We start from the raw sequence: 66,355 nt of genomic DNA, 5'->3' as shown, positions 1-66,355 counted from the left end.
AATTCCCCACTGAATTGGCTGGGCGTACCCATGAGTGTGGATGACTTTGATGCGAATTTCTAGCTTCTTTTGTGTTGCCGTGCAACATGACATATGCTCAACAATTCGGGCTGCGAAATTCTAAACGATAATGCAAACGTTTTGTTAGTAGTCTATAGCCGCCAACTTCTGTCTTACCTTTGCAAATGCTTTTTACTCAATGTTACATGTTGGTTCCTACATTTTCTTTATCCAACTTTAAAACAAGCGGCAAGTGTGAACGTTCACACCTGCCCCGTGCACTCTTGCCCTGCTTCAGGTATCTTCCAATAATTGCCTACCACCTCCCGCCAGAGCACTTTTTTCTTTTGCTTACTACTGATAAGAAATACGAACTTATACAGCTTTTCCAGGAAATATTTCCAATCCTGCACCTTCAGCTGAAACTATATTATAAACTGTGACACTTGCCTACGAGTCTTTTACTTCTTTCCTTTTGCAACAAACTTTCTACTCTTCTGCTCTTCACACTGCACGCACATGGTTCTCCTTTTCCGTTCTGACATGTGGCATGCCAAATTAATTTTCAACATTCACTTGTTTACCGACGTTGCCACTTCTTCGCCAATAGCATTTTCACTCTTGCCCCAACGTTCACTCTTGTCCTGGTTACCCATATATTCCTGTAGGTGCATGTACCTACTATTTCACCAATAGTATAATGAGTATCTGAACTCAGCACTAGTCGAGAGACAAAACACTTGGAATCTCTAGGCCATGACATTACAACTTCGTATTTGGAATAAACACACCGTATCCAACCGGGACTAAGCTAAACATTAAAGTTGTACCGGTACTTTATCAATATTGAAGTGTGCCATCAACAGAGCTCGTACTATAAGACGATCTGTAATTCTACATCAAATAAAGTATGTACTTACATAATATTTCTCAATGTTTAGTCGTGGTATGGTATTTGGAATATTTTTCACAGACACAAATAGATATTAATTACATGCATTAAACTAATTCTCCGAAACTCAACTCGTTTTCATTTCAATGTAAACAGAATGTTTGTGAAATATTGGTGTAAGAATTATCGATGTTTAGATTTCTAAGAAATACGTGGTTATTATTATGACTGAGATACCTCTCGCGTAGTCCTTAAAAACAATGTTATTCATAGATAAATTCATAGCACAACCGCAATATGTACAACGTAAACAGGTATACATTTACAAGCAGCTGGTAAACTGAATAATTCTCAGAAAACAAATTTAGAATAGAATTGACTAGTCTGGTGTTTGATAATTGGTGAAATGTGTCACTAACCCCTATCATATATATATATACCGTCTAATAATAAATCTATCTGGATGCTGTTCATTCCAGCTTTGGAAATTCTTTGCCTTAATTAGGAATAAAATTTCACCAAAGTAAATCATTTCTAATAAATAATATTGTTACAGTTTCGACAATGTATCATTGCCTTCATCAGACATATTATGACATAATATCTAAATACTGCAGTTTATATATATCAGAAGATGAGGGGTCAATTTTAAGAAACAACGAGATCATTTGTTTCATTTTTAACAACTTTTAATTAATACAAATCTCAACAGGAGTAATTTACATGAAGAGACAAAAAGGAATTTTATTAGAAATATGAAAAAAAGGATAGAGATGATAGACAGTGAAGATGAGAAGAGAGAGGAAGACATAGCGAAGTTCTGTAGTATTTTAAGTGCAGAATGGATACAGTAAACCAAAATTGAAGAAGGAGAGCAAAGAAGAAGAAAGAAGGAAAGGAAAGAGAGTGAAAGAAGTAAAAGAAGAAAAGAAACGATGCGTTGGAATAGTAAGTATAGGAGAGAAACAAAAGTCTTGAAGAAGCTATTGAAGAAATGAAGAGTAAGAACATACAGAAAGTGGAGTAGGAGAGTATTAAATTTATTGAAAAGGAAAAGATGAGAAATGGCTTCAAGAATAGGTGCAAAGAATGTGAAATGTGTTACATACCAGGTAGAAGAGGAAAGAGGTTAGAAGAAAGGGCTAGACAACAAAAGAACGACGATAGATTAAAGAGGGATAATAATGCAATATATAAGCATGTAAGAGAAACAGGAGACAAAATAGGTTGGGAAGGTGTGGAAGGACTGGAAAGGGAAAGAAGAAACATTATAAGAAAATGGAAAGAGGCGGAATGAGTACAAACAGAAAAGAGAGAATTAGAATAGTTGATGGAGTATCCATCAATTGTGGAGAAAGATTATGGATAGAGAAGAAACCAAAGAAAAGATAAGACAAGTGTGTTGAGGTTTCTATAGTGTAATACAGAAGTGTCAATTAAAAGCTTATTTAAAAAAGTGAAGTTTGGATCATCAAAAGTTAAGATCTGTATGTAATTCAAAGTTGTTAAAAGTGAAAGGAAGAATCTTATTGGTTCTTAAAAATGATCTCCCCTCATTTTCTGAGACGTATAAGCTGTAGTATTTAAATGTTATTTCATAATATATCTGATGAAGGCAATAATGAATTGTCGAAACTGTAATACAATTTTTATTTTATTACAAATGGTTTGCTTTGGTGTAAACTAAATCTGTGTATGATGGTGTGAAGAATTTATCACCACGAGAAGGACTCGTTTGTTCGAAGAACATACTGAGAAAGAATATAGTAGTTACCTGCACTTGTGACTGTGAAAAGGATGGATTTGAAACACATGCTACAAAAGAGTATTCCCAGCCAGAGGGTAGAAGGACTTTAAAATTATTAAAATAATTCATAACTTCAAGTATTTGCAGAAATATGCACTAAGTATAAAATACTATACAAATACCCTTAAAATATGTATTAATAATTTTTAATAATCTTTTTAAAACCCGGGCCTTAGTCGTCTCTTACCGAGCGATGGCGTTGCTTAAATTCAAATTCCGTAGGAACGAGATATTGGGAAAATTTGGTATCTGAGGGAAATGTTTACGTGTGTGTTTGTTTGACTTCATGAAGACCCTTTCTTTATTTAATGAAGTTTGATAATATAGGGTTAACCAGAAAAAACATCAGTACTTTTAATTGACTTAAAATGCAATTTACTGGTAATATTTGTGTGTGTGTCTGAAAAACAAATAATGGTATACCGAGTAAGTTTTTCTTGGGTGGGCTCATGACTTTTTGAGGAAGGCCTGAGTTTTACGGACTAAAAGCGAACCGAAGGTCTTGTTTCAGAATGTGAGAGAACAAATTACTAGCCATGCACAGGCTGCTATTTCCAGATGAAATATGCGTATTTGACACTGTATAAAATTAGAATCGCGGATTGTAGGAAATATGCCAATAAACTATTCATAAGAAAACATTGTTTTTGTTAAGTTCATTTGTTTGACTTCGGCTTTATATAATAGAATAAATGGCAAAAAGGGGGAAATATTATTAGTCTCGGATACTGTTATGCAGTAGTTTAGTAATAAAATCGCAATTGTGTGCATCCAATTAGGTAAGTGAGAGTACCATGATTAATCAAGCAGTACCGTGGGCAAGAGACTGTCTCCGCCCAAACCGTCATCGCTTTAGTACAGTGACACCGAAATGGATTCTGCTTTCATATAGTATGTTCCATTTGCGATTCTCTATTTACAACTGACACACACACACACACACACACATACATATATATATATATATATATATATATATATATATATATATATATATATATATATATATATATAGTGTGTGTGTGTGTGTGTTTCAAAACAGCACTGACAACGTTTGGGAGGTGATTTCTGACACCAAGATAAAACAAAAAGTATAGACCAACCTGAGTGCACAAATGTTTCCTTTCGGGGTTATAAGCTGCCGAAAACATAAAATAAAAAACTTAAAAGGTCCTTAGCTCCAAAACTATCGGACCTACCGGAGTCGGGTCAAGACTTCACTTAGGAACTAGCACGTGCCCTATCCAAATATCTGAATTTCAGAATCCTGTGGTACTTCCACAACATTTTTTTTAGAGGTAGTTGTTGAGTACTTCAAATGATATGCCTGTAGCCAAACTCTATCTACACAAATTGTTGCGTGAGTACCTTAGGATTCTGAAACATGTATTTATGGATAGCGCACGTGTTAGTTCCTAAGTGAAGTTTTGACCCGCCTACGATAGTCTCATAGTTTTGGAGCTATGGATCGTTCAAGTTAATTTTTTCATGTTTTCGGTAGCCTATAACTCCAAACTAATGCCACATCCAGCATATAGTCCTAACCTTGGCCCTTTGAGATCCATGGCGCACTTCCTAATATTAGGGAGCTTTACCAACCAGCAGAAGGTAGAAACAGCAGTAACTGAATTCTATGCCTTTAATGACAAGACGTAGAATGGATGAACTTGTAGGAAGGTGGCTGCGAACAATCCAACACGAGAGGCTATACTTTGGATGTTGACTTGTTTTCATTGTAACCTAATAAATACATGTATACCGTGTACCAGAATATTACAGGACCTACAATCTACCCTACATTATTATTATTTAGCTGTTATTTAACTGCATGGTTGACATGAGCGATCTCAGTGTGCATAATCCCTGGTTCTATTCTCAGTATAAACACTAATTTCTGATATTGACCCAATATCGTGAGGCGATTTGGGAGCTGCCAATGCGCTAGCCAAGCATCACCTAGTTGAACGTGAGCCATGTGAATGGTCATAGCATTTCGTGTGCTCTTGCGCCAGGAAATTGAATTTAGCACTACTTAGTGAAAGTCAACAGTATTTCACTATTGTGTAACTAAAGAAAACAACGTATTTTTTCTCTCTCTCCTGCAATTCGCCTCACCCCTGTGTATGGAAAAGAAAAATCTAAATTTCGTGTCGCAAGAACACATGAAGTACTCTGGGTTACCATATGGCCCATATTTCAGTCGGTGACGTCACATAATGCTTGATATATGTGTGCGCGCAACCGCGCTTCTTCGTAATGGCAATTATTAATGCCCTCCATAATGTATTTCCGGCCATATCACTTATTATTGCACGAATTAACTGAATTTGGAAAGTTCCTAGATCATTGTAATCTGTTGAAGTGATTTTGATTTTTTTCTTTCGTGCCTACACTACTATATAAAAGTAATTCACTCGACAATATCAAGGCCATACTACTATGTTCAGTAAACTCAAGCTGATATAGATGGCGCCACGGTAGCTCAGTGATAGAGCGCTCTCCTCTGGTGCGTGGATTCCCTGGTTCGATCCCAGCTCGTTCCAAGTGAGGCCCGTGTTCGTGGGTTTTCTCGAGGTCCTGTCATTTCCTCCCACTTTATTCATTCCACCATTCCATTTATTTCTCATCATGACAGTCGCCTTTTAGCTTAGCCGGCATAACCGTAGGGAGTAAAACTGAAAGATTTTCCAAACTGACAAATCTATTCTTATTATAATATATTTTTTTTTAATAATGATATTTATGGATTAATAAATGTAGTAGATAATTCACATCTTGATGAAATGTGTTTATTAAAATAGTTTTCATTGTTCTAATTCGGCAACCTAAATTTTACTGAATAGAAATCCTATAATAAGAATATGGGAAGATTAATTTTGGTCTGATCGGAGGGCAGATTCAAGGGTGCCACTTGAAGAGGAGACATTTGCCTTCCACCTCCAGTTTAAGAAACAAATGCTTTTCTATAAATTGTATACTAATATACTAATAGAAAAAGTGAAACTTTTATGTTGGTGAACAACCTTATCTCTGTAGTGTGTGAGGTTCTTGGTTGAACTTCGTATCAAATGTTCTTTTGGTGGAGAACATAGTATCCCTGACTTTTCTCCAATATCCTCATGATGTAGATTCTTTCATATTCATTCACTTCCACCTTCTTGAGCCCACAGGGAAAAACAATGAGACGAAACTACTTCAAATGGGACCCAAATAATAACTTGGATTTTTATGCAAGGCTAACACCCACGTCAAAGACTGAAAGCGGGCCACACACACACAAACAGCACTTGATCACGAAGGGACATATCTATTTGGAATTGAGGACCATTTTAACAAAACTCAACAGACGTCCTTTTTTTTAATGCGTTTTTAACGCATTCTCCTACTTTAATATGAGCCTCCCAGAGCGGCTAACAGAAAATGTGACAAAACTGAATATTTGCCGTTGTAAAAGGCGACTGAATATAGCAAATTTTCACAAAACTCGACATCTCCATTTTTCAAGATTCTACAAAACTCAACTAATTCATCTTTCATGTAGTATGGTTGAAACTAAGAACATAATTTTCAAAAGTGAAATTTAATAGTACTGCATTATGTAGGAAGACCTGAGACCACGGCACAATGTCTTTTTCGAAATAATTACTTTGCTTCACAGATATACACCCTCCATTCCGAAAGAAACCGAACTTTTGAAAACAAATAGTACCACTAGTGCCATCTGTTGTAATATTTTACCGGTAGATGGCGTAGTCCCTCATTGACAACTGGTATAAATGTCATGACATTTGGATGCACGGCAACAAAGTTATTGCGTTTCAACTGTCAGTGTGTTGTGTACATCGGTCGGAAAATGAGTTTCAAACAACGAGCTGCAATTGAGTTTTGTGTTAAACTGGGTAAAACTTTTAGTGAAACGCACCAAATGCTACAAAATGCATATGGTGATGAGTGTCTATCCCGTACGCAAGTTTACGAGTGGTTCAGGGGATTCAAATCGGGTAGAGAGACGCTGGATGATGACGAAAGATCAGGCCGTCCCAGAACCGGATTATCGGAAGAAAACATCGAAAAAGTGCGTGAATTCATCAAACATAACAAAAAATCGTCGGTGAAAGTTATTGAAATGGAATTAGGCATTCCTCAAACAACCGCATACCGCATTTTGACCGAAGTTTTGGGCCTTAAGAAGGTTAATTCGCTGTTTGTACCACACAAACTCACCGAAGATCAAAACGTTGATCGAATTGCGCATTGCAAAGACATCGTTAAAAGTGCTCGGCAGGATCGAAACTTCTTGAAATCGATTGTAACTGGTGACGAGACGTGGTGTTTTGAATATGAGCCCGAAACAAAGCGGCAAAGTGCTGAATGGAGAGCGCCGGATGAAGGAACACCCAAAAAAAAGTCGCTTGGTGAAGTCAAAAGTTAAGGTGATGCTGATTTGTTTTTACGATTCAAAAGGAATTATCCACAAAGAATTTGTTCAGCCCGGCCAGACAGTCACTGGAGAGTTTTACTTGGGCGTCATGAAGCGTTTGCTGGCAAGAATTCGTCGTATTCGGCCCGAATATCGCGAAATCGGCAGTTGGACTCTTTTGGACGATAATGCACCATCACATCGTTCGCGACTTGTAACTGAATTTTTGGTCAAAAATCACATTATTCGGTTGCATCATCCGCCCTATTCGCCAGATCTCGCTCCGTGCGATTTCTATCTGTTCCCGAAACTGCATTTGGCGATGAAAGGAAAGTGGCACGCATTGATGCCATTGAGAAGGCGACGACCGCCGTTCTAAAGACCATTCCAATAAAGGACATGGAGAAGTCGTTTGACAACTTGTTGGAGCGTGCAAATATGTGTATCGATGCAGAAGGGGAATACATTGATTAATAAAAATGATTTGTTCCAAAATGTACATTGCTTTTTTGTTTTTTTAAAAAACGTTCGGTTTCTTTTGGAATGGAGGGTGTACATTGAGGTGCTTAAACCTGAAAAAAAAAACGCGCTTCAATAAATGTTTGAAAAATTTAACTTCCATCAGTGAATCATGTAAACAAAAGTAAAGGTAATGACGTGAAGAAGTTGTCTTATTTTGGCAATGATTCAGAGGAAAGTAAATAATTTTATTCAAAAGTTGTATGAGGGAATGCTAATGATACTGCAGCCAAAATTCTGTAGAACCTTTACATTAAAGAGGACTGTGTTCCTGTATTGTTTTCACACATCATTAAAAATTCTAACAATGTATTATGTACTATTGCTTTAGTTGTCATTTCAATGTGTGACTGGTGTGAGAAACAGATTTTGTTATTGTGACTGGTGTGAGAAACAGATTTTGTTATTGTGGAAACTTCTGTTCATGAGTTAACTTATAAGAAAAATATAAATTTACTAATGCATTGTTAATTTCTTATTCTGATATTAAGTACAAAATGTAATGTACTTAAGAGCCCATTGAATTTAAATGCCTAGAATGTATATTTATAACACCTAGCTTAATAAAATAAAAAAGAAACATGCATGAAAAAGTGAATGTGTTGAGTTTTGTAAAAAAAAAATATTTCTAACTTTTTCCCTCAATGTAGTGTTCACAAATTTCTCAGGTTAATTTTTGCTTTTTTTGTTATTGCAACTGAATTAATATTTCATTTACTTCTTAAATACAAATTCATGTTGAGTATTTTTGTTCTCTGTTAACAGAACGAAAGATTTCTTGTCTTCTCGGTTCTAGCTGTTTATCTCCCCTCGCTGACCTCGAGTTCAAGCTCTGGTAGATAACAACAACCTTCAGTTAACAAGAAACTGTCTATGTTTCACAACTCTATGTATACTACATGTGTAATCTTAGTATTAGTTATATTATTATTATTATTGCTGTTAAAAGACAAATAGAAGTCCATATAATCTGTATGTTTAAAATCTTTTAGTTTTTGCTTTTAAAAGCCATATAAAGAAGTATATTTTCTGTTCTCAAACTGCAGATGTTAAATATATCTTAAAAGTGTGTTTGAAAGTAAATTTTACGAAGAACATCCTTGGTGCAAACACATATAAAATCATCCATGTTTAATATTTTTAAAAAACACTATGTTTAATTATTGTATATCAGTAGGGTGGGGACACTTGAGCGTGGTCTTTTTCCTACTGCGCATGCGCAAACCCGCGACGCTGATTGGCCGGCGCAGGTCACGTGACCCCGCCCCCTTGGCCACGCCCCTTGACGCTGATTGGCTGGCCACGTCCCCGGCCACGCCCCTCACGCTGATTGGTCGGTGCAGGCCACGCCCCCGGCCACGCCTCTTGACGCTGATTGGCGGGCGTCGGCCACTCCCCTTGACGCCGATTGGTCACGCTCTTTTACGACCTCCATTTTAGGAGTATCTACTGCGCTGACTGGCTGGCAGCGGACCCCCGCTCCGTTCAGGCCGATTGGCTGGCATCGGACCTCGCCTCCTTGACGCTGACTGGCTGGCACCGGACCCCGCCCACTGGACTCACGTACCGCGCACATGCCACATTGCAGTGGAGAATACGAACACATAGCAGATCGATAACACATTCTCCATCCACCTATTTAACATAGCACATATTACACAGAGACTCGTACCCTTTTATGAGCACTTTACGAACACATAGCAGAGCCGATAACACACTCTCCATCCACCTATTTAACATAGCACATATTACACAGAGACTCGTTCCCTTTTATGAGCACTCTTTTAAACATAGCAAAGAATAAAGGGGTGTACTCACCATCCACCTATTTAACATAGCATATAGCAGAGCATGGCTTATTTTCTTTTACGGGGATAGCAACCCCCAACCCTCCTCCTTTCTCATCCAGGGCTTGGGACCGGCAATGGCGGAGTTTAAAAAAATAATACCATCATACTCTCATAAATGAATAAAGCATAATATCATTAGCATCAATAGTGGTGAGTGAGAATTTGTTTAAGAAATCGTGCAGTGAATAACCAGATGCACGACATGCTAGATATAGAAAACAGTAATGTCCACAAAATTGAGATAAATCACCTTGAATACGTCTATTATTCCATGTATAATACAAACAGTTTCGTTTTAAAAACCTTATATGATATTGTATATAGGGAGGTATACCATAGCTATCGAAATACTCTCCCACACACATATTAGATATATAAACAGCAACCCAATGTTCACCAGGCTTATCACTAGAATCAGTGTTTATAATTATGGCGGCTGGAAATGTATGAATAAACAGAGGTAACTCATCAGCAGCATACACACCAATAAAATGATCTTTAGGCAAATTTTGTTGTAGTGCCTCATAAAGTTCAATTGTATTTAACATTTTTTTCTTTAATTAATATATATTTTCCTCTGGAAATCAATTTCTAATTCTGAAGAGAATTCACCATAAATAATTGTTGTTACAGGAGATGGCAGTGCTTCTTTAAAATGAACTTCTAGGCGTACACTTCCTTGCCGTTGTGGACTAGTATGAAATCCAGCACTAGCACTAGAATCGGGAGTTAAATCAAACACCAGTAGAGTATAACCATTAGGATATTCGGCTAGTGAAATATTATTACCTTGATTAGAATAATAAATACCTGAACCTGTAAATAACGTGGAATATGCTTGTATATATAGCTTATTATCAAAATCAGGTTGTAGTGGTTTGGATGGCACAGGCGTTCCATCGACATACAGTGTAAAAAATGACATATTAAAATGCTGAAAATTGAACGGATTTGTCTGATAAGTACCATTAAAAGCAGTATTACTAACAAAACCAATAATAATACGTTTAGGCACTAGGCCTGAAAATAGATCTGGAAGTGTACTATCCATAATTCCTTGTGGCAGCGTTTCAGTCTTCACCTGCACTTTTGTTATAGGATATTTTACTCTAAATTTAGGATTTTGTAATACTTTATTTTGTGCAATTTTAACGGCCGGTGACACATCAACCTTTTTCACAAGGAATGTTGCATCTGTAATTACAACTTTTCCATCAGCATCTGCGTCACCCATTAGACAAAATGTAGGTTTAGCTGGAATTAGTTTAATGCGCAATTGTACACCATTCAGTAAAAATTTCTCCTGATTAAATATATCAGCATGAATATAACCCAATAGTTCAAATGACTGACTTAAAGTAGTGAGAAGAAAACGTTGTTTAAATCCTACATTACTATCGGCCACACTGTCCATATGCCCTGCAGTATCTTTAAACCACATTGATGTTTGAAGATGTGTTGATTTAGCTTCAGCATTATAATTTAGTAGTTTTTCAATATACGATCGATATGGATATGTATGTGAATAGTAGGAAATAAGTTGATTATTTAAATATAATTGCAATTCACTGAACATTGCGTTGAGAAAATCATTTACAGGGCCGATTTTCTTATCAGCAGAAGTTAAATTAGAACCATCTGATTTAGTAATTTTACCTTTAATATAAAACATTGTGTGCGGTAAGTCAATATAGTCATCCCCATGACCGGGGACAACAAATTCTATTGGTGCATTATCAGCTATCGAAGCCACAGGCTTATATGGAACTATTTTATTACCTATAATACTGGTTTGAGTGGGTAAACCAGCAAATAAATCTAATTCTGATTTCATACACACACTGCATTTTTCTTACTATTAATATTCACACATGGTAAAATTTATAATACCGTATTACGTTTGCGAAAATGTAATTTTACACATACACTGCCATGTTGGAAAGGAAGTGGATTACCTGTACTATCTCTTAAATCAATAATAATTTGATCAAATTGTTTACGTAGCACGGGGACATAGTGAGGATTGTCAAAAATATGTACATTATTAATACCATACTCTGTAATATTTGTATTTATAATACGTAACAACGGAGCTACGGTGTCACCCACCATTTGTGGTTCTACAATATCACTGTAAATACACATAAGTGTAGGTAGCGATTTTTGTAAATCAGGTGGATAACGAGCATGATGCACAACTGCAATATCTTCTTGTTGTATGTGATCAAACCCTAGTATTCTGGCTAGTTCAGGAGATAGACGTACTTCTATACGCCTCTCTTGATCTTTTATTACTCTACTGACTTCAATTCGTTTTACTGATGCTTTAACTTTTAATTGTAAATTTAATATATCACTTTTATGATTAATTTGAGATAGAATATCATCAACATTATAATAGTGTCCTGGTAATATTTTAGTTATGTTCCAGCTTTTGTATTCATGAGACGGTAATAAATATTATTAGTATATTTGGAAACATTCTGAAATGAATTTGTATAATGTACTTCAACAACTGCCGTCTCCCACTCACCTTTCTCTAGCACCAATGGATGATATAATTTGGTAGTATAACATGACAAAGTATTTTGTGGAAAATACTCCATAGAACTGTTACTCGGTAGTGTAAGATAAAAGCTAGTAGTACTTTGTTCCATATTAATCAAAAATATCACTCTTCCTTTTCTTTTTACCACCAGTCTTTGCAAAATGAACTTTTCTCCGTTTTCTTCTTCTTCCAGATCCTTCCAACACTTGATTTATTTTATTTTGAGCTTTAGTTTTTAAATTATTTTTAGCTTCTTGCCAACGTGATGTTAAAGCTTCGTCAATAGGTCTATTATCACCTAATACATCTCCAGCTACATTAATTCCTGTACGTAACAATTCTTTACCAACAGTTTTTGCTCCTTGTTTAATTAACGGAAATACACTTCGAAATAAACCACCTAAAAAACTTCCAATACCATAACCTTCTTGATATGGTGCACCTCTATACACATTATAACCACCTCCTGCTTGGTGCGTATAGTATTTAAAGTATGGATCATTCATTATTATTATTTTTTCCTATATACACAAATATAACAGGTGTTTATAATATTGTATTGTGGCTAAATGTTTTTTAAATGTGACACAGGAATCCATGAATTAAAGGAAGGGGGATATCCCCGCCAACGAACAAGTACACGTTTACCTTTAACTTCTAAAATTTCATCTATTTCATAAACTTTAGGCAGAGGCACTCCTTGTAATTCCTCCTCGTAAAATGTACCATCAATTACTTCACCATTTAAGTCCTCCAACACATAAACCACTTTCTTTTCCTTATGTATCACCTGTTTTATTTTAAATATTTCTACAGTCCACTTTTCCTTGTACCCTTTTTCAAAATGCCGTTTTGCTTTAGTAATGCGCACAGTATCACCTTTTTTTATATTTTGCAATGTTAGTATGTGGCATTGGTTTTATTAATTTATTCCAAACTTGTTGAAAAGTGTCCTGGTTCACACTGGCGGGTGGTAATTGATGAGCTCTATGTGGTCTAGAATTATATGCCTGAACAAGTTTCGATAGCACATCTATGTATCGGTAAGTCTTCTTGGTTGTAAAATATTTCCACATTCGTTCTTTAAGAGTTCGATTAAAACGTTCCACCACACTTGCCTTAATATCGGAGTTTTGTGTTGTGAAGAATTTAATATTTTGCTTTTTTAAGTATAACTGAAATGGTCTATTAACAAACTCTGTACCTTTATCTGTTTGTAGACGTAAGGGTCTACGAGGTGTAGATGCAAATATTTGCTTAAATGCTTTTATAATGTTTTCACCAGTTTTTGTACGTACAGGCACAGCCCATGCATAACGACTAAACAAATCAATCACTGTTAAAATATACCTATTGCCATCATTATACTTCTGCAGACTGTGCATATCGTTTAAATCGGCTTGCCACTGATCGTCAATATTGAACACTAAATAGGGATTACGTGGAAACTTTTTACGTACTGGCTTATGCAGAGTATAAGTCGACTGTTCTTTTAACCACTGTTGCACTTTGTGTAAAGGAATAGATTTCTTCACAGCTCTCCATAATGACGTAGCAGTTGAAAACGAAGCAGGGTGTGAAGGGTTATAATAAATATCGGCCAGCTTCTTCATATTTTATAATCACACCATCTGTTGACAACTTTACGTTTACGTGGCGGCTCCTCCTCCTCTTCTTCTTCCTGTTTTGGGTCAGCAGCAGCGGCAGATGATGATGATGATGTCAACTTACGAATATATTCTATACGCTGTGGGTTGCCTATATACTCTAAAGGTATATTGGATTTTGCTAACAGTACAGCAAAGGGTTCCCAACCTGTAGGGGGAATATTTTTCTTGCGATACCTGACAAAATCTGCTATTAGATCTACTATATTAGCTCCAGGAATTAATTTATTATAAATATTAACATTACCATTGTCATCCCAATGAATGTTGGAATTTTGTTTTAATCTACGTAATAAAGGTCTTGCTTTACGCAGACAATTTTCGGGAAGAGTAGATAGTATTTCATCCTCATCCTCCTCCTCCTCATCCTCCTCCTTCTTAGTACCAACACTAGTTGATATTGTTGCAGTAGGTTTTTGCACAATGTGTAAATATTTTTGTAACACCTCTTTATAGCGTATCCATTTTTCTTCAACACTCATATTTTTAATATTTAAAATATTTTTCATCTCATCATCTAAATTAGATATAGTTTGATATTGGTGCAATTTTTCTGGTGCAATTAAAACAAGCTTTTGTGCATGCTGCATAATTATTTAATTAAACTAGATAGTACACCTCCAATAATAGGTGCAAGCAGAGCGGTAAGAAACCCACCTTTTTGTACAATTATTCGTTTTTTCTTTTGTTTTAATGATGGACCTTTTTTCGCTAAATACCTCAATTCCTTTCTATATCTTTTTAATCTATTTTTCTCTTTTTTATTTAACGGAACATTTCCTTGTAATACGTTATAGGAACATTCACAAATAGAGCGAATTAATTCGGGATCAGCATTTTGTAAAATAGCTTGGCGTACTTTGGGTTTTGCCTTTGCTAAAAGTTTTAGTAAATGTGCACTCTCTTTGCTAATCATTTTTTGTAGCTATTATATTAAAATTGAGTATTAAAATATATCAGTTATTGAGATTATTTTTTACTGGTACATAAACATAATTGTAAGAATCTGAGGGGAAAATTTTTGTTCGAACACGATGTTCGTCGGGAGTGCCCTGTTTTAAATCAAAAACCAAATAACTATGAGGATCTCGTGTTGCGTCCTGATAGGCCTCTTGTACAAATTTTGTTACCAGGATATAATTGGCGTGCTAGATAATTAATTTGAGCCTGGTCTCTGGGGTTTTTAAAACATATTATATAATGGCAATTTAATGATATGTCTCGCATACCTTTAGCTTGATGAAACATATTTTGTGTTATAAAAATAACACTTAAATCTCGGTGGTGGCTACCTTTAGTAAAAAAGTCAACAATTCGTGTATCACATTCTCGCATTAAATCGTCAATAATTACAAGATGTGGGCCAGCTTGTGCTGGAAAATCATCTATTTTGGGGAGCCCTTCTTTAAATGTACAACCTGAGGATAGAGTTTCATACAGAGGTTGCCACTCACCATAACACCATACTATATTTTTCCATTTTTCGGCATAATGTTTTAAAAACTCTTTTACAAAATATGATTTACCACACCCAGTGGGGCCAGCTATAATACAAGTAAATGGATGTTGAAACTCCATATTCTAATACACCACAAATAATTATGAATATAATAGCATATTACGATTCAAAATGTGAATACTTTTAGACGGCAAATGAAGCTGGAGTTTTCACCATGTACAGACACAGAAATTTACCTGACCATTACTATCGTCATCTGACAATAATATTTTATAATTTGTAACAGCATTAAAGTATACCTCCCTCATCATCTTATGCTAGACCAACACATCGATTTATAATTTGATTATCCATTTTTTTGCTCTCTCTCTCACTCAATTAACCTATTCGTTTTTTTTATACCCGTAGGGAAGTGTATCAAAATTTTCTATTCGTTTCCTTTTACTAGCAGTAACCTGATAGATTTTATGCGCCTCCGGCTTAGTAATCAATTTATAATCTTTAGTACGTACAATTTGTCGACCGAGAGGAACGCTAATAGAAGGTGAATTATTTAAAATCATATCTTTCATTTGTTCAAAGTTAACATATTTTAATGTTTTATTATTCAGTGTGATTCCCTTGATTTTACATATTGTCTTTGTTTTACCATTAAGAGTGTTAACAACAGAATAGCCGTAACATTTGGGACCACCAGCACAAAATTCTTCGATATATGCATCCGGACCATATTCTGCCAACTCGTTCTTCCATTCCCCTAAATGCACTCCTATTTTTAACTGTGGCTCACCAGGCGATTGAGTGTAAATAATACTATCGGTATCATAATATAACACACGCTCGCCAAGTAAATCCAAATAACGAAATAACTCGAGGCGAGCGTGTGTCGTGGTGTATGCTGCGATTATCACGTTAATGTTTTAGCAGGAGCAATAACGCTCTCATTAACACTCTAGTTGAGCACAGGGAATTTGTCGCCGATTGGAATACACGAATTAACCTCAATATTCGGATTTGTTAATTTATCGAAATACTCCTAGGGAGTTTTAATGATAGCGATTTGCTCCATGTTTTCTCTTTGTGCGAACTTACCCCACAGGTTGTATACTCCTAGCTTTGAAATTCGTTTCTTAGGTTTGTTGCGCATAATCTTTTCCCGGTCTAATCGGATACCCTCTTTCTCATAATACTCCTGTATGAACTGGTCTTTTTGTTGTTCGGTGACGCATCCTGCAGGCCAACCGTTACACTCAGTCTTGATCTTCATAAACAGGTTAATGTATTCCGTGAAAAGACCGCCCTCTTTCTTTTCAGCGACATACATTACAACCTCATAGCTCCATACCTCGTGTTTTTCTAGCACTCTATATCCTTTCTCGACAGCTACCCGCACCTCGTCTACAACCCACACTCCAGTCAAAGCTCTTTCCCTCTCCGAATGGGTGCATTCTTCTTCTTCATTCAGAGTGTCCGCGCACGTTCGGCATAAGGGGAATAATAATTTTCCACCACTCCGATAGGGCAGCACCGGGTGGTAGAGATCGGCCGGTGGTAAAACCGAACACTTTATTATTCCCTCAAACGCTGAAATATCGGGACACTCGTCATCACCCACATAAACTTTCGGATGACCCACAGGATATTTTTTCACCTTACAACAGTAAGGATAGAGGGAGATTATATCGGTATACATGATACGTTCTCCCTCTTTCGCCTTTCTGTAGAGTTTCACGTTGTCGACTCTACCACCATACAGGGCATCCCGCGGGTGAATTGGGGCTTTTTTAGCCATGATGTGGTTTTTTACAAATATACTCACCGGCGGGTGTTCTTTTAAAAACTCGCGCCACCGGCATTCCCACATTTCATGAACTATATACCCCAGCTCTTTTAAACGATTAATTTTGTTTACACTACTTTCATAACGCATATTAAAAGTAGTGTACGCGTCATTATATATGGGGTTGTCACGGCCTGTGGGGTAACACTCCCGGCACCCGTGGAATAGACACCCTTGGTACTCCCAAACGTGTTCTGCACCTTTATAGTGCGCATATCCATCCACTTTATACCCTCCTCTCACCACAACCTCTCGTCCGTTACCAAAATGCTGGATTCGTGTTTCCAAACTGTCGGCCTCGTACACGAGCCACTGAACGGCGCCGACAGATTGATTATCACGCCACCTGTACCCACTATGTGGAATAATACCAATGGTGTCTGCTCGCAGGAACTTTTTTCGATACATTAAGTTGCACGCGCTGGCAATGCTTATACTCTCGAGGAACGGGTTGACGCCGGATATAGTCTCAAACTCGTTCAGAAATTTTACGCAAGCATTGCGCAGCACGTTTACATCGTTCACACAGTATTTTATAAGCTGTTCTTTTAAAATGAAACCCGTCTCTCCAAGTGTTTCCTTTTCCTCATTATACCAACGCAAAAACTTCTCTTTCTGTTTCTTTTTCAAACCCCCCACATCGTAATACTCGATACCCGGTAAAGCACCCCTATACTCCTGATTTGCTTTTGCGTTGAATAAATGAGGGAAATGACCCTTCGAGACGGGCAAATCGAACGCGTCGCCTAATTTGGCCAAAGGCATCGGTAAGAAATTTAGACTATCAATAAATTTTACATATAAATATTCCATCGATAAAATTTTGCACCCCCGCATAATTATTCGCGGTGTCCACTCTTTATGAAGCATCATTGCACGTAAAATAAAATGGGCGTCGTAGCCCTTTGCGTTATGAGCTACAACGACTATTTTATTTACTTCAGAACGCCTTTGTGCTAAATAGTCTAAAAATTCGCCAATGCATTTGTCCCCGTAAAATACATGTGTTCTATCGCCGCATACACCACACCGTTCACTCTCACTGTTTTTACAGCAGTAGCACACCTGTTGGCTAACTAACAGGTTGGGCTCATGCTCAAAAATACCACCGGCTACTTCTTTATCTTGGCGGCACTCAATGTCGTAAAACACTAATAGCCATTTCTGTGGGGTACGCGTTCGGCATGGTTGTATATAACATAAATGCCCTGACGGCATCATATTATTACACCCTGTGCAGAATACCTCCCCACAGACATGTGGATTCCCCCCTTTTTTCACCACGTAGGCTTTACGACATTGAGGACACACTTTCAGAATATCGCACAATGAAGCCTTATGGTTTTTGAGGCACTGAGCCCCATAAAAGCATCTATTGCATTCCCGGCAGTATATTACACTTTTCGTAATTGTGCATGGTGGTCTGTTCCGGCATTTATTGCATAAAGCTTTACACTTCCCCACGTGCCTGCCTTTAGTCTGAAATTTTTTGTGGCATTCTTCGCAGAAGTAACCGCATGAAAAGGCTGCTGTCAGACTAGTGATCACGTTATAATGGTTGTTAATATATAACAAGTTAATCTGTTTGCCATGACCGTGACCCTCAAAAAATATTTTTCCCCCGATAACCCATCATACACGGTGATTTTATAGTCCACTAAATATGCCTGAAATTTTTTAAATTCCGGTATCCCCCCGCCATTCTCTAGGCTAACACCAGCCTTTTCACTTAACTCGGATACCTTTTGAAACATGTTTTGCGTATTGATCGCGATATCTATGTCTTTCTTTTGTATCATTTTTATGTTCAATAAGCCCTATAGCTACCACCAGAGCTTGACCCAAACAATAGTATTCAGGGTTTTTAATGACTATTATACCTCTGTTATGTTTTATGTACTCGTTTATGTCAGAAAAATTCTGTTTCACCCGTCCCATACCAATAGGTAATTCGACGTGGTGAAAATAGAGAATAAAGCGATCTTGATATAAGAATGAAGTATTGGATTGAATTACTTTTTCTAACGCACCCCACACATTTTCAGCAGTCATATTATTAGCAGTTCGAAACGACACATAGAATGGTTTATCTGGGTGATTTTGGTTTATAAAAGTCAACCCTACACGATGATGAGGGAGCACACCTCTCATTACATACCGTACCAAATCATTAATTCCGTTTTCTACCCATTCAAGGGGGTTTTCTCCCTCTGGGGGAGGAGTTAATTCAATTGTCAGTAAATTCCCGTTATCTTTAAACTGTCTATAATATTGCTGAGATTCGGATATTATATTAAATCGCTCCATTTTTTGCTGTTTATCTAACTTTTAGAATATTGTAAGATCTTAATTGCTGTCTTCCAACTATAGAACACCAATTAGTGTTTTTTCTAATAGCCTATTATTCTTAACGTTCAACAATTATTCACTGTAACGCTATATTGAAAGCAATGCTTATATATATATTTTTTGCAAAATTCTTCTCGGAAAAATCAGGTGTTGGCAAGAAAAAAGTAATTGGGGCTGTTCCAACTATAGAACACCAATTAGTGTTTTTTCTAATAGCCTATTATTCTTAATGCTCAACAATTATTCACTGTAACGCTATATTGAAAGCAATGCTTATATATATTTTTTTGCAAAATTCTTCTCGGAAAAATCAGGTGTTTGCAAGAAAAAAGTAATTGGGACTGTTCCAACTATAGAACACCAATTAGTGTTTTTCCCAATAACGTATTCTTTCTAAACCTGTAAATAGAAAAAAACGGAATTTTACTTTGCAAAACCACCACCGAAAATTTTGACAAAGTTAAAAAATGCTTATTTTTAAAAAATCCATATTCGGCTTATTTTTGGCCGCTGTGACACCGGGTTTTCACGATCGTATTCAACACAACGTATATTTCAAAAAAATAATCGGTCCTGGGTGAGGTTATGAGGAACACTTAAAATCTGCACCGAAAATTTTGACAAAGTTCAAAAAATGCTTATTTTTAAAAAATCCATATTCGGCTTATTTTTGGCTGCTGTGACACCGGGTTTTCACGATCGTATTCAACACAACGTATATTTCAAAAAATAATTGGTCCTGTGTGAGGTTATGAGGAACACTTAAAATCCGCACCGAAAATTTTGAGTTCAAAAAATGCTTATTTTTAAAAAAATCCATATTCGGATTATTTTTGGCCGCTGTGACACCGGGTTTTCACGATCGTATTCAACACAACGTATTCTTCAAAAAATAATCGGTCCTGGGTGAGGTTATGAGGAACACTTAAAAATCCGCATCGAAAATTTTGACAAAGTTCAAAAAATACTTACCATTAATTCACACAAAATTCACTTCACTGTTCTCACACACTGCACACGATGTTATCTTTTTGCAATCCGACGAATAACTGACTGAGAACTGCTTCGAACCTCACCCCTTATATAGTGTTCTGCTTTCCTCTGATTGGCTAAAATAAAACTTTTTTTCATTGGAGCAAAATCTACAAGTCAAGTATCTCATTGGCTAAAATAAAACTATTTACTATTGGCTCCAAACAAAAACGACTAAGATATGTGCTAATATTTTCTAAGTTCATTTTGGGTATCCAAAATTCGTAAAATAACCCATATCTCGAAAACGGTCCAAAATATCAAAAAAATAATCGAAAAAATCCCCCCGTACCTCACCTCTTGCCGTTTTTAGACATGAAGAACCCATGGAACCATGTTTCAATCTTGTACGACAAGGGTGGGGGGCCACGGTGGCCCCAAAAAAAACTTCTCTTGAAAACATAACACATTGAAGCACTGTTTCTCGTCTTTCATGGCGCCATTGCTAGAAATACTCCAGACAAATCGTCTAACGAGGGACCCTATCCAAGTGCGACTCTGACTTCGAGTCGAGACTATGGTCGTTGGATACCTTGTCCCAAAAGAACATAACACGAAAAGTGATACATCCTCGATCGCAACCGTTGCAGAGATATAAGCGTGAAAAGTTCGAAATTGAGCTCCATACTATACATTACAAAGTCAGCTTCCGGGTCAGATTTGGCGGAAACGGTCAGGTAAGGAAACTCAGCGAATACATATCAAAGTAGTGTTGGGAGCCCACCACCTTTTGAATGAAAAAAATGTTGCCCCCGGGGCACTCGCAGGGTCCCAAGCGGGTCCAACTCAAAATTGGCAAATGGAACCGGGGGTCAAGTAGCATATTGTATGAAAGCTAGTGTTAAATAAAAGAAGATAGAACAAATCTCAACTCTCTATGATGACCCTGTGCAAACGGGCAACTGGTCAAAATGTCAATACAACCTACATCAGAAAATATATGGCCACTGTGAGAGACTCTGCAACAATTTGTTTAACTTCAATACCTTGCACTTTTAAACGTGTTTTTCTGTCTTGTTATTGTCACAACTTAACGGATTTAGAAGAGTGGCCATATATTTTCTGATGTAGGTTGTATTGACATTTTGACCAGTTGCCCGTTTGCACAGGGTCATCATAGAGTTGAGATTTGTTCTATCTTCTTTTATTTAACACTAGCTTTCATACAATATGCTACTTGACCCCCGGTTCCATTTGCCAATTTTGAGTTGGACCCCGCCTGGGACCCTGCGAGTGCCCCGGGGGCAACATTTTTTTCATTCAAAAGGTGGTGGGCTCCCAACACTACTTTGATATGTATTCGCTGAGTTTCCTTACCTGACCGTTTCCGCCAAATCTGACCCGGAAGCTGACTTTGTAATGTATAGTATGGAGCTCAATTTCGAACTTTTCACGCTTATATCTCTGCAACGGTTGCGATCGAGGATGTATCACTTTTCGTGTTATGTTCTTTTGGGACAAGGTATCCAACGACCATAGTCTCGACTCGAAGTCAGAGTCGCACTTGGATAGGTTCCCTCGTAAGTCCATTTTTGGGTGTCCAAAAATCATAAAATGGCCCATATCTCGAAAACGGTCAAAAATATCAAAAAAATAATCGAAAAAATCTCCCCTTTATAAACCCCCTTGCCGTTTTTACACATGAAGAACCCATGGAACCATGTTTCAAACTTGTACGACAAGGGTGGGCCAAGTTGCCAAAAAAACTTCGGATCGTCATATCTCGAAAACGGTGAGATAGAAATAAAATTTTAACGGCATTCAATTTAGGATCATCAAATGTATAATCTACCCAAGTTTGGTAAACAAACTTCGCCCAACTTTCAACTTTTTCGAAAATCGAAATTTTTTGCCTCTAGACCGTCATATCTCGAAAGCGGCAAGAGATAGAGCCACATTTTTGACCGGTCTTTCCAGTGGAGTGAACATATACAGAGTTTCAAAAACTCAGAAACCAAATGGGTCGAAATTTTGAAAAAATTCGAATCGTTATATCTGGAAAACGGTGAGAGATAGAAATAAAATTTTAACGGCATTCGATTTAGGATCATCAAACGTATCATCTGCCCACGTTTGGTAAACATCACCCAACTTTCAACTTTTTTCGAAAATCGCAATTTTTGACACAGCTTAAAGAACAAGTTTTCAAGGGGTTCCACCACTTTCTGTTCTCGAATACACTCCCTTATTATAGGGGCTGGAAAATAAGCCATACTCTTTTATTAATTCTGCTATGTTTAAATTGGGGTTGGAAAATATGCCATACTCTTTTATTAGCTCTGCTATGTGGTTGTAAAGTGTTCATAAAAAGGGAACGAGTCTTTGCTGTTTAAAAGAGTGCTCATAAAAGGGAACGAGTCTCTGTGTAATATGTGCTATGTTAAATAGGTGGATGAAGAATGTGATATCTGCTCTGCTATGTGTTCGTAAAGTGCTCATAAAAGGGAACGAATCTTATGTGGCATGTGGCAAACTCCCATATCCCGAGGTGCGCGTGGTCGGCCAATCAGCGTCAAGGGGGCGAGGTCCGAAGCCAGCCAATCGGCGTGAACGGGGCGGGAGGGTCCCGCTCCAGCCAGTCGGCGCAGTAGATAGGATGTCATAAAAGAGTGTGGCCGGCACCGACCAATCAGCGTCAGGGGGCGTGGCCGGCACCGACCAATCAGCGTCAAGGGGCGTGGCCGGGGACATGGCCAGCCAATCACGTCAAGGGGCGTGGCCGGGGGCGTGGCCAAGGGGGCGGGGTCACGTGACCTGCGCCGGCCAATCAGCGTCGCGGGTTTGCGCATGCGCAGTAGGAAAAAAACACGCTCAAGTGTCCCCACCCTACTTATATCTCGATGTAGAACACTTATCCAGCGCTCTCAGAGGCTACACATCCAAACGCACGGAGTTTGACCTTCGAACATAAAAACACGCATGCGCACTACAGAACACATCTTCCTTACTCAAGCTCCGCCTCGCCACCTTCGGCTGATGCTTTCATTTTCCAATCATGGTATGATGATGTAATCTAAATATGACGTGTTCCAATCACTACATTCTCCGCCCACGAAGAACTTTTCTTAGCTTGACTTTGCCCTTAGTGTCGTGCGCAAACCAATCAGCTTTCTTTTCAGGCTGCTGACTACTACTTGGTTCCTTCCCAGGGTATTCACACAACCCGTAAATTGGCGCCAACCGCACGGCCTATCGAGCCCTTTAAAAACCCTTTTTTGGCTCTATCTTCAGACTTGGACCCTATTTCTGACCCTCAAGGTTGTGCTATCTAGACGAAATCCACAATGACTTAGGTACGACCTAGCCCAGAAATTCCGAGTGGTTCCTAGTAATCCTTGCCGTCACTCTGCCATCTTCCCCGAAAGCCATCCATACCTTATCCTCTTGACTGTTTCTGAAAGCTTGACGACAGCCAGGGGTCTACCCATAATCGCTGGTTGGCTTAGGAAACTGACGGTCATAGTCCGCCTCCTTCGAACTTGACAATCTGTTATTGCAAGTTTAGCTACAGCCCGGACCTGTGCGCCCAGAAATTGCTGGCTAACTTAGGAAGCTGGCGGTCGAAGTTCTGTTACTCCTCTATTTGATGTGAATTTAGGTAGACTCTAGATTTATTGCCTAGCTAGCTTAAACACACCGGCAGATCAAATAGTCACACCTGGTAAATCTCTCCGATTTGAAGTGGGTTTAGAGACTCTAGGTGTATTGCCTAGCTAGCTTAAACACACCGGTAGATCAAATAGTTACACCTGTACACCTAAACCTTCTACTAGAACTGACTCGTGCTCTCCCAGTCTAGTAAAGTTTTGTTTTATCTTTATTTTATTAGTGAGTTTTTCTCTGTGAAAGTGCTTAGAGATGAACGTGTCACGTAAGATACCTATATATTTCTATAGACACTTGTTTACACTCGAAGCCCCGGCTCGTGAACTTGTAATATCAGTAGGACCAATAAACTGCAGGCGTACTGCAAGGAACTGTACTTTTAAGTTTTTGTTCTCAGTGATATCCCAAAGGGTTGTTAGTTATAAAACTTTTATCAGGATAACGAACTCCATCCTTTCCATAGAAGTTTAGTCTTGGCCGAGACCAACGCTACCTTGTAATACTAACTAGGGATGGTTCCATACCAGAACCAAGTACCTATATATCGACCGAAAGCTCTTGCCATGAGAAGTACGAAACCGTTTTCAAATAACAGGTAAACCCGCAACTTGACCCTATAAGGGACCGGTTTGTTGGTGTTTGTGACCCTATGTATGGTGTATATTCAACATAATAAAAATGAATGTTACGATGCATCACGTGTAAGCGCCTGAACCCATCACGTTCTTTTTCGGTTCATTGCTAGAACGTGACTTGGGCAAAGGTTTTATAATATGACTTTGCATCCTGACATACCCGTTTGATCAGTTTTGCCAACGAACTATAAATACAATGTGGAAGATGGTTTCTGTACTACTGGATGCATATACATGAAACGTGGCTTAAACACCATTCGGCATTGGAGAAAATATACTGTGGACGTATTTCTCTCCCAAGTACCCAATTTGTCAATGTTGCCAACCAATTATAAAAATGAGAAGTTGTAAAAAAGTTTCCGTACCATTAGACGTATATACACCAAGCTTGGTAGAAACATCACACATTATAGCAAGAAGAAGTTGAGTGTTACCGTTTCCCAACTATCCTAGACTGTCAGTGTTGCCAACCAAGTGTAAACATCTTAATATTATAAATGGCGTGCGTGTCATTGAACGAATATAGAACAAATGTGTCAGAAGCAGCATTGGACAATGGAAAACGTAGTGTGAATGTCTCCGTCTCTAAAGCACTCCAGTTTGGCAGTGTTGCCAACCAATGCGAACATTCAAGATTTTCACAAGTCTACAGCATTAGTGAACATAGTCTGCGACCCATAGGCCTACTAGTATGTAGTATGTTAGTGTAAACCCACAAGCATCCATATTGTGTTTTCAACAATTCTAAAATACATTTTCTCGAAAGGTTGCATGGCCATTGCATGCATAGAGACAAAACTTGGCATAAACATCATTCAACATAACAGCAAACATACTGTGGTTGGTACCATTCCCCAAGCACCCCAGTCTGTCAGTATTGCTAACGTTTTCAAAATGAAAGTTCTTCAAATAGCAATATACTAACTTCGTGATATATTTATATTGTCTAATAATGTGAACATGTGGCTGAACATATATCATGGGACATGATTGTTGACCATGTAACAACGAACAGAACAGGTTAGGAGCTCATACAGAAAGGGTTGGATGAGTCATGTATACATCTGGTCACAGCAGCTTCATTGTGACATACCGTATGGAGAGCAATTGTGAAGAAACTACGATTTGACCCGTGCTTAAGCCGTTGTGTGCACATGTTTACTTGCATGCATGTAGCACATGTGTATGACACGTCCACAATACCGTGCTAGTGTATACTTTTACTTTCATTCTCCTAGTATTTAAAACATGCAATATGGCTATAGTATTTGTAATTGAAAGTTGTCGTTTTACCTCCAGGCGGTTATAGAGACTTTTCGACGAGTGACAGCTGAATGACTGTAAAAACTCCGTAACGTCCACTGAGCTAGGATATAAGATCAACAGGTGTCAGCACTGTACTGATGTAACTACTATCAGACAGTTCATAGATTTACAAAGTTATTTTCGTGACCGATTACAGCAGAACATGTTGCGTTATTTGTTACTTGACGAACATGTTAAATATACTACCTACAGCTTTGCTCATTGCAAATAATAAACTCCAAAAGTAAAATTCTCACTTATTAGTTACTTCTGATATACGTGGAAGATGACATCTTTGGTGTTACTGCGTAAGACACCAAATATATAAACTTTTTTCGTTGCATCTCGAATATGCTTTTACATCACCTCTGCATACGAAGAAATCTCCTGTGTCCTACATGTAAGTCATCTGGGTACTGCATGTAAATCACCTATGTGCTATGTGTAAATCACCTCTGTCTTACATGTAATTCGAATATGTGCTACGTGTAAATCAACTGTGCGGTTGGTGTAAATCACTTGTGCAGGACGTGTTCATTGCACATGTACTGCGCACGTGAAGATGTTGAATAGGACCTGTGACGCTTTTGTGCATCACATTTACAGGCGTGCATTTTATACAGATGATGCACATGTTGCATCCGTGCAATTGTACATGTACTATACGGGTACTGTACGTGCATTGTGCTGTCTGGGTTAGCGTTTACGAAAACTGTGACAGGAAAACTAATCAATTTCAAACTGGTAGCATATGTTTTCCTGGCATCGCATCGAGTTGTTTGAAATGTAGCATAATAAGGAAGGTCATGAAACTAAATAGTCAGTATTGGTGCGTTATTTTGTAAATATATGTTAACTTGATCAAACCGATGTGTCCACTCTTTGTTAGAGCCCCGCTTGGTGAACTTTATGAGTTCAAGCAATCTATCCATATTGAGGCTCGGATGAGACATGGGAAACTCTGGATGGATGTTGTTTGTCAGTTTGTTTTTTTGTTGCATGTACACTCATGTCCAAAATTATTGTCGCATATCTATAACTGTCTTCTTGCAAGAATATTATTTGATAATGATTTTGCAGGGTACTTTTAATACTGATACTATGTGTATAGTCGGGAAATGTATATTTGTGGTAAATTTCATAGGAAAATAATTATAAATACGAAAATTATAATGAATAATATAAAATGTTGCTAAATGGACAAGAAAATTTTATTTTCGTTTTATTGCTCTTATTTACTGCTCTTTTGACATGATATTTGCGACATACATGTGTTTGCCGATTATACAATTACTAACATTATAAGAAATATAGGGCGAATTCGTTATCAAATTATATTCCTGAAACAACATATTTATAGACATGCGACAATAATTTTGGACATGAGTGTACGTGCCATATAACGAACATTCCACATTCGACTTCCGTATTATAATGTGTGAGGCCCATATATCTCACATACATTCATGTTGATTACACAGCATGGTATTACCTGACCAGGATAGCAGTGCGGTTTTGGGAGGATGGCGCTGCTGTTGTGTTTACATCAGTTTCTTGGCAAGCGCGGTGGGACAGGGGAGCGGAGAGTTTCATTCTGCAGTGTATCCAACGGTTTTTAAAAGTTGTAGTTTGGATGTTATGTATAGCCTAATCTCTTTCCGCTTAATAAAGAACGTCGTAAGTTATGTGGTTGTAATGAACCATTCCTGCAATAATAGGAGCAACCTGTAAAACGCTGCCCTCGTTAGTTTGTTCGCAAGTTAATATGGAGTTATTTATTTATTTATTTATTTTTCTTGATGTTTTTTGCTTGTTACTTAAGATGTTCTGCAAATAACTTCAATAACTTTTGAAACTATCTTAACTTGAGCCAAGGGCGGATACAGGCTGAATGTTTGAGGGGTGGTCGTTCGAAGTCAAATCAAGGTAAGAGGTATTTCCCCCCCCCAAAAAAAGTAAAACAACTTTAGGAAAGGAGAAGTAACCATTGTCTGCAATTTCTAGAAGAGAAATGGCCACCTGCGATTTCGAAGGTGGACATTTTTTTTTTTAGCAAGACCGCCAATGTAAGTAATTTCTTGCAATTTATTATTTGACTTCTGCAACGTAAAACTCAAAAAAGTAAGCCCTCCCTATTTTAGGTTTTATTTTACATTTATAATACAAAGATGAAAATTCTTAGGTTTTATTTTTAAAATAAAAAATATTCTAATCTGGGGGGCAATCGCCCCCCTGGATCTGCCCCTGACTTGAGCATATGCGTGAAGTGGTTTATTACGAACAGGACAAAAAGAACTGTGATAGATTGATTACAAGTAACCCGGTTAGAAACACTGCTGCTTGCATTTTAGTTCCAAAACCGGCCGCCCGCACTCGTTCGCTGGTCAGGTAATAAGGTTTCTAAGTGTGCTCAGTCCCCTGCCCAATATTGTTGTTAATGAACTATTGGTAGAAACAAGAAGGCTGGAGGCAGTGACTATACTAGGTGAAACTTGTGTCCATACAATCTGCTTCATCGGATTCGATGCATTTTGACAGCGAAAGTTCCTTTCTTGGAAAGCCAAAACACATCTCCTTGACTGACGCGAAGTTCGCAGGTAGATTGATGTATCCCGGTTTCATGAACGAGTATTGCAAAAGAGGATGGAATCTTTCGGACTGCAGCTGGTTCCTAGTCACTGCCATGATGGCGACGATAGCAAATCGACTCGCGGTGTCCACATCTTCGGAGAACCCATGATTCCTAATATATTCATGGGCTTTTCGCACCATGTAATTTATCTGCAGTATGACCTGCACACCCCAAGGTTGAATTAAACCTGGTGTTAAAGCTGGAATGGATTTCGTCTCCAAATCAGGCCATTTGTCGTACATTGAAAAGCGCTTCATGATTGATGACTCGTCTTTGATCAGCAGTAAAGGCGTCCCCGTTTCGGTCACCAACGCTTCCAAGTAATCTTCAAAGAGGTCAGCAGTCTTCTTACCGGACGAGTTACCCCACAGGATGAGTTCTGGACACGCGGGTAATTTGGCAGCTACTTGAGGTCCGAATCCTTTGGGCGCACTGACTGCCTGGTTTGGAGAGGCTTTTGTTGTGTGTTTGGCTGATATTCATTGAGCACAATCACAGTTGGTCCAACTAATCTGCCTGCAGCACTTTTTGCCTCTTTGAATGTGTATTGACTGTTGAAATGTAAACGAGAGTTTCGTCTTTCTTCAGATCGGTCGTGGAGTCCAAGTTCGTGACATAATCATTTCATAATTAAATCCACTCTGATTAAAAAGTTGATAACTTGCTCCAGGTGGATACTTCTTGTCCTGAATGGTTCGACGTATATCTCGAACGAAACTATCCACTTCCACTAACCGATCATCCGTGTAGCCATTGTTACGAATTTGGTGATTTTCCGGGGCCGCAGGTATAATTCCTTCTTCATTCGGAAAAGCCATTTCCGAGAAGTCATAAATCCAGCAATCCCAAGATCGGTTGCTCGATTCCGCGCATATATCCTGTTCTTCTTCAGTAATGCGATGGTACTTAGGAGGAGCACGTTCAGACAGAACCCAAGACTTTACAGATTCGCGAGGAGTGCTCAATTTGAGGTTCTTCGAATCCCGGTTCAATTGCCGTCTCATGCGCTGGATATCCTTTGCAGTGACTTTAGCTCTTGCTCTTCGACAATCTGAATTAGCCTGTTTGTCTCTTGGTGCACTATCGTAGGTTTCAACTACTGCAGGGATCTTCGCACCCTTCCACAATCGCCACGCTGCAGTTTCTTGCGAGAGAGTGAATGTCTCTTGCTTATCCACATCGGAGTCTGACTCACAACCAATAGCAAGCGGTTTACATGATAAGGCATTCATCGGTTCTTCGTTCTGGTAGACAAGGAGACTGTTTTCTCTCCGGGTGGTAACCTCTTCAAGATTATGGTTCATTATTTTCATGTTCGTATGTATCCTCCGTGCAATCGTTTTCTCCATTGCTGTGGATGTAACTGTCGTATCAGGGACAGGTTGGAGCTCGGGGGGGGGGGTATGACACCAACTGACGTTACCATGACGAAAGTCCAATGTACGTTGGAAAAACACGTTGTCAGCATTAGCACAAGGATTCTTGAAAATCACGTAGAATACCAACAGAATAGTTCCCCCTTGTTCAACTGTCTATGAAACGTAAATGTCAAAGACAAAGCGTTTAAGTAGTTTACGTTTGATGGAAGTTTCTAATACGCATCGTCAAGGACATCTCCAATTTTGAAAGCACTAGGGTTCAACAATAATCGTCTGCTGCTCGAAAGGCACCTGGAGAGAATAATTTTCATAGATTTTTTTTTTTCGTATTATTTATTGACCCACCTTGCTGATTACCTACGCTCGCAATGTTCTGCTGATTGTATGGTGGAAAGTGTTGTCAACATTGTTAGACCCTGGATCCGTATGGCATAACCCTAGCATGTGGCATATCACATAATTTGGTACGATAAGCAAACTCTAAAGACAAATCGTGATTTCTCCACAATTGTTTTCTATACGGTATGTCACAATGAAGCTCCTATGACCGGATGTATGCATGATTCATCCAACTCTTTCTTCCCATAAGAGATCCTAACCTCTGCAATTTGTTGTTATGTGGTCAACAATTGTGTCCCATGATATATGTTCAGCCACATGTTCATATTATTAGACAATATAAAAATACCACCAAGCTAGTATACTGCTATTTGAAAAACATCCATTTTGAAACCGTTAGCAATACTGGAGATTGGGGTGCTTCGGGAATGGTACCAACTACATTATGTTTGCTGTTATGTCGAATGATGTTTATGCCAAGTTTTGTCTCTATACATGCAATGGTCATGCAACCTTTCGAGAAAATGTATTTTAGAATGGTTGGAAATGCTGACAACCTAGGGTGGTTGGGAGATGGTAACACTCAATGTCGTTTCGCTATAGTGTCGTGTGATGATCCTGCCAAGCTTGGTGTATAAACATCTCATCGTACGGAACCTGTTTCACAATATCTCATTTCTACAATTGGTTGACAAGACTGACAAACTGGGGTATTTGGGAGAGGAATACGTCCACAGTATATTTTCTCCAATGCCGAATGGTGTTTAAGCCACGTTTCATATATACATCCAGTGGTACAGAAACCATCTTTCCATATTGCATTTATAGTTCGTTGGCAACACTGATCAAACGGGTACGTCAGGGTGCAAAATCATCTTATCAAACCTTTGCCCAAGTTACGTTCTAGCAATGAGCCGAGAATAAAAACGTGATGGGCTCAGGGGCTTACACGTGATGCATCGTAACATTAATTTTTATTCTGTTGAATATACAACATACATAGGGTCACAAACACCAACAAAACGGACCCTTATAGGGTCAAGTTGCGGGTTTACCCGTGATTTGAAAATGGTTTTGTACTTCTCATAGCAAGAGCTTTCAGTCGATATATAGGTTTTCCCCAGGTACTTGGTCCCGGTATGGAATCATCCCTTGTAAGATCTTCAAATTGGTTGTTAGCTGAATTCCTGTTCCAGTTTATAACTTTGCCGCTCGAGTTATAATTGGTGATTTGCAGAAACTTTGTTGTCCAATTAGGAATATTTTGGTTAATTACTAAACTCTCTTGTGTGGGTACCGGTCTACGTAAACGCATACCGCCGACCCACTACATCAATAAATGCCGTTATGAACTTTAATTATTTCTTTATCAATCTCTATTTAAAAAGATAACCAGTTTTAAATTTTTGAAATCTTTTGATTCAACGATATTGGGTACAACTTAAAAATACCTCTCCTGTAAATTTTGTAAATGGCGTTTGTTGAGTTTGGTTAAAACAGTCATTTTTTTTTTTTTTTTTAAGCAAGCTTAACACATGTAATGAAAGTATTTGAAAAAGTTTTCAAACAATAATTAAGTTAAAAACAAATATTTAATTTTTATTACTTTATACTTTACATCCATTACGTGATATTAACAACTGAACTTTCCCAAGAACCGGCATGAACACACAACTTACAACACAATCATTTTGTTATTATCCAATACAATAAACCTTTTTCAATACAATTCTTCTGTATCTCAGAAACGGCACTAATCAGAATATTGAAAGCTTTATGTTTTTTCTTCTTCGAAAGAGATTAATCCTGACGCCTAACAGAAATTCGCTAAAGGGAACCAATAACAAATAAAAAGAGGGTTCGTATCAAGGATCTTTCAAATATAGAGGAACAATGTTTATCTTGTTAATATATTAAGGGCGGAAAACGATCAAGCACTGTCACATCTGACCGACTAGTAGATACACTCGTTATATCATTGTACAGGATCATGCAAATACATTGGTCATGAACATGAAATCCTGAATTAGCGCACTGATCTTGAAAATGAAATGAAATCTTTAAGTTTAACGTCCTACGGTTGTGCCGGTTAGGCTAAAGGAGGCGGTGATAATGAGAAATGAAGAAAGTGGGAGGAAACGGGAGAACCCCGGCAAAACCCACGAGCACGGTGTTTGTCCACCACATTCTACACAGCGCGAGCTGGGATTGAACCAGGGACCCCAAGCACCGGAGGTGAACGCTCTACCACTGAGTCACGGTGCCCCTCTCGCACTAATCTTGAATGGACACCAAAAGTCATATTTAGTTTCATCCAGGGGAATATTGTTTTAAAAGTCAACTGCTGATTTTAATTACTGCAATGTTTGGTAGACATTATTATTAAACATCTTTATAATGTAGAAAATCTGCATTATCCAGACAAATGAAAAGTAATATTATCAGTGCCTCCCAAAACTTAATACCACTAAATACACAAAAAGCAAGTGGTGAACTATTTCTATTTCATAGAACTATGAAAATATTGTCCAGTATTCATTAACACCAACTTCTTTTTGTATAAAAGACTGATTTTCCAGGAAATTATTAAATTTCCATTTAACCGGATAATTGAACGTCTTCAATGCAAGTAAATTCCAATCCTCTCCTTAAAAAGAAAAGCTTTTATTCTGGCGCAGGCTTCAATCTATGTCACAATTTGCATTATTCATTATTACTATTATTATTATTATATCCTTCGGTAAGCTATTGTATTTTTCTTCTTTACAATATAGCAAAACCATGTCACGTGTTCAATATCAGCAGCTATAAAAACGAAGTACAATAATACACTTCAGAACATTTCATTTTTAAAAGAATAATATTGCTCATGGACAAAGTCAACATGACTCTTCTGTAGCCAACCAGAACCAGCGTGCTAAGAATATTTATGGCTATACGGTATTCTCATTACAGCGTTGCTGTAACTGATGTACTTTTGCATTTATGAGAAAATACTAAGCTTTTCCAAGTTTACTTGCACTGAAATACAAGCTTCGCACTTATTAGCAACAACCTCTTACCATAAGAAAATTACTAAATATTTTCATGATAATGATTATGGTTAGTTTTGTTTCAATTTCCATCTTTCTTCTTCATTTTGTTTTCATGTATAATTAGAATTGTTTAACAAAAGCCAGAATAATGCCTCAAATTACCTATGTTACAAGTATATGTAGATACGTAAAGGTTAGCTAAATATAGTGAATACAATTTTTACATATTGCTTATTGTTGATCAACGTTGTAATAGTAGAAAAGCTGTGAAGCATCTTCTACTTAGGTAAACCGACCAAATATCAGATACTTGCCTAATATCGGATACCAACGTTTCTCGTCAAGTAGGTGCTGCCATCAGTAAGCAACCACAGTAACTCCATCAGCAAGTGTTGCAGCATTGTCTCTGAGAGTTTGGACGCTGTGGAAAAACGTATTGCTGAAGTGTGAGAAAATAGAATTTTCGTCGATTAGAGTTTTTGAAGGAAATGTTTCATTTAGTGATAGAACACAGAAGGTAAGGAAAAATAAAACTACTTATTTTGTTCGAAAAGGCAAAATTGCCTAGTATGTAATTCGGCCATATGACACTGTTCGGGTAGACGATGAATGTTTCCCCGAGGAATCGTTCATCCCAATATCGGATTGGAAGGACTGTCAAATATCAGATATCTATTATTAGGTAGCATTTACAGATTCTTTTCTGTTGCTTCAGATGTCCCACACAAAGAAGTGAAACAAACCGTCAATACTGCAGACTGTTCAGGCTGTGAAAAATCATAAAATGGGCTAGCTGTAAGCAGCGAAAATATTCAACGTTCCTCGCTCTGCACTGGAAAATTATGTGAAACATCCAACAAAAACTTTTAAGGATCTCGTGTGTTTCTTTGCGACGAAAACCAACGCTCTGTACAAAGCTGGAAAATGGATTAGTACAAAATTACAAAGAAAATGAATAGACGCTTCTATACAATCCGGCGAAGTAATATTTGGATTTTAACGTACCAACTAGGAGTAAAAAAAAAAAGTAAATCTCGACTTTGCAGTATGTATAGTGGGGTGTACCGAAAAAAAATCTAAAGCCGGTTCCGGCTAGTGCGAATTTTTGGCCTAATGGCATCAATAAAACGTATAAAAAAAATCCCAGCTCGATCAGACAACTCCTTTTGCTACCGAGTAGAGCCCAAATATTAGAAAAATTAGTAAAAATTCACATTTTAACTTTTTCGCAAAAAATATTTTTTATATATTTCTTATATTTTTCAGTGCGTTAAGTCATTGAAATAGCATTGGAAAATAAAAATAAATACATAAAACAAATTTATTACGGTTATTTCTGTGCGTCACAAGCATAAAAACTCAGTTAATAATTCGTAGAAAGGCACTGATTTTCCTGTCTGACATACAATTAAATTTCAATGTAACATTATTGAAGCGAATAACGAAGAAAACACTTCAATACTGAGTTGTAAGAGTGGTAATAATATAAATAATTTGCTCACAATAGGTCGCCTGCCGCACAACCCTTCCTGAGCGCCGTTTCTCTTCGACTCGCCCAGCAAAAAGGATCAGTCTTATCAGTCACCAGTAGTCAACCAGCTGCGTCGATCGTGATTGTTGCTGTCGAGTTATTTATTAGCGCTGCAGGAAATTTCAACTGTAAATAATTGTTTTCGTGTAACGTGCTGTGTGTAGATGTGACATTGGGGTTTTAGTTGTGTAAAGTGTCAATTGCTTAAGTTACAGCATCGACAAGTTTGTTACGGTCTGACGTTAGCAATAACAATATTGCGATACCTACGGAATTCGGCTGAACACAGCTACCTACTGTTGAGACAATATCTATGGGAACGAGAAAAAAAAAATAATTTCGGGATCCCGGAAAGTCTATGCAACAAAGGATTCATCTTCTATCGTCGCCAGTAAGATTTGTAGAAACTTGAGATTACGTCTCAATCAGCGGTGAAGCAGTTCTCAATGTCAGACGGATTGTTGCAATGATATTGAAGTACCATAATATTGTCCGTGACTTGCAAAAGTCAGCGAAGTCAGGTTTCCAAGTTTGAGCACAACGAATTGCTCATTTTCCAGAGTCTGTCAAAAATGCTTTATTTGTTTATTTGCTACAAGTTGTTGTAAGTGTTCCGATCCTCTTGTCTGCAATTGCAAAAAGCCAAGAAAAGTGCTAGAAGTGCCTTTTCTCCTACATCAAAGCACCACAAGAAAATGGTTATAGGAAACTTGGATGATAAGGAAGCCACACGACGTATCAAGAGGTTAGGACGAGACCTTCAGCGGCAAAAGTCAATAGCTAAGAGAATGGATCAAGAACAATCATCTCAAAGCTGTGATCCAGGAGAAGTGGAATGCGAAAAAAAAAAAAAAAAAAAAAAGTGGAAGACAAGGACTTAGTTCGGATGAGGAGTACCAGCCACCACATTTCTAAACATTGCCGGAACCTGTTGTTCAGCAGAAGAGACTGCAACTACCCGCCTTTTGTACTACAGCATACAGGACTAAGACATCAACTAGACGTGGCCCTTCTAGCCTTTTCCCTCCTAGAAGACGTCGGGATGGTCATCTCAGAAAATACAAAAATGTGATCGATGCCAGCAAAATTAAAAGACAAAAGGTTTTGGCAGGCATTTTACCCGGAAGCTGTCAAAGAAAAAAGAATAAGAGCTTTGTGTTTTGATAGTAGATAGGACCGCACTTTAACCTTAGAAAAGAAAAAAGTGTTAGACGTGTTATGAAAAGAGAAGCATGTTGTGGTAATTAAAGAACCTGGATCAAAGGATCTGGAGCACGCACTCCAGAGTCAGGTACGGGAGACTGCATTCGAAAAACGATGCTCAATTATCGCTGCGAAAAGGACATTGATCTCACAAATCTCAGTATTATTGGCGAGGATGAAACATTGCTACAAAATTGCGAAATTAAAGCCGTCACACGTTTTGACCCCATTCCAGTACCTTAGATCTTTGATTTGAAACTGGAAGAAAGCAGTCTAAGCAGTGATCACATTTGCAAGGTGATATTTTCAGAAGATTCTGATGATTCGGGAGATAAGATTGCTGGAATTTCGAGAAGAGGTCGTGGGTGAAAGAGCAGAACAGATTACCTGTTTTCATGGGGAAAAAAATAATGGAATTCCGTGAACAGGTGACGGCGAGTCAGCAGAGTGGCAAGTTGTATTTGGTGTGAGAAAATTCGCTGAAAATGTGTGGATGAAGAGCAAATTACAGAAGAAACAAATCTCGTAACTGACTTCTTGCCGAAATTTGAAATTTTGGTACACAGGTATGTACTACAGAGCGAATTTTTTCCTCTGAATGTTATTTTTCTGTTTTTGTGTTTGTTATGTGTATACTACTGTTCAAGTGTTAAATGTTCAATGAATTGCAAAGGTACGAACGTACATTATAAACTGTACAATATGTATTGCACTGCACAGTTCAATTCGAGATATGTTTCTACATGAAGCTATTGTAAAAGTATTCAACAACAGCAGTATGATATGCAAGTACTGTTCTGCACATAATATAATGTAGCGAAATATGCAGTTTTATTCAGTCTTCTCAATTTTGGGGGTGAATCTAAAGCTCTAGGGGAGGGAAACCATAAGATTTTAGTTCTTTACAGTTATAAGATATAGCAGTCACTTCAAGATTTAAAATAAAAAAAAAACAAAAATGAAAATATGAAACGAGAATGGGAACTATGTACCATACTTGATCAGATTTTCAGTTTACCGTCCCTTTCAGCAGCGAGGCTCTATGAAAAGTGGACCCACAGCTTAACGTGGGATCCATTCCACATAACATTTCACTGGGAATCTTGATTGCTCGCCTTATATTCCTTTTCTGGATCTACTGACAGCGAAATTCTCTAACAGAGACGTGTAGTGCCAATTTCTGTGGATAGATGGCTCTTGGGGATAGTTTTGTTCTACTCCGGAGTTTCGTATTCTGGTTCTATTTCTCTCTTTTAGTGTGTGTTTGAGAGCTTTCTTGTGTATAACGCGCAACTGCGATCGTGCCTAGAGGACAAATAAAGATACATTTTTATCAATTGAATGAACTATCGACCTTCTATGTACTACAGTCCATGATTGCTTGTAAGGTTTATTAGTGAATAATCACCAACACGCATTTTTATAGTGTTTTCGTTTATGTGTAAACAACAAACCATTATTTGGACATCACAGTATTAATAATATTTTCATAAGCTAAAGATGTATACTCATTCAGTCAATGTCCATTCATTAAATTTTAGTATTACATAGGCTAATTTTAACTTTTAAAAGCACATCATTGAGTTGATTGTGAGATTAACGTTCCTTCAAGCAGCGAGGGTATATGAGACGGTACCTACTGATTAACGTGGAATCCGTCTCCCATGCCAAAAGCGCGTACGCTAACCGTTTAGTCACGAAGGAGCTCTTTAAAAGCACACAGTCGAATTCTTCTAATGGATCTATCGTACCAGATTTTAATATTTTTTGTATGGGCAGATTTCAACTCACTTGGGCTTAAATAAGCAAACTTAGATGACTAGGTGTAAACTGGAATTATAATTTCGTACAAATGTGTGCCATACTTAAAAATGACTTTTGAATTTTTCAAATGAAATGAAATGAAATATTTAAGTTTTACGTCCCACAGTTATGCCGTTTAGGCTAAAGGAGATGGTCATTATGAGAAATGAATAAAATGGTGGAATGAAGTGGGAGGAAACAGGAGAACAACGAGAAAACCCACTACACGGCGTTTGTCCACCACAAAGTCCACACGGCGCGAGCTGGAATCGAACCAGGGACCCCAAGCACCGGAGGTGAACGCTCTACCACTGAGTCTTTGAAGTTTTCAGTATAGACAGAACATTTAATATGTCATCTAGATGTCGTAGTGTAAGAAAACTGTCCTCAATGTTATCTACTTGAAGCTTACATATCACAAGTTTGTACTCCTCTCATCGGCTTCTATAAAATGGTATAAAAACATTCATATTCACTTACGCATTTTTCAAAGTTCAAGGGAAAACAATTATACAAATATTTTAGAACATTATAAATAGGTATAATGCTGAACACTTGAGAACATAACGAAATTCTGCCAATCGGAATCTCCAAATTTCTACAGGGTGTCTACTGAGTTTCATTTTAAAAATTCCAGTATATTTCCAGTATATCAGCAAAATTCCTGTACCTAATACAATGATTTTTTTTTAAGATTCTTTAGGAATAATCACACTCTTGATGATTTCAGGTTTGTAATTGTTTTACCATCAAAAGAATAATTTATTTTTTAATAAATTTAGTTAACTTTTTTTTTTTTTTGAAATACAAAGACTTTTTAAAATTATTAAAAGGGCATCTCAACTCCTCTCACAGCCCTCCGCTCCACCCATTGCTTTAAATGTCTAACTACTTTAAATGTATACAACTCTTGCTTTGGAAAAGTTAACAATCTCAATGGATACAAAATTGTTTGATTGATTGATTTTGAGTTTTACGTCCCGTTCAGCAGCGAGGCTAGATGAGACGTGGACCTACTGATTAACGTGGAATCCGAACCACATGAGCTCCCGCCGGGAATCGAACCCGGGTCTCCCACGCCAAAGGCGCGACAAAATTGTTTCTAAGACTATTAAAACAACTACAAAAAAGTATTGTTGACAAATTATGTTTCATGCTTTTTCTAGTATGTGGAGCAAAATTCCAGTATATTTCCAGTATCGAAATTAAATTCCAGTATAATTCAAGTATTTCCAGTATCAGTAGACACCGCGTTCTAGCAACGCCATCACGTATGGCCACACTATCATCTTCAAAATTTTAGGGAGGAATTCTACAACTATGGGGGAGAAATTTCCACTCCCTAACATACCTGGATAAAGCAGTATTGTTTATTACCTAACATGGCTATGATACGAACCTCTATTTATCTTGGACACCTCTTTCACTTGAAACAGTTTACGAAGGTACTGCAAGTGTCCAAATTAGAGGGGTTTCACTGCAACTCGATATTACACTAGTGTGAAAATGTATATATATATATATATATATATATATACATGTCAAAACAACTGCAAAATAAAATTTAAAAAAAAGATACTAAGGAGAATTTTAAAGATACGTCAGGAGTTAATTTTGGAACGCTCTACTATAATATAAAGTCGTCAAAAACACTGCTTTCGTAGTGCAACTTCTAAGACTGTTATTCAATTCAAAATGTTAAATATATACAAATAGCTTTCTGTTCATATACATACATATTACTCATTAAATATTAAGCGGTTACTTGTCAACATCATCAAGCCGTTCCTGTGATACTCGACAGCAGAATCTCGTAACAAATATATACTAGTATCATTCTCATTACAATATAATTAGTTCTTAAAACATTTGGTAATAACAATATAATAAAAAATACTCTTTACAAACAGATCACATTTCCATTAAACTCACGACAAAAATAATTATGGAATGTACTTAATTCAATCAACATTATAGATTTTTCCATAAACATTCAACACATTACAACTGGCAACATTTACACTCTGATTACATGTCTACTCTGATAATGGATCTAACAAAGGTATTTTAGTGTTAACACTGCAAATATAACATAAAATTTCTTAAATATATTCCTTCAATATTACGTTACCTACAGTTAGTGTCTTTAAAAATAACACCTTAAGCCTTTTAAGACGTATTCCTGCCATTTGACGGATACACTTACTTCATTTACTTTATGATTATCATGAATCAAACTATTGATTTTCGACGGTGTTTTGTTTTGTTTGTTTTACAAAGTACCTTTTTAGCACTAAGGTTGTATAAAATAGATATACAATTTTAACGTACACTCCGGAAGATCCTATCGGGAATCAAACCAGTTTTTTTTTTTTTTTTCCATATAAAAGGTGTTAATTCTAATTTCAACCATAAAGAAGCTCCTTACCATTATTAAGGACTACAGTGAGTTGCGACTCCTGAATGTCAAATTTTTTAAGTACAACCATCGATAAAAGATCACTAATCAAAACTTCATTAGGTTAAAAACTCCAAAAGACTTTCGGCTAGAAAAATAATCCACGTTTAATTGCATGACAGATAGTCACCGCATCGGTACCTCTTGCGGTTGTTTCTGGGTTCTTAGACTAAAGTTCCCTATCTCAAAATTCACATAGCTTTCCAATTGCCCCATAACGCTGAATACGAAAATTTCCGAGCCTCCATTCAAAATCTAACCACAGAATACTATAGATGCTATATAGAACTATAGATGCTTGCACTTACGCATGTTCTTTTGTTAATAACTGTGGAATGAATGCGCCCATTGGAGTAAATTTTCTTCATGTCTTTATTTATTAAAGTTACCAAAACATTTACTCAAATTCGTACCCGCCTTCCCAAATTAATACGCCTAAAATGGTACACATTTGTGCTAACGACTATACACATCCCAAATATTTTCCTTTTATGGTTCTTCCATTTTGATTCTTTTATCTAATTATCTTCAGAATTGTCCATTTACACAGACAAAATTTTGAAATTATTAAAACGAAGAAACCATCACATTTCACTCATCCAAATTTGTTTATTCATTACATAAACCAAGCCTTGAAGGTGACTAGTTGCTTGTTTGCACCGTGCCATGTGATTTTGAAAAAAAAAAAAAAAAATGAAATGAAATCTTTGAGTTTTACGTCCCATGGTTATGCCGGTTAGGCTAAAGGAGACGGTGATTATGAATAATGAATGAAATGGTGGAATGAAGAAAGTGGGAGGAAACGGGAGAACCCCGAGCAAACCCATGCACACGGTGTTTGTCCACCACAAAGTTCACTTCCATGTGATTTTGAATTGGTTACACTATCATATGACATTATCCTTTCTATTCTGCTTGCTACTATCTGACAAACTTTCATAAAAATTAACAAGATAATCCCACTTTTTATTCACATGTCCAACATCAAGATCTGTTATATTTATTTTTAAATGAAATTAAATTTTTGAGTATTGCAGGTTTCGTTAACCTATCTACCTAAATTATTCTCTTCTATTTAGAACTTAATGTGTTTCACATCGTTTGAATCATGTAATGTTTTAAACTGTTAAGTTGAATTCCAAATTACACAAGAAAGTTGTGACTTTGTAAAAGGCTAGTTTTAGCCTTGTCTTTACCTTATATTACAGTTTCAATTTCACGTCTCGAAAAAGGAAAATGTTTAGCATGTATGAATACACAAACCTAGTTAAAGTAATGAATATATACGAGGCACATTCAGAAAGTAACTTTCCCACGCGTCCCAAAGGAAACCATATGTTGCGCGAAGCGACTGCGTGCATGTGAGAGAGTAAGGTTCTAACATTGCGCATGCGCCAGCGGAACTTCCCTAATAGTAGCGTCGTGGCAGTGGTTGAAGATGGACGTTCCTATTCCAGCTCCCGCCGCGTGTGAAGTGCGAGCAGTGATAAAGTTTTTGAATGTATAGGCCATAGCGCCGATTGAAATCCATTGTCAGCTGTATCGTTGCAAACATGTGAATGCTGACCCATGCGCCTTGCTGTGTGTTCTGGAGTCAGTTGTTTCGGCATCCACTCAGCATATAACTTCTTGAACAGGTTCTCCGTGACTATGGTGTGCAATAAGGAGCGGGAAGTCTACCGGAACTACTTGCTCATGACATTAGGCCCATTGACCTGGCAAAGCTGACGATGGATTTCAATCGGCGCTATGCCCTGTACATTCAAAAATTGTGTTTATCACTGCTCGCACTTCACACGCCAAGCGAGCTGGAATAGGAACGTCCATCTTCAACCACTGCCACAACGCTACTGAGAGCACTAGGGAAGTTCTGCGGCGCATGCGCCATGCTAAGACCTTACTCTCTCCCGTATACGCAGTTGCTTCGCGTAACATACGGTTTCCTAGCTACGAGACGCTTGGGAATGTTACTTTCTGGATGCGCCTCGTATTAATAACACCTGTATAACTCTTTCGGCAAGATAATAGCGCCTTTATCAGACATGTTATCTAAACAACGAAGATTAAAAGAAGTTATCAGTGACAGTAAAGACTAAGGACCTTATGCAGAGACCTTCTTACGTGTGATTGGTGCCATATTAAAGAGTTCGACTAACGTTTCCTTCAGTAGTCAGGCCTTTAGTATGACGCTAACCATACGTCAAAACGACTCTGCATAAGGCCTTAAGAAATTAACAAAAGCAGGCACCGTCAATGTAATGATCATTTGTTTCGTGATTTTAAAACTTGCACATACTCCTGTATTTCGTTTTCCGAAGACCAATGAATCATTTGAAAAATTTATTATAGGCACCTTATTTGTAGCCAGAAGGAAACCAACAGACGAAATACTATCACCATCTTTAGATTCCACCAAGTATTATGGTATAAAATATGAAAAAGCAGATGATGAATTAATGAACTCTGTATATAATATTTGTCATAAGAATAGCAAAAGATATTTAATCTAAAATCAAAATTACAAACATATTGTTTGTATCCTTAAATAAAAATGTTTGTAGTCTAACATCTTTCCTGAACAATAAAGCCATTTACGAAAGAAAGAAAGAAAAAAAAAATGACCTACAACTTTATGTAGTATCCTATATAAATGTACTTCCCACCAGATATGAAGCCCATAACTCCCACATCACAAGTGAGAACATTAACCATTTCATCTTCATGGAGGTTATAAATAAAGATTTCAAAGACTTTTTCAATGGTCCTACCAACAAAATAAACATACTAAATAGAAGATTTAACAACTTCTCTTCTCAACCTTGTGCAAATAATGATTCGACTTCCATTCATTCGCGAAAACTGACAAAGACCACATGTTTCATGTAGTAGCTGTTTGAGTGATATGTGTGGCTCGATGTCGAACCAAATATTTCTTCCTTGGGAAACTCAGCGTACATATTTCACACGTGTGTATCTTCTTTGCCATTAAAGCTTCTGATCTGTGCTTCTCCACGTGTTTCTGGTACTGTTCAATTGTTTTGGAAGGTTTTCCACAAATTGAACACAAACAAGGCTTAAATTCACTCCCTGCAATGACGTTATCGTGGAGCTTTTTGTGAGCTTCTAACGTTTCCGGAGCACTGAAGCAAGAGTTACACACACTGCAGCGAAACTGAAGTTTCAGTTCCTGTTTGAAGTGCGTCTGACGATGCCTGTTTAAGTGTTCTTTCCTTGTAAACGATTTGGGACATAAATCACACGGGAATGGTTTCGCAATCCCACATTCTTTGGCGATATGGCACAATTTATGCCGATCCAAATGCTCCTTACGAGTAAAAGCTTTCGAACAAAGCTCACATGAGAAAGGTTTCTCTCCACGATGTAAACTCATATGGCGGGAAACGTGCTCTTTCCGGAAAAAACCTTTACCACATAATGTACAAGAATATGGCTTTTCACTAGAGTGCGTGAGTTCATGCCTAATCAATTCACAGCGACGGAAGTATACTTTACCACACTGTAAACACACAAACTCCTTGCGAATGGTGTATTTCGGTTGTTGTCCCTCTTTACTGTTGCTGTGAACAACTCGACCTGCTGGTGGCAAACTAGGCCCACAGATTCCACAGGTGAAGGATCGTTTAGAGATCACATATCGCTTATGATTTACAATGACAGTTCCACTATCGCCAATCATCTTCTCATATAAGTCCCACACACATGGCACGAACTCCTCTCTCTTTGATTTGCCTTCTTCTGTAGTACTGTTCCCTTCCATTGTACTTTGGTAATTATTATTGTTGATTGTGTTGTTATTGTCAATATTGTTATTTGCTGGCACTGTCCCTTGAAGACGATCTGCTAAGAACCTGTAAAAAATTAAGAAAACAATAAATGTATTCAAATTTGCTCCATAGTTACTTATGATCATTTCATTTATTAGAAGTAAAATATATCTCATAAAACACTTAACAACTCAAATGTCTAGGGTCAGTGAGAGTAATTATAAGACAGATTTCACAACTTTTCAACGTTACTCAGGGTACATTAATTTTTGAAAGCAGTTAACCTAGGGAGCAGTTTATGGTGCCAATAGAGTAACAATTTGCTGTCCCTTTATAAATTGATGAGTAAATGTCAAATTTGTGCTGTCTCATTATTTCCCTCCAAAAGATTAATTATGTGACACGTGTTGTCCTCAGTTTTCTGTATGTGATATTGAGGTATGAAGGAGTCCAACTGTAAGAAAAAGAAGTCTTCGTTATTTTGTGTTTATTACATAAAGATATATAAATATTTGGCTAAGTTACACGAGAATAATTAAGAAAGAAAGTGGAAGTAGCTACTGATGTTAGTCTAACATTTTTGTGAGTTGACTATAACAGGCTATATTAGATAGTTTCAGGTTACAAAACAGACTTGTGAAACGAATTTAGGACAAGTTCTAAGTTGTTTACCAAAAAACAACTTAGACTACTTCTATTTCCTTATGTTTTAGTATACTGATATGCAATCTAGGCTATTTTCAACAAAATAATGTAGGTTTACAACTTCGAAAGTTACTAAGAAAGAGTATTATAGGACTACCTAAACTACAGAATACATCTTTTTTCAAACTTAACATACTAGGATACAGAGACAGATTTCAGCATGCATCCCACAATTACCCTCCAAATAAGCAAAATGAGATACAACAACCACAAATGTACCTCTGAAACAAAAGCCCAACGGACAAATTCAACCTAACCTGTAACTGCTGACCACCAATACCTATTGGTTTCACAATAGTGATATTCTGCACGAGGAGATATAAAGGTAATGAAAAGATTTCAAATTTCAAAACTTTTATTTTTTGAATGAGTTTAAAAAAATTGGTACATCCAAACTTTTGTAAACTGAAACTTAAAAAAATGTAGACAGAGTATTGTGAAGGATGTTACTAAATGTCTGTGCTCTTAATTTGAAGGGTTGTCTCATAATTACCCTTCATAGGCAGTGTCTCAAAATTACCTTAACTGATACTACACGTGCATGTAACGGAACGTCAATGACATATAATGCAGATCCACTGGAAAACTAATTTTATCCTATGGTTAATAGTACAGTACCAGTGTCATCTTCTGGGTTAAAAGGACAAGAGAGCAGAGGGGGGAAGCGAGTTAGACAGAAAAACATAAAGAACTGTTGTCACGTAATGTTAAGATATGGAAGAATGAAACTGTTTTAAGACAATGGTCCTAATGCATTTTGAAAAACTGTAAGAAAGAATATGTAAGTTATTATTATTACGAGGCAACAACAGAAGGATTACTACGCTCGTATTATTATTATTATTATTATTATTATTACTAAAGAGAGCGTAGAAAAGCTTTTACCATTCGACTTGATCGGTACTTGTGTCTCTTATCTGACTGAGTGTTTCAAGATAACTTTGGTAGAACTTTTCGATTTTAATAAAACTTGATATATGTCTTCCTTTAACTTACAGAAATAATGGTTCCAATTCATTGAAAGTAAATGACTAAAATGGGGTAAATTCTATCTCCCTATTGTAAGTTTAAACATACATATACAAGAATATTTTTCAACATAAATCACATACAAATTATTCGCTTATTATAAGTATAGATTCTTTAGGGCATTCACATCCTCCTTCCAGTTTGAGATTGAAATCTGTCAAGAATGAAATGGTGAAACTACCTTTCCCTTACCCAATTTAAAAAAAAAAAAAAAATCTTCCATACAATAAATTTCGTTAAGAAATGTTGAATTTTGGTATAGCACGTATCTTTTATTTATTATAATAAAATGTCATAATCTATATAAATATAAAATTTAAAGTCACTATGTGATTTCATATCTCTTGAACCACCCGACCAATCCCAATCAAATTTCCAACATAGGTGAGGTTTGGGCCTTGGAGTGATGTTATCATTTCACTTTGACGGTACAATGTAGAGGAGGGGGTAGATATATATATAAAAATGAATAAAACTTAACTCTTGAACCACGAGACTGATCTCGATCAAATTTGCCACATAGATGTTCGGGCCTGCAATGGTTTTTTATCAATTCACTTTGACGGTGCAATTTAGAGGAGGGGACGATATTTAAAAATGACTGACAATGACCGACATTAATGGAGAATCCATAGTTTCAGGGTCACTGAGATGAACAGTGACACTTGCGATGCCGTTTCAATCCAAATTCAGCCCCGTACCTTGGGAAGATATATAAATATGGTCGAAAATGGCATATACTAGTGTTGAATACATAGTCTTCGGGGTCGCTGAGACGAACAGTGACACTTTCGATGCCCCTTAAATCCAAATTCAGCCCCATTAGTACTTTATGCCTAAAATGAAACGTATTCTCCCCGTGAGAAGAACGGATATTCTGCTAGTTATAACTATTACTAATTATATATATAATTATTACTATATTACAATTATAGTATAATACATCGTATTGTACTTGGAAGGGGGCTTCCAAATCATTTCCTTTACATACAGTTAAAATTAGTAAAGATTAAAAAACCGTTTCACCTCCCCAACCTCCACTGTTTTGTTACTTCTACAATTACTTTTATAAAACTCATCCGGTTTTGATAGTTTCTTTCTTTACTCTTCTGCAATCCCCAGTGCTTAGGAAAGAAAAAAGTCAAGAATGAGCAGTAAATTTAGCCTCTGAATGTGGGATGGATTACTCTACTCCGACCCACAGATTAAAAAATGATCCACTATACGAGTTGTGTTCAAAAAGTATCAAACCTTATTTCTTCTCCCGTAAATCAATGAAGCGAGGGAGACTTTCTTCATTGTAGATGTAGAGGGGACACTCATGCACAGTCGTGATTTTTTTCCCGCCCGAAGAAAGTATCAGTCGCTGGCAGTCAGCCAACGAGTGAAGACGTATAGTGAACGGTCGTCGGATTTCAGTTTCGTTTATATATATATATATATATATATATATATATATATATATATGACAGAAAAACTTCAGCAGCAATATTGCATCAAATTTTGCTAACAGCTTGGCGATACCCAAGCGAAAACCGTTCAATCCGATCAGTACATTCAGTTTTGAACGAGAATTTGGACATGAGAAGAGTGTCCGTGAAATTTGATTCAAACTTTCATCACCAAACATAACATTCATGTGTGTCGTCAGGCTCCCTACTCACCTGACTAAAAGGGGCCCGATTTGAAATGAAATGAAATCTTTTAAGTTTAACGTCCCACGGTTATGCCGGTTAGGCTAAAGGAGACGGTCATGATGAATGATATGGTGGAATGAAGAGTGGGAGGAAACGGGAGAACCCCGAGAAAACCCACGAGCACGGTGTTTGTCCACCACAAAGTCCACACGGCGCGAGCTGGGATCGAACCAGGGACCCCAAGCACCGGAGGTGAACGCTCTACCACTGAGCCACCGCGCCCCCAACGGACCTGATTTGAGTCAAGAGAAGACAACATGCGGAATGCGACGGCGCGGTGGCTCACCATTCCGAAAACTGCGTTCCAGAAGTGTTTCTAACAATGGTGGGAGCGCTGAGAAAAGTATATGCATTACCAAGGAGGGGATTAGTGTTTCGGGACTACTTCGAAGTGAATTAGTGTTTCGGATTTCTAAATCAATAAATGTATTTTTGCCAACCAACGGCTCGATATTTTTTGAACACACCTCGTGTCTTTCGTAAAAATGATTAATTTTCATGCAATATGGAGCATGTTTTTAGAGATTTCACAGTCATTACCAGAACTTGGATATAAAATTAATCGAGAACTAAGCCATACCTTCCCCTCCGTCTCTACCTTGGATCAAATAAAAATGTTTTATAACTTCGCGAAGTTTTTAGATATTGATAGTTGATTGTTCATGTTAAATTTAACGTCCCTTTCAGCAGTGAGGCTATATGAGACGTGGACCTACTGATTAACGTGGAATCCGAACCACATGAGCTTCCGCTGGGTCTCCCACACCAAAGGATAAAATTTTTCGATTCTGACACAATATGGCGTATGAGTTCATGAGCGTTTTACATAATTCCCACAATTCTATGTAATATAATTTCAGAGAAAATGCATTATAGACGCTGGAGTTTTAGAGAATACAGCGTGTAGTTTGTTGAAGACTACAGACTTACTCTCATTGTTTGGAATTTAAATTAACGAGGAGGAAGAGGGAGATCGCTCCCTTCAACAATGCTCAATTATTACTAGATACGCACAGATAAAACTCTGCACACATGAATTTAAAAACCGTACATATTTTTCCAATTATTTGTAAAACTTAACATAAAATGACTCTCAGTGTATAAATGGTAGCATATGCAATACGTACTTTTGAAACTCTTTAACAGTGGAATTGCTGAGATGACACACTTCATCTTTAATAAGCAAGTAATCAGCAAAAGCCAGTTGCTTAAACAGCGATACGCTCGTATAAATGGATTCGCTGTTGGACGTTTCATACAAAGACGTTCCTGCATCTTCCTCTTCGCCATCTATATTTGGCTTGACATCTGCTTCATCTTCCATTAAGAAATGAACCATCTCCATACCCGAATCCTCTTCTGGCTCCTTCTTCACACCTCCGTTAAAATCAAGTGTTGCTTCACTCTCCTGTGCTTTCGTACCGACAAATTCTTCAGGTATCGCTGCAGAACCATGATTATCACTAGTAACCTGCTGTGTAGGTCCTCCGTCCTGTGGATTCTGCTCATTGTCCTCCGAGGATTCTTTGCACTTAGTCTTATCTTCTTCAATACAACACTGAAAAGCAAAACATTCACGTAGTTCAAAGACAAATTCACATATTGAAGTTAGATTGCTTTGCCAAAAATATCCAAATCTAATCCTAAATGTATTTAATGTTGAACCCTTTTAAATTCTAGGTTTCTTAAGGTAAATTACAAACTTCCAGTCAAGCAGCTACAGCATCATCCCTATTTATCCTAGGATTATGGTTCGTACCTCATTCTCTTCAGAATAAAACAGTTTTCCTATCATGTCCCTAAGGCGGAAAATTTGAAAATTAGGGATTTTTTCTGAAAAAAATTTCAAATCTTGAGCCTTTCTGGACCCCCCTGAGTTAACGCACAGATCTTAGAATCAATTGAAAAATACTAAGGGGTGTACTAAATGTGTGTGTACAAAATTTCAAGCTTTTATCTTGAATAGTAAGGGCGGGAAACACACAGGGTGGTCCAAAAGTAGGTATACAGTACCATACTGATCAGCTCATTGCATTTTATATAATTACTTACTATTATCAATCAGGTAGACTTAGTTTCTTTCTTATTTGTTCTTAATGTGCTTTTAAGCTCGGAAGAGCCGAAGCTAATAAACCTATAAGCTAGAATGTTATACATGATCAATGCAGGGGTGTATACCTACTTTTGGGCCACCCTGTATTTACCAATGAGCCCCACAATGCCCCAGATTACTCCAAAAGACCCGATTTCCTGAGACATCCCTATTTATCCTAGGATCATGGTTTGTCCATCATTCTCTTCAGAATAGAACACCCTTTCAAATATCTCCATCATGTATCCGAGGCGGGAAAATCCCGCATAAGAGAATTTTTTATTTAAAATATCCCTCTTTTTTACCTTTTTACCCCTCTGGACCCCCCGTTTTAACGCAAAGATCTGAAAAAAATCTTAAAAATACTAAGAGGTGCACTGAATGTGTGTGCAAAATTTAAACAATCTATTTGCAAAAGTAAGCCTGCCAAAAAATAATAAAAATAGGCATAACGAAAAATATTTCTTTTTAAGTTATGAACTCATCACACCCCATGTCTCGACGCAGAAAGGCGTGAAACCATACTAATGTGTTTTACAATGACTAGACTTTTAAACGGAGTGTAACAACTGTGGAAGGACTTTGGAAAGCTGTGCAAAGGGAATGGGACAAGATTCCTCCCCCCCCCCCTCCCAGTTCTTCAGAGAACCCTATTACAGTGGAAAATACGCTGTCGGGCTATTGTTAGGAACCAAGGGAAACACATCGAGCTCTTACGAACCTGACGCCATGGATTCTTCTAAATTTTTAGGTAAGTCGAAACTGGCCAAATGTAGACTGAACAACCTCTGTACTTTTAGTACCGCAATATGCAATTTACGTTTCTTTGTGTTATTTTGTTTCCTCTATTGTATATTATTTTCAATTTTTGTTTTGAAGTGTTTAACTAATTTTTTTTACGTAAGCAGTATATTCTATTTTATGTGGTTCAATACTTTTCTTTTGTAATTGTTAATATTTTCTATGTATTGGTGCTTTTATAAATAATGTATCCACGTGGTTAAGTGCTCGGAGAAGGCTGCAGAGCCTTAACTTCGCCACGTAAAAGAAGTCATAAATAAATAAATAAATATACATTTTTTATTTATTTATACCATTAGAGTTTATTCTTCACTCTTTTACATATCATTTGTGATTATTTTGCTTCCTATTATTATCAGAATAATCATAAAATAACTGTTGAAAAATGATTTTTTAAATTATATATATATATTATATTTCTTTCACAAAATACAAACTTACATTTGAAATTTTCAAATTCAGAAACAAAAAAGGAAAAAAGAAAAAAAAGAAATTTGAATATAACTTATATACAACAATTAGTTTTCCGACATTCTTGGATGAAAAAACGGCTGAATATACGATTTTTTGACGTGGATTATCAAGACAAGAGTGCATCGATCAACTTACTTCCACATTTGGCGACGAGTCCCATCCTTTGCCACTGTGAAACGCTGGTATAACAATTTTACTTGTGGCCGCCATTCGCTCACTGACGAAATTCGAAAAATTAAAGTAAGGAAAGAAACTGATGAAATAAACAAGGAAACTATAGAAGTGCTGTCGGGACACGGACATTTCAAAACACATTTGAAAACATTAAATACTAAAAATGATGAAATGTGTTCATGTGCAGGAATCCAAACAGCTGAACACGTAATAAGGGATTATGAAAATTATTTTAACTAGTGAAAAAATACGGGATCTCAGAGATGAATTTAGTGATAAAGATTGGACTAGCTCACGGCAGGATAGAACAAAATTCCACACCTTTCAAGAAATTACTGAACACGTAGTGAGAAACCTATGGAATGAACGAACCCAGCAAAGAAGGTAATTGAACAAATAGCGCTTTGGAAAGACATAAATTAATAAAACACAAACAAATTCAAAGTTGTAGCAAACACTCAACGTTCTTTTATTTATTTATTTATGTCCTTTTATTTCTATAAGCTCTTATTAATATTGTGAAGTGACTGTGAAATAATGTATAATTGTGTGAACTTTTGATTTAATTTGTTAAATTCAATTTTATTATTTTAATAGAATCGTGAATTCTTAAATTTCCACAGGACAAAACTTTTATTTATAATGTACTTTTGCAGACAGCTTGAATGAGCATGTATTTCTTAATTGTCATTACTGAAATTGCTAATAAACACAACTAGTTCCCTTCCTGCTTTCGTGCATTCCTTTCTACCTATCCTGATGCTTCCTAGTTCACTGAACGCAAAACTCATCGTTTCTCTGTTAAACAAAACCACAGAGGACACATCGACAAGGGATATTCGTCATGCAGTTTGAATAGGTGCAGGATCGTGAGAAGCACAACGCACTATTGGAGATTTACCAACTCCGTGTCTTGGAAATACCATTCTGTAGGTTCATCGCCACAGATTCTCTTGGGTAAGACACCTGACTGGTGGAATTGAAATGAAGGAGAATATCATTAGAGATACATCGTGAGAAGAGAACTCGACGCCCCTAGCAGCACAACAGGATTGGGATCCAATTGTTGGCTAACTCCAGCGTATCCAGATTCCTCCAGGGAGATCTATTCATCGACGCAGATGACGAGAACGACGCCAGTCTAATAGGAAATATTCAGGCTAATGCTCCTCCTTTGATTCACAATTTAAACCTTTCTCTCACACCTTTCTTTCAACTAGTCATTTTTATAAAATTGAAAAATTCGAATTTTATTTTAATTCAACCATAACTTTTACAGTTAAGTACCGTGTTGAGCATCAGTTTCATCCCCAATTGTTACATTCATTTTATAAGTATTTAGAGATTATTCTGAGCTACAAACTGATGGTTCGACGTCACAGCCCACAGTGGCGCACCACGGCACAATATTGTGTATATATCAGTGTTGTGAGTGTTAGTGTAATAAACACATATGAAAACGCTGTGATAAATGTATATGGAATTATAGAAGAAACAAGAAACTACAAAACAATCAACACTAAATGAGAAGATGTTTTTACACTGTGTCTTATTTTATATTTTTTTTATTTTTTATTTTATTTTATTTATTTATTTTATTTTCAGCGTGGTGAATGGGCTGCATCCCAATCATTTATATTTTAATCAATTATTTTCTTTTCTTTTCGGGTTACTTTCCGTATGTAAAAAAGGGATAAATAAAGAAAAAGAAAACAAAAAGAGATAAAATGGCACGGTTTCAAATATTAGGTGCCATGCTAAAACGAAATGTGCCTCACCTCAATCTGCTGAAGTTTGATAGACGAAAAGACAGGGAGATACTAAACGAAACATCAAAGTATAAGAGAGAGAATAAAGGCAAGAGGCAGTTGCGTCTGCCATAAATAAGTCCGAAAGTAATCAGTTAAGGCAGGAGGAAGTGGAGGAAGCCAAAGGTGCGTACGCTAACCGCTTAGCCACGAAAAAGTTCGAACCTGGCGGAGATCTGATCCCGCATCTCCCCAATAGAAACCAATGCTCTAACCACCGCGTTACTACCGCGTTACTTCAAAAAAACTGTCCTCAAAGGAAAACGCTTTTTCAGCATTCCTGACATAGAAAGGGCCACGACAGAGCAGTAGAACGCTGTTCCAAAATAAGCTTTCCAGAAATGCTTCCAGTCATGGATTTAACGTTGGCACAAGTACATTGCTAGCCAAAGGTAATACTTTGAAGGAGATGAAATCAAATTCCATGTAAGCTTATTACTTTGTTTCTAATAAAATCATTCACCTGAAGAAGATTAAATCAAATTCCATGTAAGCTTATTACTTTGTTTCTAATAAAATTATTCACCTGAAGAAGATTAAATCAAATTCCATGTAAGCTTATTACTTTGTTTCTAATAAAATCATTCACCTGAAGAAGATTAAATCAAATTCCATGTAAGATTATTACTTTGTTTCTAATAAAATTATTCACCTGAAGAAGATTAAATCAAATTCCATGTAAGCTTATTACTTTGTTTCTAATAAAATTATTCACCTGAAGAAGATTAAATCAAATTCCATGTAAGCTTATTACTTTGTTTCTAATAAAATTATTCACCTGAAGAAGATTAAATCAAATTCCATGTAAGCTTATTACTTTGTTTCTAATAAAATTATTCACCGTATATTTTGATCACACATCGTATCTTAATACGATAAATGTTGCCCACCCTACTGAAACTGACTACTATTATTTGAGGGAAAAAAAAAAAAAAAAACTGTTAGGTCGGCAATACTGCTATTCCCGATGTTAAAAGATAAGTAAGACGTCTTCTCTCCCACCATACTTACTGTATACATAATTACCTTGCGCTATCCCTATTAATTTGTATGTTATAAAGGGTGGGCAATGCAAATTGCATTGCTGAAGATGTGAGATATAGAACCAAGAATCAATTTTCCCCATATCTAATATTTTATTAAGGTGAATTTATATTAAAGCCCAAAGTAAAAATTTTCGACTGTGCCGCAGATCGGAGGATTAATGCATTTAATATTGCTTCAGATTTTATGGAATGGGAGATGTGAGTAGCCTTGTGGTTAACACACTTGCCTCCTAGTGAAAAATTAACTTTTAAGTAATGCATCCAGACCCTTCAGGTACTATCATTGTTATTGGGTGTGAGCAATGTAAATAATTACTTTAATTCTACAACTTCAATCCATCAAAAGCAAACTTACTTCTGGTTCAATAATCATTTGTTCCTCTTCCGGTTTCAAAGTGTTTATTAGAATATTCTCCGCTTTCAGGCACTGTTCTCTGAAATCGTAAAAATCCTCTACTTTGACTAAGCACTGCTGACACACAAGCTTCGGCAGCTCATCTTCTTCAGTAATCTGCAATTAAAGGTAGGATTTCAGTAGCAGTACGAATATAAACAATTTAAAACAGCACAAAGCAGTGGAACTTATACTACATAGGGTGTTAGAGAAGTCTCCGAGCCCCTAGGTTTGAGTATCGCAGAGAACAACGATAGTGTAAGATTAGTTGTATTGGAACAATGTTTTCATAGTCATATACAGCACTGTCTGTTATCCCTGCGACAAAAGAGCGTAGATCATTTCAGTTGTGATGTTTAGTTGATGGGAGTGGTTGCACTTACAGAGTTGAGGAACTGTTTCTAGCATGTGTGGGCAAATCTTTACTTTGACTCAAACAGTGACTGCAACCTATTCATCTGATCCGGTTCCCGGAGCAGTTTAGGAATCATTCCTAAGCTGCTCCCGGAACCGGATCAGATGAATCGTTTACAGTTACTGTCCGAGTCAAAGTAATGTTCAATGTTAAGAATTATATAAAGTACAAGGGCCGAAATGTTACTAAACACAATTCCGAAAGTCTTCCGAGAAATCAATGAGGTGAAGCGGTGACTTATTAATTTCGGGATTTAGATGGGGAGCTACCGCCCCCAAACCCCCCGCTCAAGTACCATAAAAACATCCAAACGAAAAATAAATAATCAAACCACTACTATAAAGCTAACGTAAGGAGGGAAAAAATAAAACACTCACCACTAATTATAAATCAGTGCAGCATGACAAAGAAAAATAAATTACATCTCAGCAAGACAATAGGACAACCAGCAGCAAACCAAATAACTTTGCAAATACTCGTAATCTTGGCAAATACTCAAATGCAAAACAATTCAAGAATAAAAATAATATCAATTAAAAAAATAAAAACATTTACCGTTTCGCCATAGGAGAACACTCATGAATAATGAACTCATAATTGCTGATTGCACACTCGAAAAACTAAGATAGCAAGAACACATGCACAATACTCAACTTCATATTATTGAAAAATGTTCCTTTCCGCACACAAGTCGATTTATTAAAGCGAGCACACTTGCTATTATTACAAACAAAATAAAAAAAAAAAAAAAAAATAATAATAATAATAATAATAAACGCCCACTTTTACCATACGTGGGAATTATCTTTAACCCTGACACCACAACCATGACAGGTTTTCTCTACCTCAATTAAACCAAAACCAAACAGTGCTGCAAAGCGATATGAGTTAATATCCGAATCTAATACCAACTTATTTAAAAACGACAAGTTCAAATTTTTTGTATTAAATTCATGAAACGGTTTCTCAATCGCATTTGCTAACTCGATCGTCGCCATGAAACGAAAATTCAATTACGCGCTCCCCGCATGTCACAAACAACAGCACACACATACAAGCAGACAGAAAATGTGACATCACAGTACCAAACTACCATATGACTATACAGACACATCTAGTGAGAAAAATATGAACTACCATCAATCTCGGAACTAAGACGTCACACCAAAGGCACGAACAGTTCCAACAAGTGACTCACGCAGAAACAGTTCCAGGAAAGGACTGAACCTATAAGAACCGATTAAGGTCACTGTCTGAGTCAAAGTAAAGGCTTGCCCATGTGTGTGTGAGCACGAACAACCACTGTTTAAATAATGGGATTGGTATGGTTTAGGATTTAAATTAATTAAGGGAGCCAAAAGTTTGAAAGGCGGGTATTTCAGCCTGCCCTTAATTGAATTAGATGTAGGGTAAAATTAAAGTAAAAGGTAAACGTTTCTATTCGTTTCCTTAGTTTTCCACAAAATATAAAGCTTTATTTACTTATAGAATTGAGTTTATGAGAGAAATGATATCAGAGAAAAAGTTAGCTAATAAAAAGATAACTTTCTGCAATAACGCAGGAGACCAAACGTTAAGCTTTGGACTTTAAAGTGACAGTGTTTTCGTATACGAAAAGAAAAATACATCTTACATCAACAGAGGTTGTCTCACGACATAAGCAGTTTTTCGATGTCCATCCATGCAATCGTTTCTTCGAGTCAGAATCTGAATACTTTTTTTTTTTCTTGCGCACCTTTTTGTATTGAACAATTTACATTATTTTAAACCCTGAGTTTCTCTAGAATTACCTTGCTTTCTTTCTTTCTTCTTTTTTTTTTTTTTTTTTAATAACACAAGAGAATATGTGATTACATTCAGGCTTTTGCCTGAGACCTAATTAACTATCAACACACTTAAACAGTTTACATAGAAATTCATTTTGTGTCATTTAAATATCCATCACATAATTAACGAAATATATTCTGATTTTTGACAATTCCCATTTCCCAAAACAATACAAAATAACATTGGTTACTTAAATGTCCTCCTTAACATTACAGTAAATTTTATTAATATGTCTTACGTATCGTATTAATACGACTTTTTAAAAACTCTTTTCTTAAAATTTCATTCACGAACAACCATACACAGCGGAAACTATGAGGCAGATAAAGACTGTGTTTAGAAATTGCTTAGCAAGAACCCATCTGATGAACTGCGCGATAGGAAGCCTTTCGAACGATAACTTCTCAAAAATTTTGGAATATGTTAAGCAGGACATGAAGACACATATAAGTCCACTAGGTATATAGTTCGCATATCTAAGTTCAAAACTATAGAATATTATGACGTGTAACTGCAACAGCCTTTCGTGTAATTAGCGCCCTCATGACCAACTGACGTGTAAATAATTTCAAACATAAAATAAGATCGTTAGAGCTAACTCTTACAAAAATAAAAGCAAACATACTAAAAGGACATATCATAAAGACAAAGGCAAATGTATGTAAAATTAAGAGTGCTATTCGCCTCTTAAGAAACAGAAAATAATAGCGAAAACGGCAATTTTGATAAAGACTGTTTTTTTAAAGTCACAAATTTCTAATTAAATCTGAATGGATAAAGAACTACGCAAATCGTTGTACTTGGGTCACTGTACAGAAAATTCCCAACAACATCGCTAATTGGCTATTAAATAATGGTAAATCACTTGACAAGTTTTTAAGGATTGTTATATCGCATAATTCACAAAGTTCATTGTATCACTTGATAGTAGATGCACACTTTGATAGGAGCTCGTGAAAATACATCTAATAGTATGAATAGTTAAGTTATATCAGTCCGATGGTATTCAGTTGGGAATACATCGAGGTTCTACTGTTGGCTGGCTTACGGATGACGGTTAATCGACGATAGGTCACCCACAGTCCTAATAGCGTAGGGACGCTCACTTTGCTCCCACGTGTCGGCGACCTCTGATATTCTTCCCCTGGGAATATGATAGTCTAAAGGATTTTACAGTAATAGATTTCTGTTGAAGTTGTGACCATCGACTGAAAAAACACCTTACTCATGGATATGAAATGCTGAGAATACTCTTCAGGTCTAAGGTTAGAGCAGGAGCGTAGCAAGAAGGCCAAGCGACAGCGAAGAGGTACGTCTGTAGGGTGCAGACGCGTTAGTGACGGTGGGTATGTGCGTTTACAAAGATTTACTTCTAGTATTAATTTCTGCATGCGTGGAGATGCCATATCTTCGTATTATGTGTATTGTTGGTTCATTCTATTGTTGGTTCTGGTACAGCACTGGTTAGGGGGGAGGGGGTCATGACGTGTTACCATCTTCCACAATATCCCAATAATACATATAACACAAGGATATAGAATCTCCACGTGTACCAGAAGAGCCACCAGCGTTGTGAAGTATTACCTACAATAGAGACAGTACGATAGAGTAGGTGAGGTTAAGGTAAAGTGCAAGTTAGAATAAGAAGACTGAACCCATTTTGTGAATCTGGACTATATACGTTTCACCCACAACTTCGCTAACATACCCCTTACCAGTCCTCACTTTTCGTGTTTCAAATGATTTTACGATTACCAGGGCCAACTTGTACGAGATAGTCACTACACACCAGTTTTGCATTTAATCCAGTTGGGGCAGCGCAGGTGGACTTCTCTAGGTACCAGGCGCGTTAGCAACGGTAGGTATGCGCATTTAAGATGGGTTCACTCAGCACATGGTTCTACCAAATAGAAAATTTATACGTAAAATACGACGTGAAACATTTTTCGTGAAGGAATGAGTGTGTGAAAATAAGTAATTAATGTCAGTGCACAGCATATTGAAATTAATTTTGAGTGAAAGCACTGTAGGTGTAAATGTACTTTTCCACTATCCTCGTTTCGTTGACGCGGCTGCTACCTACCGCTCGGGCACCGTGCTGCGCTCCTGCTCTATATTCATACTTTTTAGTGGCCACCTAGCACAACTTGGTTCGTGCTTTACGCCATATTTCCACACTGTATTTATTCTCAGCCCTCCTGAAGTCAATCCGAAAGTAGCAATGGAGCTCCTTATTTAGTGCATACTCTGCTAAAACAAATACAAAGCTCTAGCCAAACCTGAAAAGGTGTCAAAATTGGTAGAACCGTCTGCTCGAGTAAAACCACGAAGATTTATTTCCAATATTAATTCTGCTTGCGTGGAGATTCCCTATCCTTGTATTAAGTGTATTGTTGGTTGTCTTCCTTTTTATATATTGCAAAGGTTTTACATGGTGCATTGTTGGGTTGAAGTATACGAGAGCTACTCAAAAATTCAAAAGTTTTAAAGCATGAACAAGTTGAACCTATTCTGGTACAAAAGCAATTCAATAGCCTTACGTTATATCTACTTGAGCTCATATTCTCTATCGGAACCAAGTTCCTTCTCATACCTAGTTCTTTAACAGACCTTTTATACATATAGGCAGTTTACACAATTTTCACAATTTTTTTTTTTTTTTTTTTTTCAAATTTTCAAGCACCGAAATCTGCATCAAACTTGGATCTAGTAATGTAATTGCAGTCCATATACTTCCACTGCCTAATTCAGCCAAAGGCAAGGTTCTAGATTACTGGTCCCGCTTCCCATTGAGCAGTAATCAAGACAGGAAACAGCGTGCCCTGCGGGCCTCTAACCCCGGTTCACTCTCTAACGTTTGCTCGGCAATACTGTGTAAATTAAATGTATAAACTTTAGTACAGAAAGAAACCAACCCAGCTACTAATCTACATGGGGGACCAGTAATCTACATCCTTCCCCACAATTTCACTTGAGAGGGCTTATAATTCATCTTCTTTGCTAAAATTATGTAACTCCCTATAATAGTACTTACAATTACTTGTAATAATGTTTGTATCTTTAGAAATAACTGCTTTTTTACACCTTCCTCTCCAAATATATCAAGTTTGTCATTTGATTCTGATGCACACAACCGACACAAATCTTGACCGCAGAACACATTTTCTTTTCCCTCTGACATTTTCAATCTTTTGTTAAGTACAAGGCACTCAATAGTTTACATCATTCCATTACAATAGTAGTTTACTTTTTCTCTGCGATAAGACAGATGAAGGAAAAACGCCATAAATTACGAGCGTCAGCTGTTGACCAATCTCTGCGCAATTGTTCATTTCTTCTTCTTCCTCTTGGGGCTTTTGAAAGTGATAATAAAAATGTTATATTCTTAGAGTTCCTCTCAGAATTCTGAGCCAGAATAACTTGAATAATTAAACTTGTCACTCATTCTGTCATTCATTATGGGATTCATTCTGAACAGAATATTTACGTTTGGGGTATGTTTAGTACAAGGGGTCCAGAAGCACGTAAAAAACACAAAATTTACAGGAGAAACGAGTGATGCAAGTACTTAGACGTAACATAACGTAATCAAATCTAACGTAACCTACCATAAACTAACTTAAGCTAACCTGAACTAACCTAAACTAACGTAATATTAATAGAAATAAGCGAAATTCTATCATTTTTTCGAAAATTATGCGGGACTCCTACACTAATATAACACAAACTAAACTAACCTAACGTAACCTAAACTGGCCTAACCTAACTTAAACTAACCAACCCTACCCTAAACTAACCGAAAGTGAACAGAAATTACCAAAATTGTAACATTTTTTAGAGAAAAGAACTGGACCCCTTCTGCTAAACATAGGCCTTACGTTTTTTTGTGATAGTCGTCTATTGCTCAATCTGTTAATTGCGTTGCTGTCCGCAAACTTTGCAAAGACCATGAAGGAAAGAAATCTTATACTATTCCAGGAGCCGATCCAGGAGGGCAATCGCCCCCAGAAAAGGAAACTTTCTTATTTTATGTGTAAATAAAGTCCATCCCAGAGTTTGGAGCTCTTAAAAGTAGCTATAAGTAGCAGTATTATAAACCATCGCCCCAAGAAGTCTCTCCTGGATCCGCCCCTGTAGTATTATTTTGGAGGAAAGCACCGAACTTGCTTACTGGTTGAGTTTTAAACTCATATTTAAAGTGCAGTTTTACTAAACGGATCCACAGATTGTATAATGTACAGAAAAATTTGGGTGTCTTTAATTTGCCCATTTTATGTCGAGAACAGAACCCAACCAACCCCTGTGGGGCTTCTATCTCGTTCCTAATACTACTACTACTACTACTACTACTACTACTACTACTACTACTACTACTACTACTACTACTACTACTACTACTACTACTACTACTACTACTACTAATACTAAGAGTTGCCAGACGTCATGATTTTCCGGGGCACTCCCGGTTTCCAATGAAAGAATTAACTGTCTCGAAAAAGGCTTTTGGGGTCTTGTTTGTCCTGGTTATTGTTCTTCAGATTGAAAATAAAACTCATATATCTGCGATTGTTACAATATCGTGACAGTGTATATAAAGAGAGTGCTTAAAACTGAAAAAGCCAAAGTAATGTCTTAAAAGTAGATGGGCCTTATGCAGAATCGTTCTGAAGCGTGATTAACGCCATACTAAAGTGACCGAAATAATATGTTTCCTGCGCTAGTCAGGGCTTTAGGATGATGTTAATCATATGTCAAAACGACTCTGCATAAGGCGAGATGATTTTAGCCAGTGATTTATCTACACCCCCACAGCACCCCCCTAAAATTTTCGGACACCCCGGAAATAAATTCCTTACACCCCTCCAACTAGGGGGGTGCAATATTAAAAAGATTCATTCTCGTTCTGCCTAAGGCCCTCCAGGACTTTGTAGAAAATATTTTAAATGATATTATCTTTAGGCAAAACGGGAATTTCCGTTCTGCCTACAGGGAATTCTATGCGAAAAGGAAATTTTTATGGAAGCGCAGCAGCAAAAAGCTTGAGTCCTAGCATGTTTGTATGCAGATCGGAATTCGTGTATAAAATGACTGTAGCAACGAGGGCAGGAACTAAAACCAAGCGGTCAAAATGCATGGAAAATTCTGACGAGGACAAAATCAAAGGAGTGTTTTTCTGGATGTTCTAGTGCACACCCTATATGATTACTTTTTCCCTTCAATTGTCATATATTCTAAAATGTTATCTGTAAAAATAACTTTTTCATTCTTTTAAAATGCTGAAACTCAATAAAACATAAACATATTATAGTAAAAGTGTACAGGGTGTCTCAAAAGTCCCTTACCACCCCTATTAAAATCCAAATGGTAGAACTTTCAGCGAATTTTATGTGGTAGGTGAACTTGAGGGTTAGGGGGACACTTTCTGGAGTAGGTTACGCAGACGGCCGCTATCTTGGTGCCGCCATCTTGAATTTAACTTTTTTATTACAAACGCTACGTGGGTCATGTGATACATGACTATAGGCTAGAATTTCACCAGAAAACCGGATCTGAAGTCAAAATGCATTTATCTTTATGTGGTAAACAGTTATCCACAATTGAAGTTGTGAATTTGACTGCGTTTCTTTTGTCTTGCAGGTTGTAAATCATACCGTTAACGAGGGACGAACGCATCCAGATCATCAAAATATGGGGCGGGAGGAGTGCCCGCGCAGTGGCTGTCGATTTCAATGCGCGTCATCCACGAGCACCTGTATCGCATGTTGCAGTGAGACGGTTATTGACCAAATTCGAGGAAACGGGAACAGTTGTGGATAGACCCCGTAGTGGATGGCCAAGGACAGCCACGGGCGAAGAAACGGTTACTGCCGTGCTGGTCTCCTTCTCGAAGTCGCCGCAGCGAAGTACACGTCGTTTAGCAATGCAGTGTTCCGTGAGTTACAGTTCAGAGCACAGGATGCTCCAAAGGTATGAGTGGCATTCATATAAGATGCAATTGCAGCAACATTTGTTGGAGGACGAGCCCGATAGTCCCGTCTAGTTTTGCGAGTGGGCTATTGGGCAATTGATGGTAAATCCGCAGTTCGCTATGCAGATACTTTTTTCGGATGAAGCCCATTTCTACGTAAATGGTGATTTCAGTAGGCAAAAGAAACGCAGTCCCGTGACAACGCAGTGCCGTCCCAATGCACTATTGGTCCCGCGACAACCCCGCTTGGACAGATCTCTCGAAAATGAGCGCTGCAGGGAAAACTATGGTATGGGCAGTCATATGGGGAACAAAGATCGTCAGTCCGTTTTTCATTCCAGGAACGTTAAATGCAGACCGATACCTCGCGTTGTTGCAGGAGAACATAATGCCGGCTCTGATGTCCCAGGATGGTACCTTCCCCAAGTTCTTCCAACAAGATGGTGCACCTCCAAATTATGGCATCCAGGTGCGTCACCTCCTGGATGAACAATTCAATGGAACGTGGATTGGTCGACGTGGACCAGTGGAATGGCCTGCCCGATCACCAGACTTAACCCCCCTTGATTTCTACCTGTGGGGACATGTGAAGGCTATGGTGTATGCTGTGAAAATTCGTGATGTTCGCCATCTGGAACAATGTATCATGATTGCCTGTGAGTAAATATCTCCAGAAACCTTAATACGTGTTCATAGCAATTGGGAGAAGCGTCTGAACACGTGCATTGCCCAGCACGGACAACATGTTGAGCACATTATGTAATACGAAAGTCACACCTGCAATTGTTGATAACTGTTTACCAGATAAAGATAAATGCATTTTGACTTCAGATTCGGTTTTCTGGTAAAATTCTAGCCTATGATCATGTATCACATGACCCACGTAGCGTTTGTAATAAAAAAGTTAAATTCAAGATGGCGGCAACAAGATGGCGGACTTCCGCGTACCCTACGCCAGAAAGTGTCCCCTAACCCTCAAGTTCACCTACCACATCAAATTCGCTGAAAGTACATCCATTTGGATTTTAATAGGGGTGGTAAGGGACTTTTGAGACACCCTGTAGATTAGCTTTAATTACTTTCACACATACCCATATGAAAAGTTCTGGGCATTCCTACTTATTATACCTTTAATACATTTAAAATACGTTAGCATATTACAGTAAGACCATTCATTTTGATTACGAAAAGTAACTGTGATACTATTTGGTTTTTAAAAAATAGTTCTTATGTGGTAGCATATAGCAGTCTTTTATTTTGAGTTATGTATAAATATTTTAATTCTGAAATACTAAGAAAGATTTTTTAGCAAAGATCAAAATGTGAAATACATACTTACCATAACAGTCTTACGTCTTTTATTGGGGTTTCAGCATCTTTTTAAAAAAATGTTATTTCCGTAGAATGAAGAATTTCAGATAACATTTTAGATGAATAACAGTTGAAGAAAAATAATCATTCTTTTATTAATCTGCGCCTATGATTCTGTCGCTTGAATTTAGTCCGTTTCGTCTGAATTTTCCTTGGGGTTTGTCCTCTTGAATTTTGTCCTGCATTACTAATAATCTGTTTGGTAATTCTAACAGAGACTGTAAGAAGAATAACTATTTCTTCAAGTTTCATCATAAATTTTAGATGTTATTCTTCTTGTTCTTCTCGGAAAAATGACGAGCATACAGTTCTTTATCAGCAGTGTTATTCACATCTACCTTGGTAAAGGTAAATGAGATCATTTAAAAAAAATACCTTCGAGCAAATGGAAAATTGGTTGACTCAGTTGCAAGAAGTCCGTTTGACATTGTAGCTGAAACGAACATAAATAAACTTAATTCGATATATCAAATTATTTCACATCAAGACTTTACTCAGTTTTTCACTAGTTCATCACTAACATGCTAAGAGTCGCAGTACGTAAAAGGTGCCACAGTTCACATCCTCAACACATGTTTGGACACATATTAAGTAAATAATGCAAGTGGATGCATAAGGCGACTCTTAAGAAACAATGTTAGTATTCTATGTCACAACTTCTTTCTCGGCATCACCTTATCAGTTGATTTGTCTTATATATATAATTCTACACTATATACAATAGTATCATATATACTTTTATTTTCATATTTATGTTGTCAATGTAAATAGCAGCAATACAAAATATCAATGTTAATATTGAAATACTTGCATATTTTTGTAGTTTCAATCAAATCAAAAGGTCAGATAATCGAGGATAAAGGGCGTCCTTTTGCACTGTTTGTTTAGTATATGGCTAAACATGTCTGGAAGATGTGAACTGTGACACCTTTTTCGTACTGCAAGCAGTGGCGGTAGCGAGTAGGCACGGGTCTATCCAAAAATTTTGAAAAATATATAAATACTAAAAGATACAATAAAGAGTAAATATATTTTCCACATTTTATATTAATGGTAAATAATTAATAAATAGTATCAACCACTACTGAAAACGTAATTTCGTATTGTCATTAATCAATCAAGTGTGCATATGTATCCATACACGAGGGAGCGGGCCTAACCAAAACTAAAATCCTAAAGCCGCCCCTGACTGCGAGCCTTAGCATACTGGAGGTGAACTACTGGAAAACTGAATAAAATTGTGTTGTAAAATGAGTTGGTACTAGACCGAAGTAAGTTTGTTATATCTTCGTTTCAGCTACAATATCAAACGGCTTTTTTGCATCTGAGTCAATCAATTTTCCATTTCTCTACATGTATTTTTTTTATAATCACATTCATTTTTACTGAAATAGATGTGAATAACATTGTTAATAACATTCCTCTTTCTGCATAATCATTTACAAATTTCAGGCTCATCATACTGTTCCTGCCCGATTGCTACCTACTATCCATTTACCAAACCGAAGGATCTTCCTGAAGAAATGTTTCATCTATACTGAATCGATGGAAAAATTTCACGGAACTTGGATAGATGAACTGTTCCAGTCTTTTTCTTGCAAGCATTTCAATATTCTCTGACTTAACCGTCAATTTCTTTATTTCGAGTGATAATGGGCCATCTTCCTTACCATTGTTGCAGTATAATGCTTTCACCATCAATCGTTTGGTATCTGTAGACACCTTGCTATCGAAAAATGCTAACGCAACTGTTTCCGAAGACAGGTACCACAAATGAGTACAAAATTTACTTAATGTTACAAGGCTCAATTATGTTGCTAGGATCAATTATCCTGTATGGTGAAGATTTTTCAATAATTCGAAGTCTTTCAAAAATTCGAGCTTCGATGGCATTAGAAGCTTTAAGCCAAACTGTTATATACGTACTGACAAGGAAAACACAAGTATCACGTAGTTCGAATTCTTCAGCTTGTGTCAGTGAAAATGAATCACGGAAGAGGAAAATTTTCAAGGAATATGGCTCTCCCCATCCATCTAGCTAGCATGATGATAAACTCTTGGCATTCGAAATGATATTCCTCTAGATGATGTGGTTAAATAAACTTTATGCCAAAAAAGCACAGTAAATATGTCATTTATCCAATCCAAATAATTTATCTAATCATAACTTATTTTACTATTTTTCTCTTGAAAATTACAGGAAAGAATTTGAAACTGTCGCTTGTAAGTGCTTATTATATCTTTATAGATGCCTTTATAGATGTTTTATGTATTGGATAATTATTCATCATTGGATATTACTCATTATCACCGTCTCCTTTAGCCTAACCGGCATTAACGTGGGACGAAAACTCAAAGATCTCATTTCATTTTTTCTATTGGATAATTCAAAAGCTCCCAATAAATGAACAAAAACTTAGGCTCTTTGCGGTACCATTTATTCTCATTCAAATGGAATGA

The 66,355-nt window shown here is 37.2% G+C and overlaps 1 protein-coding gene across 1 annotated transcript; it reads right to left on the bottom strand.

The window, feature by feature from the left end:
* Nucleotides 1–41,021: 41,021 nt before the first annotated feature.
* On the bottom strand, nucleotides 41,022–59,906 carry LOC145690782 (uncharacterized). Its single transcript, XM_081766038.1, has 4 exons — nucleotides 59,591–59,906; nucleotides 54,276–54,431; nucleotides 48,653–49,083; nucleotides 41,022–44,178 (listed from the first exon to the last, which is right to left on the bottom strand). Exons 1-4 carry the CDS (start codon nucleotides 59,735–59,737, stop codon nucleotides 43,188–43,190), a joined length of 1,725 nt encoding a protein of 574 aa, XP_081622164.1. The 5' UTR covers nucleotides 59,738–59,906; the 3' UTR covers nucleotides 41,022–43,187.
* Between the last annotated feature and the right edge of the window lie 6,449 nt (nucleotides 59,907–66,355).

The sequence above is a fragment of the Thermobia domestica genome, chromosome 7 (assembly GCF_964235325.1).
Source record: "Thermobia domestica chromosome 7, izTheDome1.hap1.1, whole genome shotgun sequence".
NCBI classification, from domain to species: domain Eukaryota; kingdom Metazoa; phylum Arthropoda; class Insecta; order Zygentoma; family Lepismatidae; genus Thermobia; species Thermobia domestica.
This window is presented reverse-complemented; position numbering and strand designations above follow the sequence as displayed.

Coding starts and splice junctions, on each gene's coding strand:
- LOC145690782 (XM_081766038.1), bottom strand. CDS start 59,737: ATGTCAGAGGGAAAAGAAAATGTGTTCTGCGGTCAAGATTTGTGTCGG. Junction 54,432..59,590: donor AAACATTATTACAAGTAATT/GTAAGTACTATT, acceptor CTTTAATTGCAG/ATTACTGAAGAAGATGAGCT. Junction 49,084..54,275: donor AAATGATTATTGAACCAGAA/GTAAGTTTGCTT, acceptor TTTGCTTTTCAG/TGTTGTATTGAAGAAGATAA.